General features: G+C 43.9%; 1 protein-coding gene and 1 pseudogene across 1 annotated transcript; one reads left to right on the top strand and one right to left on the bottom strand.

Annotated features, from left to right (window-relative positions):
* Window positions 1-15,339: 15,339 nt before the first annotated feature.
* On the bottom strand, window positions 15,340-66,913 carry HSPA4 (heat shock protein family A (Hsp70) member 4). The gene is made up of 19 exons (XM_075541542.1): window positions 66,557-66,913; window positions 51,971-52,028; window positions 48,434-48,574; window positions 46,447-46,569; window positions 45,422-45,521; window positions 44,686-44,819; window positions 37,474-37,718; window positions 33,067-33,143; window positions 31,164-31,315; window positions 30,536-30,642; window positions 29,825-29,958; window positions 27,552-27,733; window positions 26,487-26,576; window positions 23,593-23,745; window positions 22,244-22,369; window positions 21,817-21,924; window positions 16,735-16,854; window positions 15,781-15,942; window positions 15,340-15,581 (listed from the first exon to the last, which is right to left on the bottom strand). Exons 1-19 carry the CDS (start codon window positions 66,661-66,663, stop codon window positions 15,378-15,380), a joined length of 2,523 nt encoding a protein of 840 aa, XP_075397657.1. The 5' UTR covers window positions 66,664-66,913; the 3' UTR covers window positions 15,340-15,377.
* Window positions 38,072-41,466, top strand: LOC142438839 (large ribosomal subunit protein eL42-like; annotated as a pseudogene).
* Window positions 66,914-72,089: the final 5,176 nt, after the last annotated feature.

Raw genomic sequence — 72,089 nt, 5'->3', positions numbered from 1 at the left:
CTTGTACATATGTTGCCATCATGATTTTCTAAACATTTTCTTTCTGTTTGAGCCCTTGGTACCAGCTCATTCTTTCTTTCCTCCCACCCCACCACCTCGTGACCCCTTGATAAATTATAAATTACTATTTTCGTGTTTTACACCAAACACTGTCTCTTCCCCCTGGTTGGGGGGTGGGGTGGATAATATGTCGATCGATCATTGCAATCAGTTCCCCCTTCCTTCCATCTTCCCCCTACCCCCCTGGTATTGCTACTCCCATTCCTGTTCCTGGATTCCATGTGATCTGAGCTCTTATCTCTACTTGTCCGCATGCTCCAGTCTAGCCTGAAGTGAAAGGCAGGACTGGTGTCATGATAGTGGGGGGTCGGGGGTAGGAAGCCTCAAGGAACCAGAGGAATATTGTGTGCTTCATCGGTGCTTTACTGCACCCTGGTTGACTCATCCCTTCCCTGTGGCTCCTCATGTCCCATGGGTCTCTGCTCCGACACCCCTAGTTCTCAACAATATGTCTATTTTTTGTTTGCTTGAATAAGCATCTTTTCTCAAAGTAAATACACAATCTTCATGTGACTCAGCCCAGATGCTGAGCCCAATGGCCCTAGGCTGACCCTTCACCCTAACCCACCCCACCCCTTTCTTTCTCCCTGAAGGAGAATGTGGATGGTATCTGAGGACCTGCACCCACGCCATGGCCTGGAGGCCGCCCTGGGAGCCATTGCTGCTGCGACAGAACACTTTTACATGGGCTTCCTCAGGAATACAGGGTCCACCTAACCAGAAGCAGCTATGCAGCCTGGGCTCCTTCCTCGCCCTTGCTGGGTCCTCACCACCATTAGCCCTCATCTGGCAGGTCCCTTAACACCCTCCAGGGAAGAACCAAGCCAACAACTCACTGCCGTCGAGTCGATTCTGACTCCCAGTGACCTTATGGGACAGAGTGGAACTGCCCCGGTGGGTTTCTGAGACGGTAATTCTTTACGGGAAAAGAAAACCTCATCTTTATCCCTCAGAGCAGCTGGTGGCTTCGAACTGCTGACCTGTCAGTTAGCAGCCCAGTCGGTAAACACTATGGAACCAGGGCTCCTTTCTGAGAAGAACATGATCCCTAACAAACCGAGGAAACACCATGCGGATGGAGAGGTGGCCCAGGATTGGTCTGGCTGGGCTCAGGACTGGCAGGCTTGACAACCTATTGGACAGACCCCAAAGGTGTTTGTCTGTCCAGTTATCGAATTCCCCACGAGAGGAACTCTCCTGGGACAAAAAAGGCTGGTGTGAGAGCTTCACTCCAGACAAGCTGGTGGTTGTCCCTTTCCCTGATGATTCAATCTTATGCAAGAGAAGTAAAAAATAACAGTTCACTGCCATCGAGTTGATCCTGACTCTATCGTGACCCCATCGGATGTGGGAGAGACGCCCCTGTACGTTTCCTAGACCAAGTCTTTCTGGAAGTAGAAAGGCCCATGTTTCTCTGTCCTTGGGGTAGCAGCCCCAGCGAACCCACTACGTCCCCTGGGCTCCTTATGCAAGACAGGAGAGACTTCGAAGTGACAGCAAACAGCCACGCGGGTCTGCAGTGCAGCAGGACCCATGGCTGTGGTGGACACACACACACCCACACACACACTGGAGCCTGGTCCGCAGGAGCTCAGGGTCACCTGGGTGGCCCAGTGCCAAGCAGATGGCTCCCAGAGCATATTCAGGACAGGCTGTGGAGCCCAAAAGCATGGCGAGGAGGCCCAGGATTACAACGGAACTGGAGGCAAGGCTTGCCAGAGTGGGCAGACGGGGCCTGGGGCAAGAGAGATTGCTAACGATGCCAGGGTCCCCGCTCAGCTGCTCATGAACACACAGGGTCCATGCCAGAACCTGCCTCCTGATGGGGCCCAGAGTCAGGGGGCCACGTGTGCCTAGGTGCTGGCCAGCACAGAGGGGACATCGTCCAGTTATTTTGCAACGCCAAACTGGTCCTCAGAGACTTGGACCTTCCAAGTCTGAATCCAGGAGGACAGGTTTATGGATCATTATTGAATTGCTGGGACCAGGTATAAGCTCGGGGAGTATTAGACATAAATCAGACAAATTAGGCTGCGGCCCCCTTTGTAACAAGGCGACCTGGACAAGGGCCAGCTGCATCTTTGCAGGTATTCTCCTCGCAGGGGCGGTGGAAGGGCTAAGTTTTCCTGCCCAACCCCAGCCAGCCTCCCCTGAACCCCAAGCCTCCGGGAACGGGCCTCTGTTCGCTAGTGTCCCATGGTGGTAGAGGGGATTCCATCCTTTCCCACTACAGACTCGTGGGTTTTAAGCCCACAAGTGCCCTTTTTTCTTAAGATTGTTAAAATTCAGGTTTTACTATTTTCTATAGCATGGGCAACTGATCTTAAAATTGTCGAATAAAATATGATTTTTCATGTCTGAAAAATGTAATAATTGTATTACTTTTTTATTAAAAGATCATTTTATTGGGGGTTGTTACAGCTCTTATAACAATCCATCATCATTTGTCTCAAGCATATTTGTACTACGTTGCCATCATTATTTTCTAGACATTTACTTTCTATTGAGCCCTTGGTATCAGCTCTTTTTTTCCCACCCTCCTCTCACACCCTCGTGACCCCTTGACAAATCATAAATGATTATTATTTTTGTATCTTACACAGACCACTGTCTCCCTTCCCCCCACGGTTTCTGTTGTTTGTCCACCGGAGTGGGGGTGGGTGGTTATGTGTCTATCTGTAGACAATAGGGCAGTGGTTCTCAACCTTCCTAATGATGCTACCCTTTCATACAGTTCCTCATTTGTGGGGACCCCCCAACCATAAAATTGTCTTCGTTGCTACTTCATAACTGGAAGGAGTCATGACCTACAGGTTGGAAACCGCTGCAATAGGACATCCCCTCGCAGAAGGGTCACGAGGAAGGGATGAGTCAACCAGGGTGCAGTATAGCACCGATGAAACACACAATATTCCTCTGGTTCCATGAGGCTTCCTCCCCCCATTATCATGATCCCAGTCCTGTCTTTCACTTCAGGTAGACCAGAGTATGTACAGATAAGAGATAAGAGCTCCCGACCCACAGAATCCAGGATCAATGGATTGAGAGTAGCAATGCCAGAAGGGTCGGGGGAAGGTGGGGACAGGAGGGGAGAAGGGGGAACAGATCACAGTGATCCACACATAACGAGTGCTTTTTGCAACAGAATAATCCCAAGACCAGAAACCAAACTCACTGCCACCAAGTTGATTCTGACTCATAGCGACCCTGTAGGATAGGGTTGAACTGCCCCTGTGGGCTTCCAAGAATACAACTCTTTACGGGAGAAGAAAGCCTCATCTTTCTCCCTCAGAGCGACTGGTGGTTTCAAACTGTTGACCTTGAAGTTAGCTGCCCAACTTGTAATCATTATGCCACCAGGGCTTCTCACACACACACACACACACACACACACACACAAACAAACACACGGGTGAGTTTAAGCTCACACTGAATGCCGGTGGTGCGGTGAGCAGGACAGAATAGCTGCAAACATGCTAGGGACCAGATGCGGTGGTATGCACTGGGCCTACGTTTGCGTGTCTAATCCCCGCAGATCTGGTTTGCTCGCCGCTCTCACGAATCAGCAAACTAGGGGAGGTACAGGCGCCAGCACGGGGCAGCAGTGCCGCTGGCATTTGAGCTGCGTTACCGGTCTCTCTCTGTCTCTGTGGCGCGCTGGGCAGCTCTGGAGCAGACGAGGTCAGGCTGGCGCACCGCGGCTCAGTGAGGACAGCTGAGCCAGGAAGGGGGAGTTGTTCCACCTTCAGGTCAGCCCGGCGGGCTTGGCAGGCCAAGGGGCCCAAACCAGGCACCCTCTAGGAAACACCTCGAACCCTGGCGCTCAGGCCTGTGGACTGGTTGGCCTCCCCATCAGCCTGGGAGCTAGAAACGCCCCCCCACGTGGGTCCCCGCGGCGCTCAGTCAGAACCCCAGGTCAACAAGGACCTTCAGAGACACACCCACCACAGTGCACACTAGGCCTGCCCTCCATCAGGGTAGAGGCAGAGTGGGTGACCTGTGGGTGGACAAGGACCTGGGCAAAGTCGCCACGTGGTCACCCAAGGGCCAGAATGGAGGGCCCAGGAGCTGGGAGGGACCATACAACTGAAGGGGTGTAGTGTACAATCAGTAATGTGCCCTCTCCTGGGATGACCCACACCTGCCATCAGGAAGAAAGCCACGTGGAACCGTAGGGGAAGCAGTTCTTTCTGCCCCCTCCCCGCCCCCTGCCCTCGACGTCCTGAGCACAGCCATCTGCTTCGCACCCCCCCCCCCGCCTGTTTGGGCCGGCCCTCTCCCTCACTTTCCTGGTACGACAGCCCCGTGTGGAGGGGCTCTGGGGGCCCATAGCTCTGCTGAATCCTAACATGTCCACATGAATCCTCACAGGAGACAGGGTGACTAGACTTGACTTCATTTGACAGGTGAGGAAACTGAGACCCAGAAAAGAAAAACTCCTTTCCCAGTCACAGGGCTCATGGGGAGGTGGGGAGGGGAGCCGGGACTGAAGCCAGGCCGGCCGGATCGCAAAGCCTCCTCCCTTTGGCCACCTTGGACATCTTTGCCTTGAGATCTTCCAAGGCCCAGACCTCCGCAGTCATCATCCTCTGCTGCCTCCTCTCCGGGAGCTGCACCTACAGCTTCCCTCCTCCGACCGCTTGGCTCCAGACCTCCCAAAGGGGCAGCCTCCCCGGGGCCGTGAGCACCCCGACTGCCAGGACCACAGGCTCAGAGACCTCGTGTTCTCTCGAGACCGTGCGTGCGGCAGCACCAGGCTCCCCAAAGTTGTCGACTGACAAATCAATGAGCGTTTACAACACAGTGGATGGGGCCTGAAGGCTGAAGGCTTTTCAGGGAGAAGACCTCTAAGCATCTGGCCTCCCACCATGTGCTGGCAATCAGCCTCTAATGTTTGGCATGTCTTTGGGGGAGACAACGCTGGGGAAAAGTCAGTTTATATCCCACATGGGGGTCTCAAGGGCCCCTTTGCAGTGGGGTTCAGAACGTGCTCAGAGCCCTGCTGGGCTGGAGAGGTGTCTTCAGGACTGCTTGGTGAGCAGGTCCCACAGCTGGTGTGTGGAGAGGGGCCTCTGGCCTTGAAGGAAAGGGGCCAAGAAATACAGGTGGCTCCCTTTTGTCCTTCCATGCCCCCCCACCCTCTCCCCCCCAGCTCAATGGGCAGTGGGGTGGGGCATTGACTACTCATCTGACTACCGGGTGGCTCTGCTGTGAGTGTCCTAGGGAAATTCCAGAGGACCAGCTACAACCCTCTAAGCAAAGCACATTAGAATATTCAAGAACCCAGCTACCTTTTTGTCCTGTATTCAGGCAACCTGCGTTAGGCAGGTTTGGCTTGTGGAAGGATGGGAGCAGCCCAGCCTGCTGGTCCGGGTTCGAAGCCCCTCAAGTATGAACTCTGAGCCAGGGGCTCTTCCTTGCACACCAGGACTGGGCTCACTGGGCCCTTTGCTGGGCCCTCTGCCAGGGGACTGTGAATGTGCCCCTCTTCTGCAGGTTGGCAACGGGAATTGCTGCTGAATGACCAGGACAACGACTCAGGCCATGCGAGGTATGGGAGGCAGTCCCCCTGCACTGAGCATTTATGAGTGGCAATAAAAGGGCAGCTCCCAAGCACAACTCCTCATTTTATTCACTCAAACATCTGCTTTCAGATCATCGCAGTGAACACTGGGGAATGGGCTCCCCTTTGTCCCTCAGTCAGGCCCCATCCACCGTGTTGTAAACGCTCATTGATTTGTCAGTCGACAACTTTGGGGCTCACACCCTACTGATAAGGATAGTGATTGTTTCCATGGAGAGCTTAAAACAGGTCAAATCTGCTCAAAAATTAGGCTGCCATCCTTAATCTAGGATCCCCCATCTTGTCACATGTGTACCCCCAATACCTCCTCTTCCTATTGCGTGTTCACCCCTAGATCATCCCCCTCCCATCACTGTAGTGCCTAGAGTACAACCCCTTCCTGTGACATATGTCTTTACCTGTAATTAGGGGGCTTGCATGTCCCCCAAAGGTATACAAACCTTGGTTAGAAATAAAGAGCTCTCTCCCCCTGTCCCATCTCCCCTTGTCCTCCTTGTCCTCCCTCTCTCTCCTGCAATTCCCACCTCCCATCTCCACGTGGACCACCAAGCGGGGCTGAGGTGAGCATGCTACTATGAAATGTGTCTGACTCCGTTATTTCAATCTCTCTTATTCTTTATGACTTTACTATAATGTGTGCTTATTATTGCTGTACAATTGCGCCTACCGGGCCCGTGATCGTTTGTTAGGGGCTGGCTCCCCGATACCCCCAAGGCCTGGAAGGGTCTCGGGAAGATGGTCTACAGCTCCTTCGGTACATACATGTGGCTCCAAAGTAAAACAGGAAATGAAGAGACAACCTCCAGATATAGTACTTTACACGCTCCCTGTTTGTAAAAATATACTTATGGCTCTTGGATAATTTTTCAATTGCTGTGAGGGACAGGATTGACTCTTTCATCTCTTAAGTTGGCCGACCCAACCCCTGGTCTAGACAGTTCCTCCTGCCCGAGCAGTCTAACAGCGCAGTCTCTGCCCAGCTCCCACAGGCCAACTAGCCTGTCTCCACAGCTGCCCCGCTGGTCTTGGGGGGGGGGGGGCTGTCTCCGCACAGGAGGGGCTTCCCCTGGCTGCTGGGGGCGGTCCACTCTTGAATCAGAGCAGAGTCTCCCTGCCCTGCAGTTGCCACCTCTCCCCCACAAGACAGTAGCCCTGCAGCCCCAGCTCTGACTTGCTGGCAGGTTGTCTGAAAGGCAGCCTGAATCCTAAACACTCATTTCTCCTCCGACTCCCGCCCACTCCCAGGGTGTCCCCTAGGCCCTGACCCTCTGCCTTCTCTCTGAACCCTCCCACCCCACCCCACCCTGAAGCTGCCCCCTCTGTCAACATCTGGTCCTGTCACCCAGAGTCGACTCTGGGGTTATCTTAAAATTGTACAAGTTATGAACAGAACCATTTTAACACGCATGCGACGGACGAGTAAGGGAAGACGAGTCAAGCCCCCTCCTCACTGCCTCCCTAGAGGACAGGGTAGAGCTGTCCCTGTCCACGTCTGAGACTGTGACTTTCTAAGGACTAGAAAGCCGTACCCCTCTCCCGTGGAGCTGCTGGTGGTTTCGAACTGCTGGGTCCGCGTTGGGCTGCTAACTGGGAGCGAAGAAAAGGTCCCAGAAAGCAGCCCTGCGAGACCACCCAGGTCCCCATCACCAATGCTCCATCTGTAGCTGCCAGTACAGCAAGCGGAGGTCCACCGCTTGGAGGGGGCGGGCTGCGGGGAGACCCAAGGACTGGTCTGAAAGACGGCCTCTCCATTCTCTTCCAAGAGCATCCACCACTCCTACTCCCTTGGGCTGCTGGGTAAACTCGAACTGCCAACCCTATGGGTCCAAGGTCAGTGATCCCACCCGCAGGGCCATACTCCTACTGACTAGCTGGCTGTGTATGCAGCCTATTCAAACAAGCCACACTGGGGCCAAAGCACTGCAGATGTGCGGGCAGAGGCTTGCCTCCTCCCACCTGGGTCCCCAAGCCAGACTCCTTCCTGTTGCGTAGACCCTCTCAAGGGGTCCCGCGGCCTTCTCTCGTCTACAGTCTCACCTTACGCACCACCGTCTGCAGACGACGTGAGCACCTTGAGCTGCAAATGACTCTTCCCCCCAGACAACAGCCTCCCAAACTCTGCAGCTAAACCCCTGTCTACCTAAGAATTGCCTCGGGGAGCTTGTTAACATGCGGATTCTGATCCAGCAGATCTGGACAGAAAGGCAAACTCTCCGTAGGCGGTCCAATCGGACCGCAGGGAGCCGTGGAAGTACTGTCAGGAAAGCATTGAACTGCTAACCACCAAGTTGGCAATTCAAGCCTATCAGCCCTCTGAAGGAGAAAAACGAGGCTGTCTGCTCCTGTGAAGAGGTACAGTCTCAGAAGCCCTGAGTGATGACGAGTCAGAATGGACTCAGTGGCTATAGGTTTGGGTTTCAGGGGTAATGCACATGCCAATGCTTCACTTCAAAGGGGTCCAAGAGTGGTCCACAGCACATACCATCCCCCTCCCCACTTATTCCCCGGCCCCTCCAGCCTAGTCTCTAACACCTACTATCCTGATTTGACAGTATGGAAATCAAGTTGGCCAAGACAGAGTTTAGAGTATAGACAATGAGGACGAATAATCCTCTTTAAAGGGCCCACAAACTCAAGGAGAAAGAAAATGTTTTGGAAATGATGATAGCAACCTATGTACAAATGTGCTTGATACAATTGATGGATGGGTTGTGATAGAAGCTGTCTGAGCCCACAATAAAGTGATTTATTAAAATAAAAAATAAATACTGATTAATAAAAATAATAAAAGGTCCAAAAAATCCTCTCTTTGATGCAACTCAGAAGGGGACTCTCTAGGCAGGGGTGGTCAGGGACTCCTTCCTGCCCCTCCTGTGGCTGACAGGATGGAGTTCGAACCAAAGGAAGCAGCATGAAGGTGGGGGTATTCGCGTGCGGTGCCTCCCTCCCTGCCTTCCCGCCCAGGGCAAGCGATCATGTCATCCGGGTCCCTGCCTCTCAGCTCTTCCCCCACAGACTCCTGGCGAAGACAGGAAGTCCCCTCAGCCATCCTGAGAGCTGCCATCTCAGACCCCTTCAGCTGAGAACACTGACCCCTTGCTTGCCTGGTTGGGCATCAGAGGGCCAGTTACCTGCCTGGTGTGAACCATACCTTTACCCTCCTTGTCTACCTGGACGCCACTCCACCTCTTGTACCTGTGTTCTGGATGGGCCTGGTGTTACAGAGGAAGAAAAGGGCTCCCAGAGGTTGTCATTCTGGTCAAAACGTCGTCCATGGTCAACATCACTGGGAGTTTGTTAGAAACATAACCTCTCAAACTGCGCTCTGGCCTACTGAGTCACTCTGCATTTTAGCAAGATCCCAGGTGAGTTTGCAAAATATTAACCTGGATGAGCTATCCAAAGTCTGGCCCATATTAGAACCTAAATTCAGGGCACCCAATTTGCAGAAGACTATGCATGACAGATCCCAAAATCCATTTGCAAGCCCCATCATAGACTAAGCCTCACTTGAATTCCTTCTGACCATTAACCAAGGAGGTTCGGAACCTTGCCCTCTGGCAGAGTGCATTGGAAAATAAAGTATCCCCACCCTTCTCCAGCCAGTCCAGGGAGGGACGGTCTCTCATAGGGGCTTGCCTGGGTGTGTCCTTGAAGGAGACCACCATACTGGGGTCAATGCTGGGGGTTGCATGGTAATGAGCTGGAAGGCCTTGGACCAATCTTGTAAGCTCTTCAATTGAACATAATGGAGGTGTCCCAATCACGATCTTGTTCCCAATTCTGCAGTCTCACCTGTAACTGTGATGGACTGATCTGCCACCAACCATCAATCTGTGATGCTTCCCTTTGTTCCATGCCTTATTTAACGAGTGTCTTTTTTTTTATGACATTTGAATTATGGAGTTGGTGAAAAATATTGAAAGTATAATTGTATGCCAAAAGAACAAATAAGTCTGTCTTGGAAAAAGTACAGCCAGAATGCTCCTTCGAGAAAAGATAGAGGGACACCATCCTTGTGTCCTTTGCGCTTTGAACACGTGCTCAGGAGTGTCCTTGAATTTGCCTCCCTCGTCCAGGTCTGTCTCTTGGTTTTGTCTTTGTCCCTTTTAAGACTTAATACATGGTCTCCTTAGATTATGTTTCAAATCAGGGACTTAAAACAGGTCCAAGGTCCTTCTTTTATAAGCAGCAATGCTGCTCCTGGGTGGTACGGGAAAGGGGAAAGGCCTAAGGGGTTAATAAGTCCAAGAGTTCAGGAAAGTCGCTGAGGTAGTTGATTGTGCCAACCTGGCCGATAAACACATGTGGGATTAATGAAGGGCGGAGAGATAAGTGGCTTTGCGAGCCTCACCTGTCTTGTCTCTTTGCTCTTTGATCACTGGACCCATGTGCCTTGCCTGTTTTGTGCCTTAATTTGCAAGCTACACTACCTGTGGGGCCCCCAACCTGTGGACTGTGTCGCTGTAATTTAAGGTCCCTTCAAGACCTGCTTCGCAACACCACTGGAATTTACATCTCTTGAGCTGGGGACTGTCAGACCCTGTCATCTGGCTGACTGTTGGTGACCTGCCTTGCTGTTTGCTGCCTGTGGCCGGAGAGCCTGAATTACTCTACAGAGGACTACCCGGTGGCCCACAAGACTTGAAGAACGGCCAGTGTCTCACAACTGTCTCACAGGAGTGAGTTGCACTGAGTCATTTGTAATGCTTTATAAGTTAACTGCTTATGTTATACAGCTATGTATCTGTATAAATATACATAAAATTATTAGCATTCTGGTTTTGTTTCTCTAGAGAACCCTAACACAGCCACCCTTTTTCCTAGATCAAGCCCTCCGTCAACCCACATCTCTTTGCTTCTAGCTGCCCCGAAGGAAAAGCGGTGGTTGTCCGTATTCTTTGCTCTTGGGAATCCCTCAGGAAGGGACGTCTTTGAACTGCAAGCTGACCCTGACCGGCCCTCCAGGCAAAGGCAAGCAGAGGAAGACCAATGCCGCCCCCGCGTGGCCACACCAACATCGCTGCGCACGGGAGACAGCACTCGAAGCTGGCAGTGTTCAGGACACTTCGAGTCGCGCTACACGCAAATCTGTGGGAAGAGAAAGGGCGTCCCGGTGGCAGTGGTTTGCTCTTGGGACCGCTACTGCGAGGTAAGCAGTTCCAAACCAGCGGCTTCTTCAAGAGAGGATGAGATGTCTCTACTCCTGAGACGAGTTATTCTCAGAGCCCACAGGGGCGGTCCCCTTCCCTCCCTCCCCCCACCCCCACCCAGAGTCCTACGGGGCCTGAGTCAGGGCGACTCCATGACAGGCAGTTGGTTTCAGAGGATTTTTTTTGGAAAGAGAAAGGCCTTGTACTCAGAGTTGGGATTTCTATCTTGCACACCCATCAGATCTGCAAGTCTCACCTGCTTAAGCCCTTTCCTCACTGATTAAGAGGTGGCAGGATGACTTCAAATATAGCTCTAATGTGTTGTTTGGGTTTTTTCCTTGCAACAACCAGAAATATACTTCAGGCACTTAAGTATATTCAAATCTCCTAGGGTCCATACTTCCTGCTAGCCTCCCTTCAGGCAGCTGTGAATAGGCAGAGACCCTGTGAGGGTGCAATCAAGACAGGACCAGTCAGAGGACAAGGCTTTGTCCCCAAGCCCTTAATAGCTGTGTTCCCCATAGTGTTAGGCTGGGTTGCCTAGAGAAACAAACTGGTGACACTTATCTGTGTGTGAAAAGAACTGTACATCTTGAGTGCCCGAGCACAGGCCCACAATCCATAGGTCTGACACGGGCCCCGCCCTCTGCAGATCGTGGAATGCAGGGGATCACAGGCCAGCAGGTTCCATGTCATGTGGATCCAAGGCCAGTGGGAGTATGGCAGGGCAGTTTTCAGAGCCTGGGGGTCCCTATGGAGACAGCATGCTTGGCAGAGGGCTGGGTAAAGAGGGAGGCCTTGGACAAGATGGACGGACAGTGGCTGCAACAATGGGCTCAATATAGCAACCACTGTGAGGCAGGCACAGGACCAGGCAGTGTTTCGTTCTCTTGTCCACGGGCTCACTGACCTGGATGGCACCGAGCAACATTCCCCAGTCACCTGGTCTTCAAGGCAACCTCACAGAGGTCCCAGAAGTCTGCTGGTTGGTATTGCTAAATGTGAAGTCACTGGGTCACCCTCTCTACGTCACACCTACAGAAATGCACTGCTGAGACTTACCCCCTGGGAGCTGAGCCCTTGAGATGGCTTTCCACGGGCTGCCAGCTTTCTCTTCCTCAAACACGGGCTGGGCTGAAATCCAATGGCAGGCCAGTGTGTTCGAGCTCACAGTCCATGTAGCAAAAGCAATGTGGGGTTTCCTGTATTAGTGACTCAGGGCCTGCTAACTTGCGCTAAGGAAGGAATGCTTTCCCCCCATTGATCCAAACCTAACAGTCTACTTGCTCCTCAGTCAGATGCAACGAGGCAGAAAAGCCACACGGCTTTCTAGTTTCTTTTCTGTGTCGTGCTTAAACCTAGCAAAGCAACTGGGGAGTTAGCAATCTCCTTGTCCTGATACAAAGCAACTATCCAGTAGATTCCAATTCCTAATGACCTTACAAAAGGCTCTCTGAGCCTGAGGAGTAGCAGTCTCCTCCGTCTCCCTCGGGGGCCTGGTGGTTTTGCTCCAGGGTGACCTTGACGTTAGCTGTCCCACACTGATCCCGTCCTGAAAGCATGTGCCACTGCTGCCAACAGAACTAGCCTTGCACTTGCTCCTCGGCACACGCCAACCTGGGAAGCACGCTGGCTCTGACACTGGAGCTCCTAGTGTGTCACGGCTTGTACTCTAGGGTGGCAACCTTCAAGCCAGTCCCTTCTTTGAAATGCACTTTGGAATTTTTCTACGTTTTAAAATATGTGGATACTCAACAAAGTCGTCTTAGAAAGCAAGATACAAACTAGAAATGACCAGAGGCAGTTCTGGACCTGAGCTTGCGCCCTTGTAAATCTTCACCAACCTCCGCCTTGCTCCACCGGCAATTACCCTCTTCCCCATTCACAGGGACACTGCAAAGAGACCATGAGATGGCACGGCCCCAGCCAGCAGGTCTCAGGAGTATCCCCCACCCCACAGAAACACCCAAGGGGACAGCAAAGCTCAGCCTTCTGGAAGCTGCTCGATCAATATGCTCATTGGTGCCTTCTAGCAGCTAAACTGCTCCTGGCACGGCAAGGGTATCAGGGCTAAGTGGCAGGTGTCCAGGGAGCAAGGTCCCTGGCCCATCCCCACGTAGGCCCACACCTTGTACTGTTGTCTCATCAGCTAACTTCCCTTTTCAGTAGCTCTCACGGCATGCATGTAGGTGGCAGATGGTTAGCTAGCGCCCTTTGGGCTCTGTCCCACCGCAGGCGTCCTCAAACTAGGGTTCTCAGGCCATATGTGGCCTGACAAGGACATTTATCCGGCCCGACGGGTGTTTCCAACCCGTTTTTTTCACTTCAAAATAAGATTATATGCAGTGTGCATAGGAATTTGTTCAGTTAAAGAAAAAAAAACTAGTCCGGCCCTCCAACAGGTCTGAGGGGTCTGAGGACCCCTGTGACCTACAGGCTTCAGTCCTGGCACTTTGTGTGGCCCTAGGCGTCCTTCCGCTGTTGTCAAGCCATCGAGAGGATGGCCCAATCCCGGGAGCAAGATCAGGTTTCCCAGGATCGACGGAACTGGGCCACTGCGCAATAGGAAGCCTGGTAAGAGGGGATTTCTTCTACCCAGAGGGCAGGGCCTTGCTCGCTCTGCAGACTGGAGGTGCACAACACCTAGAATTGGTCTAAACGGGTATATAGTCCTAGTTCTCACAGAAAACACACAGCATGCACACACGCAGCCATGCACACACTCCACTGAACATGGGTGAAATCAAGGAATCCATTCCTTTGAGGGGAAGACAGGTTTCTTTTATTAGTTCCTCCTCCATTTGTTTCCACGCTTACTGTCGGAGTACACGGACGTGACCTGGAGAGCAGCCTGAGTAAGCACGCCAGGCACCATCAGCTCTGGCCCCGGGAACCCCATCGGCCTACAGCCTGTCTAGACAGAGAGCAAGCAGACCACATCGTAATATTCCTAGTCTTAACTTTCAACTCCAAGTTCACCCCAACCCACACAAACCCCTCCCGCCCTCCCACAACAGAAGTTTAAAAGAAATGGCCATTAAGAACTGAGTCCGTTGCATACGAGTTGGCTTCATCCTACAGCCAGCCCTTCCCAGTAGCTCCTGGCCCGGCCTCTGCACGCTAGACCGAGCCCCTGAGAACAGCGGGCAGAGAATGAGGACACGCCAAGGACAAGGCCCCGGCCCATGCCACAAGGCTCCAAGCGTGCTTACAGACCGCCCCAACCATACTGCCCATCGCCCCAAGGAGTTTCTCGCCAACACCTGCGAGCTTGTAACAAGTAGAGATGCACACAAAGCCAACTCTAAACAGGGAAGGCATTATCCCATCTCTAACAGAGGTCAGAACAGGAAGACCCTATCATTTACAGAACTTTACAATTGTCACAAAGATCCAAGTGTAGACCAACAAAGCTTGTAACACATTCAAAGGGAGGTGGAGCCAGCTATGGCCTCCAGTATCAGTGTTAGCAGGCTCCCCTCGGGGAGTTCATATACCCAGCATGCCTCACTCCTAGCAATACTGCCTCCCAAAAAGCAAGGAATGCTTGCGTGCACGTGTCGGCTGCATGAGGAGGAGGAGGAGGAGGAGTGGATAATGGCAGGCAACGCACTTAACACTTAATCCAGCCTCATTCAGTACACCTGTTATCTCCATGTTCCCTATCATCTGTTGGCTATCTTAACACATACAAACTGGCAGAGTTGTGACAGATATTAACGGTAAACACACAAGTGATTGTGAGTGAGCTAAAGACAAACGATTAAGTCTTGTCCCAAGAGCTGAATCTCGACTTCAAATTTACACACAACGGCTCCCACCTGAAGAGCAGGCCAGAAGGTGAAGTCGTTCTGCCACTATGACCAAGGACTGACTCCTCAGTAAGAGCCGCCTACCCAATTCTAGTCTTCTGAGGAGAAGAATACTTAGACTTGAGTGTCTGGGGCACTGTGGACATACTGTCAAGGAAGACCCTCCGGGTCTGAAAACATAATGGCGTCCAGCAGGTGAGGAAGCTCATACTCCCCAAGCAGCACAGGGCATGTGGAAAAGCGCTCTTTCCTGCGGGCGGGAAGGGCAGGAAGGGTGTTCGAGTGGGAAGCTCTGCTCCGCCGGTTCCCATGGCCCTCAGTGAGCAGGAGGCCGTGGTCACCTCCGTCCCCGTGCTGGCAGGGAGTGGGGGGTCAATCTCCACAAGGACGTTCCAAACACCATCAGATATCCGGCCACACATGCCACAATGAAGCACCTGCGTACTTTTGCTGTAGTTCAGCCTTCTAAACAAACTGATCTTTATTGAAGCATAATTAAACATAAAAGGAGTGAAGCTTAACTTCAGTAAAACTTACTGAGCTTCTAAATAGTACCATTATGAAAAAAGATACAATGCACTTAATTTCTGGGTCTAGCTATTTAGAAGTCAAAAAATGCTCCATACAGTATCTACATCCCTTCCCCTGAAGTTCCCTAAAAACTGACTAAGAAATCTTTAGTATCTGCTTGCTCTAGCTGAGATTTAGAACAAAGTTGACAACTTAAAGCTTTATAATAGTCTGTTTTAATAGAAACAAATGTTGGAATCAATCGATGTCCATTTCAGGAAGCTTCTTGTCAGAATCCGAAGGCACAGCGGTGTCTGCGCCCTGCTCCGCAGCCTGGGGCCCTGCACTGTCTCCTTGTCCATCCACTGGTCCGTTCTGCTCGGCATTCTTTTGCTCATCTTTCGGGGGTTCCACTTTGGGCTTAGGCTTGGAAATGATAGGACTACAGACACTCATCAGGTCCTGGAAGGGTGAGAGAGAAAGGTCGGCTGTGCGGGACGTGCTAACCCCAGTCCAAACTCGCTCTGTCCCCACCAACCCAGCGGCCAAAATGCAACCACAGCGCTGCCTCCCTATATAGAATTCTGAGGGCTAATAAATATCCAGGTAACAATGAAGGAATATTAAGTTATAATAAAACTGATATTGATTAATAAATTACCTTAATTTTAGCTTCGATCTCTTTTGCCTTGATAATGGGATCCAGAGTGAGACTCTGCTTGTTCTGCAGGTTCAGCTTGTTGTTCATCCACTCCATGGCCTCGTGCGTGCTTTTCTCCACTTTCGCCATCTCAGCGGCATCCAGGTGGTCGTACTGGTCCTCCTGCGAGGAGACAGTCAGAGCTTCACAGGGGGCTCATCTCCCCACCCAAAAGCCACTGGGATCTTCGGCATCTTACGAAACGGTAACAGCCTTTCACAATCAGAACTCATTTAGGCACATGATGTAAACAAATTCTTGAGTCTTTTAAAAATAAATCCAAGAAAATAATAGTAATCCCAATGAGAAAACGGATTGAAAGGCCAGGAGAAACGAAAGCATCTGTATTGTACATACTTAACAGAAATCTCAAGATAATTTTACACTGCCAAAAAAATACATTTGCTTAAACTCAAAATTTTAACAATTTTTTAAATGCAAGCTCAACTTTGCACTCTTAAAAATGTCTGCACAGGGATATTCTACTACGAACCTGGAACAGAGTGGATTGATTAGGATCACAAAGTAGAGTAAGCCCTAACCTTGAATGCCAGCGCTATCAATTGAGCAGTAACTGGTTTTGTTAAGGAAATCGAGGCTGAACAGTTATTTACGAATTCATCATGCTGTGCTAAAACAAAATATATCAAAGTTTTCTCTTTTAAGGAAGTCCAAAATCTACATTAATAAACCAAATGATATGCCAAATGCAGTCTCAAACAGACCAAGAGAAGCACATTAATTCTACAACTCATGGAAATGACTCAAAAGCCAAAAGTAAACAGCATCGAAGCTCAATTCCAGGTTCTATGTATTAAAGACATCAAGGTCATCTTGGGTTCTTACTTAGATTCTGTGAGATACATTATGGACAATGAAGTAAAAAGAGAAGAGATGGGGGACATGGGACGGTACCTTGTTTTTGAATGAGCTGATGACTTTCATATATTGTTGGATTTGTTTTCCTAGTTCTTCAAACAATTTTGGTCTTTCTTCGGATTCTTGGAACCGCATCTTAATAGGTTGACCTAGATTCTTAACAGAAGAGAATACACTAATTCCAGAGCTTAAATTAGCAATGTAGTATTGTTTCTACTATTCATAAGACTAATTATAAATTAAAAGTACATTTAATATCCATGTGTTATAAATGGGAGTCCTTTGGCAATATAAAGCTTCTTTCAGCAGGCTATTATGGTACAACTTATTATCAGTCCATGCAGAGAAACTTCAATTTGTCATCTGGGAAGAGCTCTCTCTAGTCCTTAACACACAGGCGACAACCAGCTACTAGGTGCCTCCTGACAGAGATACTTATTAAATATGACATACTTGCCCAAAAAAATCAAAATTTAAAAAATAATAATTTAACTCCAAGTCTGATGAGCCATGTAGACCTGACGTTATTTAGAGAATAATGCCAAAGACCACCATGGAAGTCAAACTCCACACTAGAGGGGGGCACCTACAAAACAAATGACCGTCTATTCAAGTGCGTACATCAAGAAAAACAATGGAAGGGAAAATGAAGATTTAAGAGACATAATGGATGGACAAAAAAAAGTAAACCTATTTGAATCATGTCTCAAAAAAGTTAGAAAGTAATAATTTATAAACAAAAGAATCTTGACAAGGGGCTAATTATTCACTGGTGATATTAAGGAAATTTTGTAGGTGTTTAACTGTAGACTTTGTTACATTTTCTTTTAAACATGTACTGAACTCTTTATCGATTACCATATATACTCGAGTATAATCTGAGTTTTTTCAGCATATTTAAAAAAATCATTTTATTGGGGTCTCGTACGACTTATCACAATCCACTTACATCCATTGTGTCGAACACATTTGAACATCTGTCGTCATTCTCAAAACATTTGCTTTCTACTTGAGCCCTTGCTATTAGCTCATGTTTCCCCACCCTTACAAACCCTAGACAGTTTATAAATTATTATATTGTCATGTCTTACACTTTCCAACGTCTCCCTTCACCCACTTTTCTGTTGTCCGTACCCCAGGGAGGGGTTATATGGAGATCCTTGTGATCGTTTCCCCCTTTCTACCCCACCTTCCCCTTCCCCTCCTGGTATCCGCTCTCGCCTCTGGTTCTGAGGGGATTCACCTGTCCTGAATTCCCTGTTCCTAGTTCTTATCTGTACCAGTGTACATCCTCTGGTCTAGCCAGATTTGTATGGTAGAATTGGGATTGTGATGGTAGGGGTGATAGGGGTGAAGGGTAACATTAAAGAACTAGAGGAGAGTTGTATGTTTCCTCGGTGCTACTCTGCACGCTGACTAGTTCGTCTCCTCCCTGTGACCCTTCTGTGAGGGGATGTCCAGTTGCCTACAGATGGGCTTTGGGTCTCCACTCCACATTCCCCCTCATTCAAAATGGTGAGATTTTGTTTTTCCTTTGATGCCTGAAACCTAATCCCATCTACAATTTGCGATCACACGGGCTGGTTTGCTTCTTCCACGGGGGCGTGTTGCGTATGAGCTAGATGGCCGCTTTTTTATCTTCAAGCCTTTAGGACCTCAGAAGTTGTGTCTTTTGATAGTTCAGCATATTTTTTTAAACATTAGGGGCTCATACAACTCTAATCACAATACATACATACATGTATTGTGTAAAGCACATCTGTACATTCTTTGCCCTCGTTTTCAAATCATTTGTTCTCCACTTAAGCCCTTTGCATCAAGTCCTCCTTTCCCCCCTCCCTCCTTGCTCCCCTCTCCCTCATGAGCCCTTGATAATTTATAAATTATAGTCTTGTAATATCTTTCCCTAACATCTCCCTTCACCCCCTCTTCTGTTGTCCGTCCCCCAAGGAGGAGGTCCCATACAGATCCTTGTAATCTGTTCCCTCTTTCCACCCACTTGTCCCTCTACCCTTCCAGTATCGCCCCTCACACCCCCGGGTCCTAAAGGTATCATCCGTCTTGGATTCCCTGTGCCTCCAGCTCCTATCTGCACCAGTGTACATCCTCTGCTCTATCCAAACTTGCAAGGTAGAATTCGGATCATGATAGGGGCAGGGGGAGAGGAGACGAAGCATTTAGGAACTGGAAGAAAGCCGTATTCTTCACCGGTGCTACATCGCACCCTGACTGACTCGTCTCCTCCCCTAGACCCCTATGTGAGGGGATCTCCAGTGGCTGACAAACGGGCTTTGGGTCTCCACTCTGCACTTCCCCCTTCATTCACTATGGTAAGATTTTTGTTGTTGCTCTGATGCCTTATACCTGCACAGGCTGGTGTGGTCCTTCCAAATGGGTTTTTGTTGCTTCTGAGCTAGATGGCCACTTGTTTACCTTAAAGCCTTTAAGACCCCAGATGCTCTCTTTTTTGAGAGCCGGGCACCATCATCTTTCTTCACCACATTTGTTTATGCACTCATTTGTCTTCAGCGATCATATCATGGAGGTGTGCACCCAATGATATGATTTTTTATTCTTTGATGCCTGGTAACTGATCCCTTCGGAACCACGTGATCACACAAGCTGGTGTGCTTCTTCCATGTGGGCTTTGTTGCTTCTGAGCTAGATGGTCGCTTGTTTACCTTCAAACCTTTAAGATCCCAGATGCTATCTATGTCTTTTGATAGCCGCGCACCATCAGCTTTCTTCGCCACATTTGCTTGTTCACCCGCTTTGTCTTCACCAGTTGTGTCAGGAGGGTGAGCACCACAGAATACCAATTTAATAGAAGAAAGTGTTCTTGCATTGAGGAAGTATTTGAGTGGAGGCCCAATGTCCTTCTGCCACCTTAATACTAAACTTATAAATATAGGCACATAGATCTATTTCCCCAACCTCATATACATATACATTTGCATATGTACATGTCTTTTGTCTAGACCTCTATAAATGCCCTTTGCCTCCCAGCTCTTTCCTCCATTTCCCTTGACTTTCCTCCTGTCCCACTATCATGCTCTGTCCCCACCTGGGTTTCAGCTATACCTCTTCCTTACCTTGTCTTTGATCATTCCCTACCAGGCCTGACACTCCCACCTTACCACCAATTTGGATCACTTGTTGTTCCCTTATCCCTGGGTTTGTTAACACAGTTCAACACATTTTATATGCAGTTTTTGTGGTAAAATTAGATGCCTCAGCTGATATTCAGGCCGGCTTATACTCGAGTATATAAGCTAAGTATACCACATGGGGCTTGCTTCAAATAACCAAGAGTGAGAGGGGAAAGAGATAAAACAGAATTGACCATAAATTGGTAACTGTTCAAACTGTCAATCTCTTTACTTGCCTGTTTGGCATTTCCTGTAATAAAAATGAAACAAACAAAAACCATGTGAAGGACCCCAAAGGAGATATATGCTAGCTTTGTCAGAGTGAGAGGAAACCACAGGGTATGGCTGAGCAATCCCGCTGACAAGATCATTCAAGATAGTCCAGTTCCAGAAGAGTGCAAGCAATAAGCACCAAGCTAGAGGTAAAATATTACTGCATGTCCGTCCTTTGCCACAAAAGTCTCAACGTCCAGGCATCAAAGAACAAAAAATCATATCATTGACTGCACACCTCCATGATAGGATCGCTGAAGACAAATGGGTGCACAAGCAAATGTGGTGAAGAAAGCTGATGGTGCCCGGCTATCAAAAGAGATAGTGTCTGGGGTCTTAAAGGCTTGAAGGTGAACAAGCGGCCATCTAGCTCAGAAGCAAATAAGCCCACATGGAAGAAGCACACCGGCCAGTGCGATCACGAGGTGCCCAAGGGACCAGGTATAAGGCATCATGCAAAAAAAAAAAAAGATATAAGTGTGTGTATGTATGTGTATATATGTGTATATGTATATATGTATGTATATATATGTATATATATCATATTAAATGAAGGGGGAAGTGCAGAGTGGAGACCCAAGGCCCAAGTGTCGACCAATGGAGATCCCCTCATAGAGGGGTTTAGGAGAGGAGATGGGTTAATTAGGGTGTGAGGTAGTATCGATGAAGAACACAGCTTTCCCCCGGATCCTGGATGCTTCCTCCCCCCAACTACCATGATCCGAATTCTACCTTGCAGGGCTGGATAGGACAGAGGCTGTACACTGGTGCATACGAGGGTTGGAGGTACAGGGAATCCAGGGTGGATGATACCTTCAGGACCAAGGGTGTGAGGGACGATGCTGGGAGAGTGGAGGGTGAGTGGGTTGGAAAGGGGGAACTGATTACAAGGATCCACATGTGACCTCTTCCCTGGGAGAGGGACAGCAGAGAAGGGGGGAAGGGAGACTCCGGATAGGGCAAGATATGACAAAACAACGATGTATAAATTACCAAGGGCATATGAGGGAGGGGGGAAGGGGGAGGGAGGAGGGGAAAAAAAAGAGGACCTGATGCAAGGGGCTTAAGTGGAGAGCAAATGCCTTGAGAATGATTGGGGCAGGGAATGTATGGATGTGCTTTATACAATTGATGTATGTATATGTATAGATTGTGGTAAGAGTTGTATGAGTCCCTAATAAAATGTAAAAGAAGAAAAGAGAAAAAAATGATTAGAGCAAAGACTGTACAGATGTGCTTTATACAATTGATGTATGTATATATATGAACTGTGAAAAGAATTGTATGAGCCCCAATAAATTGTTAAAATTAAAAAAAAAAAAAGTCTCAACGTTTGATCCTTAAATACACCACACCATACACACAGCCCTGTGCCAACTGCACCTTGCTGGTCTTCACATCTTTGACAGTAAGCATGCACTCAATCCCCGATTCGGTGGTGCATTTAAGTGTAAGCCGTTTTCAGAAAATTCTGTGTTTATGCTTACTCTGCTTTAATATGCTTTAGGCTTAACTTACTGTGCAAAAGCCATAAATAAGAGTTTTCGAAACACCATTTGGAAGGCTGCCTTCTTTCCCACCCTGGCCTGAGCTCTCCCAGTGGTGAGCTCTCCCCCTGGGGTTAGGGCGGGGATCTGCCGCGTCTGGGCGGGGCTCCTTCCCGAGGCTCTGCACTCAGAAATGAACAGCCACGTACTTTCAGCTCAACAAGCTTATCCACATAAACTTGCTTCGGCTGGTCTTCTCCGTCCTCATACAACCAGCTTTCGGTATCTTCTAGTTTCAAGGAAAAACTGCTACGATCCTGGAGATAAAAACAAATTTGCAGTGAAGTCAAGTCAATGCCCTTTAAGTTCTCAAGTGCTGCCTTGAGGGATGTCCACATGTTGGCATGCCAGTTCACAGCATGCAAGTATGAAGCGAAATGTCTAAACACCAACCAGCCTTTGAGACATGCTGCATGCATCAAAAGATGTAAGTTGTTCAAAATAAAACATACATGCCACCCCCCCCCAAAAAAAGCACATTTTATTGCGCATTCACACGCAGGCTTCCCCTCCTACCCCATTCCCAATGCTCCCCGAAAACACAGCAGCGGTGGGAACACGTTAGTGCATACTTACATCTTCACTCACAAACTTCTCATATTCTCCACTGAGCTTGTCTCTCATTTCGTACACGTACTCTTCCACTGCATTCTTAGCGTCATTCCGTTCCTTCTCAAGTTTATCCTGCATGATCATCTTACCCTGAGCACACAAGTAACTAGACATGAGTGCAAGTGAGACCGCTGCTTTGTAAACACCTGATAACATCCTTATGAAAGTAGAGAGTAGTTCCCCAAATTTTTAAGCTCTGAGTCACCCAAGAAATTAGAGTTAAAAGCTTCAGTCTTGTCCCCACCTCCAATCAGTCCTGGGGCTTTGGGGCTCGGCTCAAGGGGAGTCCCTCGGGGACAAGGGAGCACAGGGACTGGTGTTACCCTTTGTTGGGCAAGCCTACACAGTAGGGTATGCTGGGCCCCTCTAGGGTTTCCTGTATTGGCTCCAATAAATTTCTTCCCTTTTGCCTTAAAAATAAAAAGCATCAGTCTTCGGTTAATTCTGATGATCAAGAAGTGAAAGTTTTTGAGTACTTAAAAAAAGGTGGGAAGAGGGGGGCGGGGAAACTGAGCTGATACCAGGAACTCAAGCAGAAAGCAAATGTTTTGAGAATGATGATGGCAACAAATGTGCTTAACGATGGATGGATGGATGGATGGATGGATGGATGGATGGATGGATGGATGGATGGATGGATGGATGGATGGAAGAATTGTATGAGCCCCCAATAAAATGATTTTTTAAAAAAGAAAAAGGTAATAAACATATCAAAATATAAAAATTCGAACATATTCAAGAAAAATTTATGACAAAAGAACTCTAAGACTAATGGCTTGATGTCACAAGGTGGTGAATCTATTCTGCTGTATTTATTATGAAGTTCCAAGGATAATTAAAACTTTAAATCTTGAACCACAGGCAATAATTAATGCAATAAATATGTTTCAGAGTCCCAAACCCAGGATCATGGCCCATTTTGACTTACTACACTTACCCAACAAGTGGCAGAGGAGGAAGGAAAGGGGGAAGTAGAAGAAATTAGCTCTACCCTTAACATGAAATGATTTCTCCCGTTGATCAACTCCCTTATTCACTATATACCTCAGAGTCTGGTCTCTGGTGAAAAGACACATCTGTAACACTCAACCATCAAAGATACCTCCCCCCCTAAATCAAAGACCTCAGGATAGAATTTCTACCAGTACAGGCACAATACCATCACCATGGAATTCTAAAAGTACTCCTGGATTCATTAAATTTGCCCTCACAATGCCCAAAAAATTACAGTTGTTTTTAGCACATCAAGGAATGTCCAAGATACTGAACAGTATGGTCCCAACAAATTGTTCCAAGAACCTTAAAGGAATCACCTCATTTTCAATATATAAGTCGAGCATCTCTCTGTCTATCTGCCATAACAGCTGGTTCTCGATTGGTAGGTCCAGAGTACTGATCTTGACTTTTGCCTTCTTGGCTTGAGGTGGTTGGTCCATCTTTTTGTCCTTTGATCCAGTCTGAGAAGTCTAAAATAAAACAAATCACTAAGAACAACATAACATATACATACAACTTTAAACTTCCCAGGAGTTTTCTTTTCAAAAGTTTATTAATTTGCTCTGTTTTCTGCTAAGTGATAACATCATGGTGATGCTGTGGCCAAGTGCTGGACTGGCAACCTGGCAGCGCAGTCACCAGCCCACCAGATGCTCCGCAGGAGGAGGATGAAGCGGTGCGTGAGCTCCCATAAAGACTGACTGTCTTTCTTGTACCCCGACCTGGGGCTGCAACTGTGAGTCAGAATCAATGACAGCACTGGACTTCGATCAGTGTTTAGAGCAGTGGCTCTCAATCTTCCTAACTCCGTGGCCCTTTCATACACTTCCTCATGTTGTGGTGACCCCCAACCATAAAATTATTCCCGTGGCTACTCCATAACTGTCACTTTGCTACTGTTATAAATCGTCATGTAACTCTGATAAGCAGAATGTATTTTCATTGTTACAAATTGAACATACTTATATACTTGAATATATGAGCTGCGATTGTTTATTGTGCCAGCCTGGCCGATAAACACAGGTAGGATTAACTGAAGGGCAGAGGGATAAATGGCTCGGTGAGCCTCGCCTTGCTTGTTCTGTACCTCAATTTAAAGGGGTATACTACCTGTGGGATGCCTAGCCTGTGAACTGTGTCGCTGTAAGTTGAGGTCCCTTTAAGCCCACACGATTGGAATGTTCGTCTCTGGAGCTGGGAACGGACAGTTGATGACAGTTGGGGACCTGCCTTGCTGTTTGCTGCCTGGTTATATATAGCCCAGCTCTCTCAACAGAAGGGGACTGGCAACTGGCGGCTCTCAAGCCTTAAAGGACTGCTAGTGTCTCACTGCTTTATAATTTAACTGTTAATTTCTTGTATTATCTATCTGTATATAATTTAATGGTTCATTTCTTGTATTATATATCTATCTTTATAAATATATTTATATATAATTACTAGCAATCTGGTTTGTCTCTCTAGAGAGCCCTGTCTTTAGTTAACCCTGTCTAACACATGAGCCGACCCGAATACCAGCTGAGGCACCTAATTTTATCACAAAAACTGCATTAAAAATATGCTGGAAAACTCAGCTTATACACGAGTATATGTGGTACTACAAGTATAGTGATTCATCACAAAATACTAAGTAATTAAATATTGTGAAATATTTATTTCTAATGACACATCAATGAAATTTTGTCTTGAAGCATGATATAGCATGGGTAAGTCTTCACACTAGGTACTTGTATGTGGGCAGACTAGCCTGGAGACAGAGGAGCGGTGTCTCAGTTCCTAAGACTATCAGAAATGTGTTTCCCAATGATCTTAGGCAACTCATCAAAGAGTCAGGCATTTGACCCAAAAAAAGGCGGTCGTGACCCACAGGTTGAAAACCGCTGGTTTAGATCATCTACCTAGCTAAGGACTAACAGCTTTTCAAAACACACTGCCTTCGAGTCAGTGACCCACAGTGACCATTTATGACAGATTATAAAATGCCCATGAATTTCGGAGACTGTTTATAGACGCAGAAAGCGTTTGTTTTTCCCGACAGAGCAGCTGGTATTTCGAACTGCTGACCTTTCAGATCACAGTTCAATGGGTAACCACTGCCACCTATTGACAATAGCTAGAAAACACATGTTATTTTATGTGGGATCCATAATCCCACAATCCACACACAGTCCGGATGGTATTTTCTAGTTGAGCCCTTGGTTAACTTGTAACTTCTGAATGCAACCAAGGCCTGCTCTTTGAAGCAAGCCTTCGCCTCCAATCCAGTGGGCTAACATCTAGTTCTCCTAAGTGTAGGCAACTGAGTTTCACTTCCCAAAAATGACGCCTACGGCACAGCCCCTGGTAACTTTCCACAGGTTCAGTCTTCTGGGAAGGACTTCTTTCCTCCACCTCCCACAAGCACTTCTCACTCTCACTCTCACTGCTGTCTCCAACCTATGTCCAAAGCATGAAGCATTTTCTATCATGGCAATGGCCTTCATTTACCAAAACCTCTATGAGAATTATATCCTCAGCCGTCTTTTCCCCCTGGAGACGACATGCAAGCAAAATAGCAGAATAAACCAATTTACTTGCTAACTGACTGAAAACGGACAATAAACACAGGTCATCTTCTCAAGGCACTGCAAAACTTAGAAATTCCTAAAATGGTGAGATTAAACACCGTAATTTCATATATAACTTGAAATGGATAGCAGAAACTAATTTTAATATACAACCCCAATAGTTACATAACCTGTAAGACTATAATGGACCTAAACCTGTATTCATTTAAGTAAATCCTTGGGATGTATTCTTTATAAAACTCAGATACATTGTTTATCTTCTTGAAAAAAGACTTGTTTCAGAGGCGTAACAAAATTTTGGGGCTAGAAAAATAAAACAGGTCTCATTACTGTTTAGCATAAAAAATAAATTTATTCACAGAACAACAGTTAGTAAGAGCCATTCAGAGATTAACACAAGCTTATCACTGACCTAATAAAATCAGGTCAACTGAAAGTTATCTTGAACTCCTTAGGGGCACAAATTGATCTTACAAAAAACTCCCCCCGCCCCCTAAAAAAATGTTCAAAAAAAGAATTCCTACTATAACTATCTTCCAAAACAGAGCTTCGTTCAGGCAGAACCCTGTGCGTGTGTGTGTTACACACACACCCCTAAGGAACACTGCAATCCACACTATAAAATACAGCGCCCCCTTACTTACCTCCATTTCTTCAGACTCTGCCTTGTTTTCTGCTGGTGTCTGCTGCTGTTGCTCCTCCACATGTGGTTCCTCCTGGTCGACCTGCATCTTCTGTAAAACACATCAATTCTTACAACTAAGCGATGCCAGTCAAAGACTCGACAATCTCTTCGGCCATTGGCAAAGCCATGGGATATGGAATTCCTGCTCCACTTGTCAACAATCAAAAACCCTAGATTTACTTAAAACCCGAGCTGTACACCACATCTGTTACCTAGAGCAGGACATTTTCCTCTCTGAATCTCAATTCATCCAATTGCACAATGAGGCTAACATTGTCCTTCCCTTATAGAAACAAGAGCTTTCTTTGTAAACCACAATGTACTCAAGAGTACATAAAAGGTATCACACAACTACAATATATAAGAATGTATAACAACTTAATCTAATCCAGGGCATTTTAAAATCAGTATTTCTAAAAAGAAATTTTAAAAAAAGAACCTCTATTACCAGTGAATAAAATTAAGTTAAAAAAAAACACTATTTCTATTCTTAGGAAGTAACAGTCAATTGCAGGCAAGATAGGAAATGGACACCTTGAAAAACGTGAAGAACACACTGGCGGTAACAACAAGTAGAGGCAAGTTTACCAAGCTAGGATCCCAAATGCCTCCAGCCTATCAGAATGTCCTGGGAGGCTTTCGGAGCTACTGATGCCTGAGGGCCCAGACCAAACTTAGACAAAACCCCTACGGGGTTGAGGACCAAACACCCTTGCCTCTATGAAGCTTTCTGGGTGGTTCTGATGCCCAATAAGGGAAAAGACCCAGTGCAGGATTCAAACGAGCCATTCCACTTAGAAACCAATTAAGATTCAGCATTTTAAATAACCAGATAGAGATGCAAGAATGACTCAAGGTGCAAAATGTTTGATTGGAGAGTTGAGGAAGGAGCCAACTCATTCCCCATCTCTACCCAAATTCTGTGTCGAGATTTTCGGCTGGTTCAGCCAGGCTGGGGAAAAGCTTGCTAGAATTCCTGGACAAGACACCATCATAAAATGGATAGATGAAATGTCCTGATTACCTCCTCCTCCTTTGCATTCTGATCTGTTTCCATCGGCTCCTCATTTTCCTCAGACTTGTGCACTTCCACTAAGGAAGCACTGGACACACTGAAAATACCATGGACATTGACTCGAGCCTTGACTTTCACTTTTGAACTGGAGCCATCTGACTGGGCAGTGACTTTCTGAACTGAAAACTGAGCTAGGGAAAAAACAAGAAACAAAAGAGAACACAGCCTGAGAGATCAAATCCAGACAGCCACATAAGCCCACATTGCCTCAGACAGGTCAGTAACCAACATGCCACTTCTTTTGAGTCAGTCAAGTCAGAACACTTAGCAACTGGTTAAACTGTCTCGTTTCTCTTTATCTATTACATCTAGTCACTTATTTTCCTGTACAAAACCGGGGTCACATTTCCTCATCTCTTCCTTTCCCCCATGCCCTTCTTTTGAAAAAACAATCCACACAATCGCTGCGGAAGAATTAGAAAACAAACGTAAGCAGCAAAAACCACACATTTCAGAGATATTAGCATTTTCAGTACTGCTGCTCTTCACGGTTTAATCCTATGGAGTCGTTCCTGTTGTAGCTGTCAGCTGTCACCGGAGTCAATTCTGACTTATTGCTACATCGATTTTTGTAGCAAGCAACTCTATTAAGATCAACTCACATAGCTACCTATTTATGCACATTTTAAAGCATATGATTCAATAGTCTCCATAGGGCTGTGCAGCCATCAACACATACAACTCAGAACCCTGTCATTACACTGCCATAGGAAAAGCTATGGACTCTTCCCTCTTCTCCTCATAACCTCCCTGCACCCATGAACCCTGTCTTTACAGAAAGGTGGACTTCTTATAAAAATGCAATCAGACAATGTGTCTGTGTGTGTGGTGGCTTTCCCTTAGCAGAGCGTCTCCAAGAGTCAGTGCCGCTGTATCCCGCAGCAGCACCTCCCTCATCACTACTCACTACGGACCCACTATGGGTACACCACACCTACAGGCAGACATCAAAAGGGGACCGCCCACAACTGGAGCAGGCCTGATTTGTAGACTGATGTGCACATTCTAAAGTGAACTGAGCTGATGCCTGTACAGTTCTGGGGCCACGCCAAAAAACACTGAATTGTGTGCTACAAATGGTTGAACTCTAGCAAAAGAACTGCACATCAAGAAGCCATTATAAAATACTGCATGAGCACACACTTATTACTTACACCCTTTTTCACTTGTTCACTAGCATTTTACCACTGGAGGAAAAAAAAATTTTTTTTTTTTCAAAATATCACTGAATACCCATAGAAGGACTTTAATTCCCCAAGTCCTCTTTTAGAAATGTAGGTTTCAAGTGACGTTGCAATTATGAACATGCTGTCCGGAGGCCCATAGTACATCAATCTACTTTCCCACTACTGGTCTTTCACGGAAGGCGGAGGAAAGCCTTGCAACTTTCATGTCTTTGCTGCCTGAAAACAAAGGCATTTGCCTTCCTGACAACCTCCACAGTGACGGTCCCTCTAAATGCTACATTCGTAGACCGCCGCCCCCAAGAAAAGTGACTTTTCTATAGGGTTAGGCTGCACTAAAAAACATTCCAGATTAAGACCCACGATTGTCTTTAATTGTTGTAAACTGCTGGTCTCTTCTTATTCCATCGACCAAATATATCCCAATTTGTCGCATTCTCCACTATCACAAACCCTCAATGCATCCACACTACCCTTTACCAGAAATCACCATTTCTACATTCAAATAGTCAGGTTTTTACTTATGTTTTCCAACATATCGATTATTAACATTATTCCCATTTTACATTAGGAAATAAAGAGCAGATTTAGATATAAAGTTCCTGTGTTCCTCTCAGAATAGTCCTATAGCTTTGCTCCTCAACTGGCTCATTTGCATATCAGGGAGGTTACTCTAATGGCCCCAGTCAAAGGGCCTCCCAAACCTGGTGTGCGCCTACTGCATCACACTTCTCTCGTAACGCCGAGTCTGCATGCTAGGGCCAGAACGGAACGGTGTTCCAGCACGACCTAATGCATAAACAAGCCCTATAATACGCATGAACTGAAAACAGTATCTACCCAATGATAGCCTACAATATAATGCCTGCCCACCCTCCCCCAGCTGGTTTCACACCTGCTAAACAAGACTAAAAAAGTCTGTTCTTTAAAAGCACCCACATTTCAGAATATTCTGTTCGCACTTCTTGCAATCTCATGTAAGTACATGATGGCCTTATTTTGGGTTGCTATCTCAACCAGAAATACACCCTTACTTACCTATAGCAGGGTCTGGATATGGAAGATCCTGAGGCGAGCTGTAGTAAGCTTCCAGGGAGAAGGGCTCCTTTCTATAAAAGGTGAGGACTCTTGAGAAAGGGGCGGCATGATTTTTTGGAAAGACTTCACAGTCACTGAGTGCAGAAAAGATATAAACATAGAAATTGAGAACATTCCTAACACTTTACCCTTGCAGTCTAAGTTTCTAATTATTCCATAACTCTAGTTCTCCTCTTTGCAACTGACACTACTTTCAGGTTGGTAAGAGTTTCTGAAAATTTATATATGCATATAGGGTCCCTATGAGTCACAATCAACTCGATGGTAATGAAGGCTTTTTAATGCATATATATGCATCACTGACTTAAGATGCAAATTCATAATTATGTATACAAATGTGTCACTTATTTGGAATCAACTAGACAGTATTGGTTGGAGGGGTTATGTGCTCATACAGACACAGGCACATCACTTACATGGAGGGAGGGCTTTCATAAAGCTTGTGGAAATTCAGGCATATGTATGTATGTATGTATGTATACATATATACACACATACTTGAATCAGCACATAAAAGGCACCAAGGACTATGTGCTTCACGGTATACATTTGTGCAAGCTGAAAGGAAAGGCGACATGCTCCTCAGATCTCACACTGAGTTCTCACACTGAGTTCACCCTAAGTACAAAAGTGATTAACATACATACATACCTTGACCCTTCTTCAGCTGGAGAACTCCATCTCAGAGATATCGGATATGGTACCACATCAGTGATAGAAAACTCTCTGACTTTGAAAGCCGGGGATAAGATGGCACACTGGAACATTAAATTTTTAAAAGTTCAATTAATTAAATACCAACATTAAGAACGTAGTTATTAAAAAGGGAGAGCGTATAGTAATTTGAGGCCCATACATGACAATTTCAAAAGACCACCATCAATGGTCTTCCTGAAATATTTAATGTCACCGAATTAAAGTTTCACAAACATCTCCTTTGTAAATCGCCTATAGAATATAATGATTCTCAATGTTTCCAATAACCTCAACTCATATTTAACAGGTGCAATTAATTTCAGATATAGGACAACAGGTAATCTCCCAAATTCTATCACAGATTTCAGACTTGGAGTCCAATCTGTCTAGTTAAGAAACTCGTCTTCTCACATGTAACTGACCACAATTACTTGCAGTATCACTTCTGCTATCCGTTCTAAAATTAAAGTTACGAAATTTGTTACACTTTGAGTACTCTCAGACTAGTAAACTAGGCACATACGCCAGTGTCATTTTGTCCCATGACCTACACGCAGCTACCTGGGACAGAAAGACGGCTTACCTGCAAAGCACAGCCTCGAGTGACCGCTTCGTCCGCATTTAATGTTGTACTCAGCTCCTTACCGAAGAATCTGCTAATCTTCTCTTTAACTGCAGGGATTCGTGTAGCACCACCAACTATCTCAACTGCATAAATATCTTCTTTCTTTAATTCTATTTGGAAACAATTACGCACTCAGAGTAAAGATTTTAAAGCAGTACGCTGCGATCAAAGGGGGTTGCAACACCAATGGGTTCAAGCACAGAAACCATTGTCATGCTGGCACGCGACGGGGCAGTTTCCTTCTGCTGTGCAGAGGGTTGTTGTGGGTCAGAGCTGACTGACTCGATGGCACCTAACGAGATGATGAGTAATAACTCATAAATGTACAACTAAACTCCTCCTGTCCTCCCCCTACCCCCATGCCATTACACACATGCTGCATCTGAAAACATAGCTCTATGTTTTGATTCTCATGATGACAGTAACAGGGTGACAGAATAATGGGATTGAGCAGGTGTAGTACTGTGAATTATTTGATAGGGCTCCCGTCAAACAACTCTTTCCAGTTGGGTCTGGGTAAGAGGAGACGGGGATGCTAACAAGGCTTTTCCATTTCCGTGTGAGTGGTTGTTAACAGGGATGATTATTCCCTACAAGAGGGCCGGTCCTCTTTACTATCCTGCCACTGTTCAACGTGGCTGGCAAGCTGAAAGCCAGAGCAGGAAGGCTGGGAGCATCTCAGTACCATCAAGGAATAAGAGCAAGAGTGAAGCGGATCATTCGGACCATGAGATCCTGGGGCATTGAACCTTCTCAATCTAGAGGCAGCAAATGGTAAGGTCAGAGAAATGGCAGGAAAGTGGCAGCAGCAAACTCAAGGACTAGAGCACAAAGGACCACACAGAAAACTGTGGGCTTCCGGCTCAGACAGGAGGCTCACTTGTGGAATGCATGCCTCCGGGCAATTAATTGGGGAATTAGGATTACTCACTCAGAGCTAAAGATGAAAGCCTTTGCACTGAGGTGATGGGAGAGGGGAGTGAGAGAGTAAGCATTTGTTTGCAGTGCCTCAAGAGCTTTGCAGCAATGCCCAAGTGAAGCTGACGAAGGACGAAGAGGCTCTAAGACTGAGAAGCCCTGGGACCAAAAGGAGGTTGTCTTGCCTTGAACTATTATCTGGAATATATCTAACACTAAATTATAACCTAATGTGGCCCACATCATGCATATGGTCTGTGAGTTGAGTGGCCATTCCAATGACTTACTATCCCAGCTGGGAGGCAATGTATGCCCTGGAGGGACAGCTGGGGTCAGCCTGGCTTCAGCTTCATAGAAGTCAGCCTTGGGCTGAGGTGGAGTGGGATTCCCCTCCTCCTTGGGAAAATCATAGGTTGATACTCACACTTTTGATCGTCAGGACAACACACTGATCAGAGCAAAAGAAATCTGATCTTCTCTGAAACAGACCCAAAAGGAAACATGTTCCAACACCAATGTATAAAAGTAAGCCATAAGGTAAATAAGAGGACCTGAAAACACTGGGTTGCCCTGACAGAATAATAGAGAAAAGAGGCAGACACATCGCCTACAGCAGCGCTCTGTCAAACTCAAGGCAGGCCCACAGAACAGCTTCCAGGATGCGCGCCAGCATGGCATGGCAAAATACCGGCTTTACTGCCATAAAATAATTGAGATTTTCATATCTACCTTTGTGTCTAAGTCTCTTGGAAACTTTTAGATTTCCCTGTACTTACTTACTTACTTACTTTACTTACTTACTTACTTGGGGAATAAAAGGCTTACAAAGGGAAGATGAAGGATCAAAAGCTGGAATTTTATTTCAATAACTATCTTTAAGAAAAAATGCAATTAACATTTTCCAAAGTCTAATCTATTCAAATAATTCCATCAGAATACTCACTGGCTTGTTCTAAAACACTCCGAAGTGGTGGCTCCACTCTAGCTAACAGATCATCACACATCTCCAGAAACTTGCCTCTATTTAAAAAAAAAAAAAGACATTATTAAATGACACTCAACAATTTCCTGTGGAATGGATAGCTATTCTCAACAAGACAGACAATCCCAAGGCAAAGTAAGGAAAACTGGGACCCCCCAAACATTGAGGATGGAAATGGAACGTGGTGTAAAACCCACTCTGGAAAAAATGCTGGCAGTTCTTCAAGACGTTAGAAGCACTGAGTTACCGATTCTTACAGGAACGGCTCTCGTGGGCTATTCTTGGCTGTAATCTTTCTGAGACCAGCCCTGGTGGCACAATGGTAAAGCGCTTGGCTATACTGGTTTAAGGTCATGCGGAGGCTCTACAAAGGAGAAAGCCTGACAGTGTGTTCACATAGACACAGCCAGGATGAAGCCAATGGGCGATTCTGCTCTATCGCCCAGCCTGAGGGGGGGCAGCTGGAGCACACGGCCAGCTCCTTTCCAAGAGTGGACCCCGACCTTCTTCAGCAGCGGCGCTGGGTGAAACGGGCTGCTCGTCAAGTGCAGCCCATAGCACCGCCCACCAGCCAGCACTTCTACTCCTAGTTCAAACCTAAGAAATACATGCATACGTGAAACCTCCGAGAAACTCATACATGAAGCGTTCTTCATGACAGAAAAATGGGGGGAAATGTTCGCCCACTGTACTCAACAATAGAAAGTGCTAATACAAGTAAAAAAAATTTGGTGAACTGTAAAAGTGCGCTAGGCTAAAGCAGCTCGGGATCAAAGAGCACGCACTGTGCCACTGCACGTACCTGAAATGCTGAGGAAGGTAAATGCACAGACATGAAACTTTAGTGACTGTTTACGATAGGGGACTGGGAATAGTTGAGAATCAATTATATCTTAACTAAAATTAAAAAAAAGTGCAAGTATAGATAACACTGACACAAATGACAAAAAGTAAAGACAGTTGAGAATGGGGAACAACTGAAACTCTCATATACTGGTGAAAGGCTAAAATAACAGCTTCACTCTCCAAAGGCCCAATCTGGAAAGAGCTACTATTTATGAACAGAAGAAAATAATAAATCTACAAATACAGCATTCTAGTCTGTTACACAGAGAAAAGAACAAATGCAACTGGATGTACCGCACAAATATTATGCTACAAAAAACTTCCACAAAAGACTATGCATTGCATTTCATTTGCACATTCTCTAAAGCAGCAAAACCAGAACTCTTTACATTATACCTCCATTAGAAAGATTCAGGTAAAAAGTAATTCATCACCAAAAATTGAACAAAACAATAAGCAAATCCAGAGGAAGAAAATAAATGGATCCTGGCTTAGCTGCCTGGGAGAAACAGAGTCCCTAACAAACAGGTGCAGGGCTCGGTGTCATAATGCGGGCATGATGCACACGTTCTACAATTAGACAGAGGTGATGGTTACAAAGCCTTGTGAATTTGTTAAAAATCAGTTGTAAATTTTAATTTTATAGTATGTAAAACATCTTAAGTTTTTGAAAATGAAAGTGCAAACCCAAAACTCTGAAAACCAAAGAAGTAAAAGAACAAAGTCAGAAGTGAAAGCTGACCTAAGACATCCACTAGAGCTAACAATGCCAACAGACAAACAGCCTGTAAGTAAGGGCTGGAGGAGAGCGAGGGCTGATGGCAGGCAGTCCTGGCTAGCAGAGGGCTTTTGCATTAGGCGGCTCCGCCCAAGGTCAGTTCAAAAGCACCAGCAGCTCCAAGGCAGTGAGTTACATTTTCCTGGGGTACCCCCCTTGGGAGACAGACAAGGCTTTCTACTTGTGCTAAGAGTAACAGTATCAGAAAGCCACAGGAGTAGTTCTACCTTGTTGCAAAGTGTCACCATGGGTCAGAATCAAGTTGATGACAGACAGTGAGTTTGGTTTTTCATTTGAGGGAATTTCAACGTACTTATTATGCAGGCTTTCTCAAATAAAAGCAAAGCATGAGGGAAAAAACAATGTACTGTGTATACTCGAGTATTAGCTAACCCGACTATCAGCCGAGGCACCCAATTTTACCACAAAACTGTTTATCCAGTGCTCAACAGTAGCTTATACACAAGTATACATAGGTAATTCAAGAAAATGTACTTGATTTTTTTCTTGTGAATCTGTGAAATTATACATATGACACTAGCAGTTAGATGATTTAAATTGGATAGGGGTACTTTACTGGACAGCAATGTTAGAAAGCTATGTGTGTCTGGCAACAAGGACTACAAGCAAGAAGAAAATGTTCTAAACGGATTGGGGTGGTGATTGCACAACTTATGATTGAAGCACTGAACCACATGTGAATTATATACCAATAAAACTATTCTTTTAGCATGTGTGTATGTACATACACATACATATTTATATCCCTCTAGGAAGCCTAGTGGCCCGGTGTTTGAAGCAAATGGCTACATTCTGAAATAGAAGTTATTCAAACCCACCAGATGCTCTGAAACAAAATGGCGCCACCTGCCTGTCTGACGATGTGGTAGAAACACTACGGGGCAGTTCTTCTGGACAGCGCTGCCGAATCAGAACCAACCCTCTGGCACTAGGCTTAATTAAGAAGTTTGACTGTACCTCTACAAGGGGTCTTCAAAAAGCTCATAGAAAATTTAGCCCCCTTACTGGGGGACGTACAACAGAAAAGGGGGTGAAGGGAGACATTAGTCACAGTAAGACATGAAAAAATAATAATTTGTAAATTATCAAAGGTTCGTGGGTGGAGAGGAAAAAGAGGAGGAGCTGACACCAAGGGCTCCATTAGAAAAAAAATGTTTTGAGAATGATGATGGCAACAAATGTACAATGGTTCTTGACATAATGGATGGATTGTGATAAGAGTTGTATGAGCCCCAATAAAATGATTAAAAAAGGTAAAACCTCAGAAACCCAGAGACAGTTCCACTCTGAATTATAGGGTCACTGTCAGTCGGAACAGACTGCAAAGACAGTAAGTTTGCTGTGGTGGTTTTACAGGGGATGATAACAAAGTGTGGCTGAAAACACCCAAACGCACTGGCATGGAGTCAATGCACACAAACAAAAAAGGAACGAAAAAAAAGTTGTTCTGAGCCCCCAATAAAATGCTTTTTTTTAAAAGAAAATAGAATTTAGGGATACGGCAGACAGTTTAAGATATTAAAATAATAATATATAATTTATTAAGGGTCAACGAGGGTAGGGCAGTGGGGGAGGGAAGGGGTGGAGAAAGCTGATAAGGGCTCAAGGAGAAAGATGTTTAGAAAATGATGATGGCAACATATGTACGTGTTTGCTTGATATGAGTGATTTATGGATTGCTGTAATATCTGTAAGAGCCCCCAATAAAATGGCATTTTTTTAAAAATAGAAATTAAAGACAATGGCATTTTCTCACAAACATTTTGAAGGCCCCCTCATACATCCAGCAGGATGGGCTCTGTGCACACACCCATTAGATATATGTGCAAACATAACAGGAATACACGTACAGGAAAATCCACATTTTCCTCCAATCTTTAAAGCTATTTGTCAATCTGACCGTGTAGATATAGTGCAATTGGCCCCCCCAAAAAGCAAAAAAGCAAATAAAAAATTCTGTTTTCAGTTTTTGAAACACGTGGTAATTCCAAGACTCTTATCTAGTTCTCATACTCAAATAGTATGATGTACTAGCCCTACAACACACAAAATCAGGGCACTTTAATGAAAATTAAATTGAGAACATTCATTAATAGGGGAGAAAATAACTGCATTTTTAGCTCCTGGGCAACAATGACTGACATTTCACTTCTTCAATGAGCTTAGGTCAGTCACACTTCCCCATATAAACTATCAGTTCTGATTCAATTCTACCGGCCTGGTTTACAACCAAAGCATGCCTTACACATCTACTACTAACCAACTTAACTCGGCAACAATGACAATCTTAGTATTTCCAAAAGAGCTGTTGCCCATAATTTCAAATCAAAGCGTTTTGCCCAAAGTTTTATGAAAACTGGTAACACGAATATATGCATATGTTAAAAACTGCAACTTCTTGGAATACTCAGCTTAGTACAATAAAACATTACAATTCAATTCATCATAAGAAAACATTCATCTACATTATTAATATAACCCCAACCATCAGCCACTAAAATGGATGTAAAGTCATGGTCCTGAATTTTTTTCCTATAGATCTAAAATTATCATTAGCTAATTAGGCTGGGACAAGTGAAGACAAAACACAAATTCTGTCAGGTTTTTAAAAAAATCACATTATGACATGTGCTTGACACAGTGGATGGATGTATGGCTTGTTATAAAGAGTTGTACGAGCCCCAATAAATCTATTTTTTTAAAGTCACATTATGAATACTTACCTATTCATTGTTCCCGATACATCAACATCATTCATGAAACATTCGATGTTCATAGGCAGGTCAGATGCATTTGCACTCATCAATTTCTTGAGTTTCTCACACTCCTGAGACAGTCGTAACAACGCACGGATTTTGGACTTTATGTCTAGCTTGTATTTCTTCCCAAATTCTTCACAGAAGTGATTTACTAACACCTCATCGAATTTCCTGCCTCCCAATGTTGTGTCAAATGCACTGGCGAGAACCTTAGGACAAAGTATGACAATTAACCCAGTAACTAACCCAGCAAACATTTTACTATCATATAAATTTTAACTGAGAAATTGTTCATTTTTTAAGAAGAGGACAAAGTGGTTTGTTTCTTTTATCAAAGGCCATGTACTCATGTCATGTAATCTTTTCTTTAAGCACACTGAAAATCGTCATAGTAATTTCCAACTTAAAGATACTGCTGCAAGTCTAGCAGAATATAAAAAGCTAATGAGCTGTCAGACGAGAATTCAAAACCAGATCTCCTTAATCCAAAAATGTTTTACCTGCCTACTATCCCAAATAACAAATACATCTGAAAAATCAAGCATAGAAGTTAATCTCAATCATGTACGTTACTGGTAAATGCTGAACCAACCTGCCTACATTCCACAATCACGCCAGAGCACACTGTTACAACTAATCTCATCAAGAGTCTTTTCGCTGGCACTGAACTCAACCAAGCACGGTGTTCTTCATGGGCTGGTCTCTCCTGACAGCACATCCAAAGCCACCAAAACAAGTGCAGCCACATTCTTTCTTAGGAAGAAGCACTCAGCTACTATTCTCCAATTATATAGGCGAGATTTTCTGGCGATCCAGTTTATGCAATAATCTTTGAAAATACGAATCAAAGACATCAATTCATTGTCGAGCTTCACGTGTATGAGAAGAAACCAAAAATACCACAGCTTGGGTCAAGAGAGGCTAAGGCCTTATAGTGACAGCTGTACTTTTTGCTTTTAAACACTTAAAGAGGCAGGCCTTTTACAAATTTGCCCAGTGCAATACATCGCCATGATTTCTTGACTGCTACTTCTGTAGTGGTAACTGTACATACTAGAACAATGAAATCCTTGACATCAGTATGTCATCACGTTGCACTACATGATGGTACATTTGTAAGGATGTGGGCTTTACATTAATGAAGTTATATGAATCCACACTGAAAGCTGTAGTCTTGGTTCTTCCCCAGTAAGTGCTTTAAGTATTCTTCACTTATATTAAGCAAGGTTGTGTCATCTGCGAAACACAGGTTTTCTCCCATCCTAACAGCATGTTCTTTTTCAGTCATCTTCTCCAACTTCTTGCTCAGGACATCAACCGAATATGTCTTGTAAAAGAATATAACCCTGATGCACGTCTTTCCTGGATTTTAAACTCGAGGACCCCTGCTAACCAGCCGTGGTGGTGGTGTGGCTACGAGGGGACGCGAGCTGCAGGATCAGCAATAGGACAGGCACCAGCCACTCGAGAGCGATGACTGAGGCAACTCCCATGAAGTCAACTGCCCTGGAAACCACAAGGGAAGTCCTCTCTGTCCTATTGGGTCAGAATTGACTTGACATTGGGGAATTGCTTTTGGGGGGTTATTTTTGGAGTACCCCTTGAGAGACAGATGGGGCTTTCTATTCCCAAGAGTTACCATTTCGGGGCATTTCTATCCTGTCATCCAGGTTCACTATGAGTTGGCATCGACTTAATGAAAGTCAGCCTGGTTTTTGTTAAGTATCCCCTGGTTCTGTTCAAATTACTTTCTTGCAAGGTTCTGCATGAGCTCAATTGTTTTGGAATTCAATATTAACTACAATTTGTTAAAATCTACAGTACAATACTTTGCATAGCCAGTAAGACACAGGTAAGCATCCAAAACAATCATAGCAATGAGAATGAGGGTCAGATGGAGGCCCAACGCCCATCTGTAGACAAGTGGCATCCCCTCACAGAAGGTTCACAAGGGACGACCAAACCAGGGTGAAGTATATAGCACCAACGAAACACATAACATTCCTCTAATTCTTACATGCTTTCTCCCCCTCCAACCACCCATCCTCCACCCCCCAAAAATGACCCAGTTGTACGTTACAAATCCTCCTAAGACGGAGCGTGTACATTGGTACAGGTAAGAGCTCTCAACACACAGAATCCAGGACAGCTAAACCCTCCAGAACAGTAATATGAGTAGCAATATGAGGGGAAGGGAAAGGAGAAGGTGGGGGAAAGGGGGAACTGATCACCCTGAGGGCTATAAAAAACAAACTGGGTGAAGGGTTACAGCAACCAGTGTAAGATATGAAAATCATAAATTATAATTACCAAGAGTTCACAATGGGGGGGGGGGGAGGGAGGGGAAAATGATCTGATATCAAGGGCTCAAATAGGGAGAAAATGCTTTGAAAATGATGGCAACAAATGCACAAATGTGATTGATACAATTGATATATGGATTGTTAAAAGACTCGATAAAATGATTTTTTTTTAAGGACTCATATAAAGTATCTTTCTGGCATGCTCTGCTGTTGGCCAAGATTCACCTGCTATAAGGGATGACAGTTTTTGATCTATGACATCTTTTGAATCCAACTTTAATTTCTGGCGGTTTCTGTTGATGTACTATTTCAACTACTTTTTAATTATCTTCAGCAAAATATTGTTTGTATGTGGTACCAGTAATACTGTGTGATAATTTTCATTCTGTTGGATCACCTTTTTCTAGAATGGGCACAAACACGGGTCTCTTCTAAAAGACTGGCAAGGTAGTAGCTGCCCCATTCCATTGCATATGACAAGTGACAGAAAAATTAGGGGTCCCAGAATTGCACAGGGTTCTTGAAGCATCTCAATTGGTATTACAGCAATTCCTGGTGTTTTTTCTCATTTTATTTTGCTTAAGTACACCTTTAATTTCTTCCCTCAATACATCAGTTCTTGAGCACATACTACTTCTAGAAACAGCTGACCACCAACTAATTCTTTGTGATACATCAATTCTCTACAACCCTTCCACCTTCCTTTAGTGTTTCCTGTGTAGCCCATAGAATCCTTTATTATTGCAACAGGAGGCTTAAATTGTTTTCTTCAGCTCTTTCCATTTGAGAAACCTACAGCATGGTCTTGCCCTGTGATTTCCAGGTCTTGCACATGTCATGACAACAATAATAATACTTTATCTTCTCAGGTCACCCTCTGAAGTCTTTGTTCAGTTCTTTTACTTCTTTTTGTCCATTCACTTTAGCTATTCTAGTCAAAAGCCGGATTCAGAATCGCTTCACAAGGATCACAGTTAACTGTAAAACATGTATACTTTTGTCATGTACATGGTCCTGGGGTTGCTGCTATCACCAAACTGTGAGTATTGTCAGTGTCTTTGGTCTTTGACGTTTCTCACTAGGAAAAATGCTAAGGCATCAATTCACCATCTGTTTCCATTATTAGCAAAGGTGTTCACTAGCTTGAGGTATCTATTTTCCAAATCTATAGCAAACCAGATGTCATCAGATTCCATTTTAAGAAGGAAAAAGAAGTATGTCTGTTAGACTGTTCCTATGAGGAAATAACCCAGCATGGCAAGCTCCTTGAAGAAGGCTAGGGCTGCTTGCTTCGTGCTGGTGGCGCTCCCGCAACCAAGGTGCACGCCCTCAAACCCGCAGGACTCTCTGTAAGAAGTGTGGCACGCACCAACCCCACAGTGACCCCGTACAAGAAGGGCAAAGACTCTCTGTGTGCCCAGGGAAAGCGACGATATGACAGGAAGCAGAGTGGCTATGGTGAGCAGACGAGGCCAATTTTCCGGAAGAAGGCTAAAACAGCAAAGAAGATTGTGTTGAGACTTGAATGTGTTGAGCCCAACTGCAGATCTAAGAGAATGTTGGCTATTAAGCGATGCAAGCATTTTGAACTGGGAGGAGATAAGAAGAGAAAGGGCCAGGTGATCCAGTTCTAAGCTTCATCATGGTTTACTGACAAAAGTTTTAATGTTAAAAAAAAAAAAAAAGAATGCTAAGGGTTGGGAGAGTCTTATGAATATGTTAACCAGAAAAAGTAGGGCCCAGAACAATAGCGATACCAATTTAACTTTCTAGAATGAAATACACCAAAATATTTAGTACTAAGATTGGTATTTAAGCATCATACAACATGAGAGAAGGGGAGGTCAGTGGAAAGGAAGCGGTGTTAACAAACCCAGGGACAAGAGAACAAGTGATCCAAAATCAGTGAGGAGGGTGTGGGAGGCCTGGTAAGGCATGACCAAGGGTAATGTAACCAAGAGGAATCACTGAAACCCCAATGAAGGCTGGGCATGATAGTGGACAAGAGGGAAGTCAAGGGAAATAGAGGAAAGAGCTAGGAGGCAAAGAGCATTTACAGAGCTCTAAATAAATGCATGTACATCTGTAAATATATTTATATATTTATATATGAGGATGGGGAAATAGATCTATGTGCATATATTTATAGGTTTATTACTAAGGTAGCAGATGGACATTGGGGCCTCGACTCAAGTACTCCCTCAATGCAAGAACACTTTGTTCTATTAAACTGGCATTCCCTGACAATCGTTGAAGACAAAGTGGGTGTATAAGCAAATGTGGTGAAGAAAGCTGATGGTGCCTGGCTATCAAAAGATATAGTGTCTGGGGTCTTAAAGGCTTGAAGATAAACAAGCGACCATCTAGCTCAGAAGCAACGAAGTCCACATGGAAGAAGCACAACAACCTGCATGATCATAAGATGTCAAAGGGATCAGGTATCAGTCATCAAAAAACAAAAAAAATCCTTTAATTGTGAATGAAGGGGAGTACGGAGTAGAGACCCAAAGCCCATCTGTAGGCAACTGGACATCCCCTTATGGAAGAGTCTCAGGGAGGAGACAAGTCAGTCAGGGTTCAGTATAGCAACAATAAAACATACAACTTTCCTCTAGTTCCCAAATGCTTCCTCCCCCATCCCTTCTTAACAATCATGATCCCAATTCTACCTTACAAATCTGACTAGACCAGAGAATGTACAGTGGTACATATAGGAACTGGAAACACAGGGAATCCAGGACAGATGATCCCTTCAGGACCAGTGGTGAGAGTGGTAATACCAGGAGGGTAGAGAGAGGGTGGGGTGGAAAGGGGGAACTGATTGGAGGGATCTGCATATAACCTCCTCCCTGGGGGATGGACAACAGAAAGGTGGGTGAAGGGAGAAGTCCAACAGTGTAAGATATGACAAAATAATTTATAAATTATCAAGGGTTCATGAGAAAGGGAGGGACAGGGAGGGAGGGGGAAAATGACGAGCTGATGCCAGGGACTTAAGTGGAGAGCAAATGTTTTGAGAATGATGAGGGCACTGAATGTACAGATGTGCTTTACATAATTGATGTATGTATGGATTGTAATAAGAGTTGTACGAGCCCCAATAAAATTTTTTAAATGATGGCAACATATGTACAATATGCTTGATACAACTGATGTAAGGATTGTTACAAGCACTATAAAAGCCCCCAATAAAATACTTTTCAAAAGAATTTATATGAAAAGCAATCCCCAGTAAAATTATCTTTTTTTTTAAAAAAAAAAAAGCTTCATACATAAATGCTTCCCAAACTGAGGGAATAAATATCTTTTTAAAATTCAATTTACAAGTATTCAAGATGATTATAAAACAGAGGACAATTCAGAAAAAAGTAGATGGTCATTAATATACACCACTCTGACCAAATGCTAAGGATAAGTCATGGCCAGTATCTTCTATTTTTAAAAGTCAAAGCATAAAATGGAATTATAATTAATTCTATTAATGACTAAATTAAAGTTTAAATATTAAGAATTGCACTCGATCCATCACTTACATGAGTAAAATCCACAAACTTGTCATTTTCTAGACATTCTAACAATCAGCTTTCTTTTTGTACAAGTGACTCGACCCTTCTACCATTGAATCAATTCTGCTTCATATTGAGTAGAACTGCCCCTGTGGGTTCCTGGGACTGTTTAACTGTTTATGGGAGTATGTGTTAGGCCAGGTTGACTAGAAAAATCCAATGACACACATGTGTTGAGACAGCTCTAGATCAGTAATTAACTATATGTGAAGCAAACACCACACTCCAGGCCAGATCAAGTCCTAAAGTCCAATATTAGTCCATAAACCCCTCTTCAGACTCATGCAGCACATGCGATGATGCAGAATGCAGGAAGATCGCTGGCCGGTGGATGCAGAGTTGTATGTAAGGGCTAATGCTGGTCTCGGTGTAGCTCGTTTAAAGGAGGGTGAAGGCTGAGGGGCCAGCCTCCAGCTAAAAGGGTTATTGACAGGCTAAACTCCATCCATATCTTCTTACAGGTGCATGTTAACACCAAAAAAATCTAACAAGAGCGGAAAGCTTCATTTTTTTCTTCCTAATGCTGACCTTGCAACTAGTAGCCCAACATACACCCACTACATGGCCAACATTGTAACCAACAGTGTAACATGGAACCAAATGTAGTTTACAAAATAATGTCTAAGATGCACTAGTCCCTCCTTACCAATGCCCAAGAGAGGAAAGTAGCCAGTTTCAGCCTTGGCACTAAGAACCTGATACACAACTCAAATAACTAGAGCAAACACTTGAAAAATCCTTAGTCCACAAGTAACTTCTAAGTAACATAGCTAGACACAGAATGGACCTTATAACCCAACTAGTTTACCAACTAGTGTAAACGGAAAGATTTAACCTTAACTGTGGTCTCTCTCTGGCCTTTGCCCTGCCATTAATATTCAAATCTAGACTTCACTTTGTACCAAACCAACTCCTCCACAGCTTTATGCTTTCCAGGAAGCTAAGCTATCATCACTCCTTGCCTGCTCTCTCTTGGTGATCCAACTTCTATTACTTCCCACTTTTCACCACAACACATTTCAAAATCAAGAGATAAGCTCCTTTCTCATTGCCAAGGGCCCTCGTAGGTGCACATTAAAACCTCCCAAACAAACAAAAAAAAAAATCAGACAATACATGCTATTTATCCATATTACAAATGAGCAAATGAAACTCGAGAGCATAAGAATTTTTTCCTCAGGGTCTATACTCTGCTTCATATCATGCCCGTTCTAACCCTATTTTTATCTAATATCTAACTTAGATGGCCCACAGCAAATTTATACCTGTGAAAAAATTACTAATTTTGAAGATGTATGTATACTTACTTTCAGTTTTCCTCTATTAAATGCACACACAGAAACTTGGTAAGCAGAATGTCCCATGTCTACAAAAACTACATTTCTTGGTTTTTCTTCTAAGGCAGGAAGATCTTGTTTATAAATTCCATACGCAAGAGCGACTATAAAAAAAGAGGGGGAAGGATTCAAAATGATGCTATCATTAAAGTAATATATTTAAAATTCATTTCAGTGGGGGGAAAATATTTTGTGTAGTAAATGAAACTGCATGACTGTTTTTGGTAGAATCTTTTACCATCTCAGCATAATCCCACCACAAAGACGATGCAACTTCAAGGAGTTAAATCATAGAATTTACTTAGCTTCTTCAGTTTCCAATGACTCTTGAAAAAAACTAATTCCACATTGTCCAAATTATTTTCCCTCATTTCTTTTAATCCTGTGCTGTGCAGAAATTCCTACATCTGAATCGAGTGCCATTATGTACTCCGTACCTCTAAATCTCCCACCTTAAAACAAAAGCACTGCCACACACAATTAAATTCCGACGTCAGTGCTTAGAGGGGCACGGAAAGGTCTGATCAGATTCATGCTTCACAGTGCCCTGGTCCAAAGACACTGTGATACATAGGTGGCAAGAAAGGATGGCAGTTCTTCAAACAAAGGCTAAAAAAAGCTTGTGTTTGAAGTTCTGTGTGTGTGTATGTGTGTTTGAAGTTCTTACACCTGTAAACAATTTTAGAACATCGATAGTCCCCCCTACCTGCAGTAGTTTCATTCATTAATCGCAGACAATTAAGGCCGGCGATCTGCGTTGCATCCATCACTGACCGTCTCTCTGCGTCGGTGTAGAAACAAGGAACCTGAAAGATGTCAAGAGTCATCATTCTTCTCTAGAACAGAAACAGGAACTTAACTCTGATAATTATCAATATTCCTCACGTGGTAGTTACATAATTTCATGTCAACTTGATCAACAGAATGTAGGGGTGGAATCTAGCCTGTCAATCAGGTCACGAGGTCACACTGCCCAGGATTCTGGGGATTTCCTCTCTTTCTCCTGAGGCAGGATACACGCTCTCTCTGCTTTACATAGTGCCACATTCACCCCCTTCCCCAGCCTGAGCTCTTCCTGCATTTGGCCACATTGCATGTGCTGATTGAGTCTAAAGAGAAATTCAATGGGCTGATATCAGACATATAAGCTAATATCAAACTTACTTGATCAAGACTGGTTAGAGATGTTTTCTTAATATACATTTATTCTTTGATATATAGCACTTCCCTATGCATTAAAAAATTGTTTAATGTGCAAGAGAATGTCAAGAAGTAATTATACATGTGGAGACCTAAGCCAGCGCTGAGATGCTTCTACCGCCACTGGATCCACAAGACTTTCCACCCACTGGCCTGTGATCTTCCTGCATTCAGTGTCACTGCATGTATTTCATGAGTCTGAAGAGGACTTTATAGATTGGTATCGGACATACGGGCTAATATCGAACTTATGGACTTGATCTGAACTGGGCTGGGCTGTTTTCTAATATACAATTGCTCTTATATTAAACATGAGTCTCCCCAGATTTGTTTCTCTAGTCTAGCCAGACTGACACAGCGTTCATGTTGAGAAATAAGTTTTTAGCGTTCAATTCCATTTTCCACAACTTTTTGAATACCCCACCACCAAATTATAAAAATTAGGTTTACTCTTAACAATGATATATGTATTATTAATCAATGCATTTGCTTTTTCATGCAAATCCTAAATAAAGTAGAACTCAAACTCACTGAAATAACACAATCAACAACAGGCTTCTTAAGAACACTTTCTGCTGTCTCCTTCAGTTTGGACAAGAGCATGGCAGTCACTTGTTCAGTGGTAAAATTCCGTTCTTCTTCCATGTATTTCACCTGTAAGAAAACAGCAAGAGCATCTAGCTTCTATTTCTCCATATTGAAAAGGCCTCAAAAGAACAATACCTCACAACTTCCATGGACAATTACCTCAAGAGAACCCTAAAAGAAGCTAGCTTCAGCTTTCTAATACCCTGGAGCAAGCACAGGGCTTGGCCAGCTGTTGTGATCAACAACAAGACTTGAGACAGTTTCCTGTACAGAGCAAACCGTCTCCATAACAAAGGAGACTGGAAGTCATTTCATGCATTTTCTTGTGCTTACTGTATTTCCTTTGGTTGGCATCCATCTCCCCAGCTAGAATCCAATCCAATCTGAAGGCACGAGCTTTTGTCTGCTTTGGTCACTGCCACTCCCCCAAGCCACTGCCATCAAGTCAATATTGACAATAGGACAAGGTGGAGCTGCCCCTTGGAGTTTCCGAGGGAGGACAAAGCCCTGTACCTTTCTCCCACCACTGCTCCCCAGCACCTAAAAATCGGACCTGGTACAACTAATATTTGAATTAAATGATAAAACTTTGAAATAAAGTGCCTCCTAGATTAAATTGTGCAATTTTGCTAGAAAATTAAACTTTCCACACTGAAAGACTACTTAAAAGAAACCCCATCTCACCTGCTCACGTACTCCAATTGTAATCCAGACCAGAAAGCATTACTCTCCAGCTCAGCTTGAATGCCACCTTCTCCTAACTCCCCACCCCCTGCCATCTCATAGGAACACTGAAGAGCACAGAACCACCCCCACAGGTTTCTGTTACGGTAAATCTGTATGCAAACACACTGTCTCATCTTTCGTCTATGAGTGGCTGGTGGGCTAGAACCAGCAGTTCTTAGGGTTTATAGCCTGGTTTTAATCCCCTGTGCTAGTGAGGTTCTTCCTAGTTTCAAACCATAATTTATCCTGGTTTAGAATGAAACAACTTCTCATCTTACTGCCTGATACTAAAAATGGAAAAAGTCCCTCTCAGTAACCCTCTTTCTAAAATCTATCTCCTCCTTTCCTGCTATTTCATTCTTAATCAACTGCGCCCACCTTTGCATGCAGACTAAATTTTCCCAAATAATGTCTCTACATTCTTTCACCTTTAGCTCCTCTGATGCTTATGGCTAAGTCTGCCAACAGTCGGTTCACCCATTTCCTGACCTCCCTTTTTTACTGCCCTGCCCCGGGGGGCCCAGCCAGCCCTTCCTATGCCATTAGAGCTGCTCAGAGATGACTGCTGGAGACGCCCCAGTGACGATCCTAGCCCTCCTCCTGGATCCAGGGACCAGAATGGCTCACTTCTCAATTCAAATGAACTCTCAACCCCACTGGCACAATCTCTCCGCACCCCTGCCTGTTGATCCTAGTCCCATTATTTGTCGTCTTCTGGCTACACAGTTCATCTAGCCTTCTTGTCTTCTTCCCACTTCTACACCCAAGAACAACAGCTGTGCCCATCCTCCTCATCCCCCAGCCTCAGCTCTTTGGTGTGATAGGCTCACTGCATACTTCACACACACTCCTTTGGAGGTCTCAGAAATCTCCAGGTCTGATACCACAAAGCTCACTCGGTTTCCCACAAAAGAACATCTCTTACAACCTGGGAGCTACTAATATGCATTTGAGTGGAGATCTGAAAGACCGCATTAGTAAATAAAACATAAAGCAACAGTATCATTATCTTACCATTGTCCAACCTGCTAACCTCTAGTAACACTGCCGCCCTGTGGCTCCCACCAAAAGCCAGATCACTTTTACTAACAACTTTTCCTCCACCACTGTAAGCATTTTCACTACAAGCTGAAATCAGGTACTGATATATTGACCTGTTAAAATACTGCATTGCAATCGTAGGACATCCTCTTAGGGACCTTACCTTTATACCTGTTAACCCAGTGGGCAACTGAACGATATCATATGCAAGGTTAGATTTTTCTGCTTCCACAAATGGATCCGAGAATGCTCTGCCATGGAATCGTTTAAACCCTTGGACTGTGTTCTTTGCATTGGATATGACCTAAGAGAAAGAACATTAGTCAGTGCGGAAAATATTCAATAGCCTCAAATTAAATTAGCATTACTTTAAAGTCATCAAAGTTTGTTTTCTTTGGACACTCATGCTTTCTGGTGATCCAACAGGCCCAAGTATTGAGCCGTGACAGACAAACTTTATATGGTCACATGGTGCAAACCCAGGACCAGAGTCTAGCTCTTTCTACTTCTCCATGAAGTCAAGTGAAACACCTAAGTGTTTTCATCTCTTAAAGTTCTACTATAAACATTACATAAAGGGCCATTTAGCTTTTAAAAGTTAGCCATACTGGTTCAACCAATCCAGAAGCTAATCTGGCAACATGTATTCATTCAGAAATACAGCATAAAGGGAAGGGGGAGGAGATCATACGAAGTACACTAAGATAAATGCAAAAGGATATTGGAAAAATATTGAATTGGAAGGTCAGTAACAAAAGAATAAATACACTATGGTATATTCATACAAGCAATACTGTGCATGGATATGATTAGAAGACAAGACAAATCTGTGTATAATATGATCTTAATTTTTTACAGGAAGGGAAACTCACACAAGCATGCACTTAGAATATAAAAGGCTATACATTAAGTTATTAACAAAAATGTCTTAAGGGTGGCTTTCAAATTCCTTACACTGTTGTAAGATTATTTTCCAAACTCTCTAGAATAAAAAATGGGGGAAATGTAAGCAAAAAAAATCTTAATTTTTTTTTCAAGACTAAAACTTGTTCTTTGATGGATAGGTTCCTTCTCTTAATCCCAGAGTCCGGGGACCTAGCACCTGTAGAAGCCTTGAAGGAGCTTATCTGTATTTGCAAAAGGCACACACCGAAGTCCTCTTATAAAATCATCAGGAGCCTCTAAAATCAGGTCCTACCTTCAGCAAGCTGCCAAGCAGAACTCGGCTTAACTCTGTCAACCTACAACTGGACAGCCAGTATAGAATATAGCTGTTGTCAATAATAAAGCAAGTTTAAAAACAGGAGGAATTCACTGGAATTTTAAAAGCAAAGACTTATTAGAATAGACCTGTACTTGCTATCTACTGGCTTCCTGAAGTATCTTGAACTGTTTGGATATTGAAATGGTTTGACTACATAGAAAAATCAGGCAAACACTCAAACTCATATATTTTACCCAAACAAGTGATTTAAACTCTCCCTGGTACAGAAGAGGCAGACATTCACTCTACACAGTACTCCAGACCAGTGGTCTCAGGCATTCAAACCAACAGTTTTTTGTTTGTTTTTTTAAAACGAAAAGATTAGGGGAACAGGGGGAAAATAAATAAATGGATGGACGGACAAATGAATGAATTAATTAATGAATAACCAAAAGACTTCCTAAGCGTTCAGCTGCTCTGGGTTCTCTCAGGTTACTGGTTTATGGTGTAAATTAATGGTTAAGTTCTTTAATGAGCTTCTAGAAGTGTGCTTTCTTTCCTTAAGAAACTTGATCAACAAGATCAAATTTATAAACACTGACTAAATACTAGAAAGGCCCACTAAGGCAGACATTTTTATTAATAAATCATTTTACTGGGGCTCTTGACAGATCTTACAACAATCCATATGTATCAAGCTCATTTGTACATTTGATGCCATCATCATTCTCAAAACATTTTCTTTCTACTTGAACCCTTGGTATCACCTCTCTTTTCCTTCCCACCCTACCTTTGTGGACCCGAAAATAATTATAAATTATTATTTTCATATCTTACTTACTGTCCACTGTCTCCCAGGAGTTAAGTATCTATCGTTGTAGTCAGTTCCCGGTTTCTCTCCCTTCTTCCCCACACTCCCCGCCCCCTCTCTCCTCACAGTATCACTACTCCCCATTACTGTTCCTCAGAGGTTTACCTGTCCTGGATTCCAAGTGTTGAGCACTATCTGTACTAGTGTATACGCTCCAGTCTAGCTGGATTTGTGATCGTGGGAGGATGAAAGCATTAAAACTGGAGGAATGTGTGTGTTCCGTCAGTGCTATACTGCACCCTGGCTGACTCATTTCTTCTTTGTGACCCTTCTGTGAAGGAATGTCCAATTGTCTACAGATGGGCTTTCGGTCTCCATTGACCTCCATCATTTGCATCAGTACATTGGTTTTTATTTGGGGATTAAGACAGATATAAATGTAGCATTATGTATCAAGTAACAAGCCAGTCTTCTCAAACAAGCATGGGACCAATTCATTTCAGCTAGCTACATGGAACAAATAATATAGCTCTTGCTATTTTAAAGAATAATAATTGTAATACCGAGGGATCATCTATCTGTCCCATCAGTTACATAAAGTGGTAGAGGGAATTACTCAGCATGTGTCTTCTAGCCATAGTCTCAATGAAGTTCACCAAATGATTGGAAGGGAATTGGATAACTTGCTAATGTAAACAATGAAAGTGTAAATAAGGTACACAGCACTACTGTGGAAGTGTAATTCAAGCATAAGGAACCGACAGGGCAATTGGCCAGTTTTGACATTCTGCTAGGCTTAAAATGAGCCATCCCAGAGGCAGAAAAGGGCTATATCAGGACCATGAAAAAATGAGAGGCAGGAATGAACAATGTCCTTTGGAACCAAGATTCCTGCAAGGGGAACATCCTTGGACCAAGAGACAGAACTGTCACACAGACACCGAAAGAAGCATCCGCAAAGCAGAAGTGGCAACAGAACTAGAAAGAACAGGAAGCTTCCCAGACTAGACAGAGAAAGAGAGCACGCTCAGGTTTGCAGGCAGAATAAGGTACTTCCAGGTAGTTAGTGTAGTTCAGTTTGAGACCAGGAAATGCCTTCAGGTCAAGACTTGCTGGCAACTTGACCAAGAGAGACAGAGGCCAAGGGTCCATGGGTCTGATAGGCTAAGGACTAAAAGGGTGTGCTTGGTCAGCACCCTGAGAAGGTGTCCTAAGTGAGTAACTGTATAGTGAGTTATTTCTGATCCTGAATTACTTCTTTAACAAACCCTGTAATGATGAGCATTGTCCCTAGGTTCTGTTTAGCACTGGAATGAATTATCAAGCCCAAGGGGATGAAGTGTGTCAGAATTGTTTTTTTAAAAAAGGTTGGAAGCTGGAGGCATCTCCGACCCATGCCTCATCATCAGCCTTGGGTTGTGACTCTTGATCCTTTCTGACCTGGTACAGTTAGAGGAGGTCTGCCCCTGGTATAGTTAGTCCCACACCATTTTCACACAGACCCAGGATATAATCCTGCCAGGTATTTAAGTTAGCACAATAGTCATTGATTGTTTAGATGGACAAACCAAAGAAAACCATTTTTTAAACAAAACAGACAGTGGCGATGGTTACACAGCATGTTAACATAATTACTGTCACTAAAGAGTATATAATTAAAATATAATACATTAAAAACCATCTACCTGGCTTTTAGCTGCAGCTCCAATGGAACGATTCTTAGGACCGAAAGAAATGCATGCCCTAGAAAATACAATAATTAAGTATGAAACCTCACTGCAACAACAGGCAAGATTTGAGTCTCAACTAAAGAGTCATAAACAGTAACAGCATACAGTAAGTTTATGGTTTTGATATTTTTGAGTAATGAAATAAGCGAAGTGACCTCTCAGGACGAGAGTCCAATGGAAGTCTAAGTGTAATAAGGTGCCCACCTGCCCAGAACAGACCACGATAGGGGGCTGACTCGTCAATTACCACCATCTTTTAATTCTTCGTGTCTCATGTTGAAAATTCCAACTAAAAAATAATCTATTCTTCTATCAATACATCAATTAAACTTAATTCTTTGTTATTTTGTAGTTTATAACTTTATCAAGAATGTAACTATAAATATACTCCACAAATTCTACAGACATTCACTAAAAATGACTATGATACAGCTAACCCATCTTGGAAACCAACCTTTATCACATATAGTTTCTAAAACTAGCTTCCAAGGACTTAATTTCTGGCAATGAATTTCCTTCCCAGGAATTCCTAGACTCATACTTCAAAATCAACAATTCATAAACTATCTATTGGTGAAATAAATCTATTTGCTGCTTCTTTTAGGAGGCAAAAACGAGACCTACTTAACACTAGATATATGGTACGTGTAATTTTCATGCATTTTGATTTCTTCACTGAAAATGACAGTTTACTACCATTTATGCTGACTTTTATCCATTTAATGAACAAATAGATAACCAAATTCATTTTCTTCTACGCCTTCTAATCTCAAAATTCTGTGTGGTGTATCTACCTCTACAAATACATGTCAATTTGACAACATAAAGAATATTGATCCCATTAAACCCCGTTTCATTCATGAAAGCATTACTTCAGAAATATAAACATAGTCAAAATGTTCTTAGAAAGCATCAAATGAAAGACAAACAATGCAGTAGATTGTCATACTGACCAGCCCAAGAAACCCTTTCAATTCAGCAAACCCAGTTATTGCCAATGTGTGTTAATGATTATAAATTTTATATGCAGTTATCTCATAATTTCATGGGTAAGTTAGTACCGTATGTTGTGTGGGGGGTTAAATCACTTTATTAGCTGCTCTGAGGGAGAAAAATGGGGCTTTCTACCACTGTAAAGAGTTAGCCTGTGCTACAGAATTCATTCCATATTTTACCTTGACAATTGAAGCAATCAATTTCTTAAAGTGGTCCTTCTAGTAAAGTGGTTCCCGACCCCTTCGAAGCCGAAGGACCCTTTCACAGGGGTCGCCCAATTCATTACAGTAGCAAAATTAGTTATGAAGTAGCAACAAAAATAATTATATGGTTGGGGGGAGGTCAGCACCACATGAGGAACTGTATATAAGGGTCACAGCACTAGGAAGGTTGAGAACCTCTGTTCTAGTAGGTCCTTCATTTGGTATTTGGTGTAAATCCTAGTTTCTTTTCCCATTTTGAGTGAGTGTCTGTCATGCTAACGAGAAAGGATTAGGGTGACTTCAACTGTACACACCCTTTATCTATCACCCTGTTAAAGTGAGTTGCCCCCTTGGAGGAAGGTTATGTCTCACTGTGAGTGCTCTGGAAAAGCTCCATCTTACTCTGGATCTTGTATCTGGTTCACAGGACTTCTGTTGCCTGACCTGACTTGAGTTCTGCTTTGTCAGGCCCTGCAACCACGTGTCAGGAGGGTCCTCCAGTAGACTGATGCCTGACCCACCAGCTTCCACCACCTGACGAGTCTTTTCCTTGTCAATTCATGAATTCTTTGAGACAGTGAATTGCAGAACTCAAAGGCAAGGACAGTACAAAGGGGAGAGCGAAAAATTGATATTAGAAATGGGTACCGCTGTTTGGAAAAGTTTGGCATAGGAAGCAGCTTTGTGTTGATTCTTGGGAAAAGATTATTCACACATGAGTAGAGCTATGTATCAGCAATATGGAGTTCCGGTACTTAGTGAGTGACACAGCAGCCTACGAACTGCATGGTCTCTCATTGGAACCTACCAGGGGCTGTGAAGGATAAAGATGAGCTTTCTGCTCTGTGAAGATTTCCAGGCTTAAAAACATTAGGCAGCAGTTCGTCTGAGTCATAAGTGGCTCAAGGCAGTTGGTTTGGCTTTTTTTTTTAATTAATTAACAATAAAGCCCAGATTCCTAAATATGGAAGCTAAGACCCACTGGAACTGTCACCAACTGAATAAAATCTACTTCTTTGTGATTCTGCCTCTACCACTTTCACCACCTAGAATGCCCTGGTCCTTCCAAACCTTGTTTTCTAAAAATATCGCCTACTTAGTGAAACTTTCCAGGCCATCCCCATCCCCAAATCCCACCACCAAATAAAAATTAACAATTTTGACTGCTAAAAAAAAATCACTAGACTTGGCTTGGTTTCTACTTATTACTTATCATAAAAACTTAACTTGAATTGTGATCACTACGTTCCTTTTTTCCCTCTCTAAAACAGTGTCTTAAACAACATGTTGATGTTGTTGTTAGTTGTTTAAAATCATTTGGAAGAATACAGGAACAGGGGTCATGAACAACAACTTCAATGCAAAAAATATCACCATGTGTTATACATGCTAACTTGTAAAGTTGTGTTGTTAAATGACATTTAAAATGTTGCATATTAATAGGGGCATAGGGAAAAGGCTACCTCTGGGGGGAGGTCAGATGCTCACAGGCATCCTCCCTGAGGGTGATCAGTTGCCAAACTGCAGTGGCCCCACTTCCTGCTGCTAGAGACAATGGATTAATGGTCTCTATCAGTTGAGCCAGGAACAGGCTAAACCGATCTGTGGCATCCAAGGTTAGGCTGTCATCCTGTACCTAGGATCTGCCCATCTTGTCACATGTATACCCCAATCCCTCCTCTTCCTATTGTGTGTACGTCCCTAGACCACCCCCTCTCATTACTGTATTACCTATAGCACAGCCCCTTCCTGTGACGTATGTCCTCACCTGTAATTAGGAAGCTTGCATATCCCCAGTGAATATTAAAAGCCTGGGCTAGCATTAAAATCTCTCTCTCTCTCCATGTGGGCCATCATGCAGGGTTGAGGTGAGCATGCTACCATGAGTCGCGTATGACTCCGTTTATTTCACTACTTCTCTTCTATCTCTCATGCTCTCTATAACTTTATTATGATCTTTACTTATTATTGCTGTACAATTGTGCCTACGGGACCCATAATGGTGTGTTAGGGACTGGCTTCCCCTGACAGCTACCGTATACAAACATTCCTGGGGTGATGACCAGGGACCAGACCAAATACAGGGATGCATATGGTAGACAATTAAAAATGAGGTCGGAAAAGGAAAAAATAATAAAGAAATGGGTAGCGGGGGCACAGGGAACTAACAAACCCAAGAGTAGGGTATTGTTTGTATCTCCACAGGAAAAGAGGGACCAGACTTCAACCCAGTGCTCCAAGATGTGAATGCAACTTGCCTTCATGGAGTAGGGAACCACTGGAGAGGTCTGAGGGGCCAGCCCCAATCCCAAATACTACATGGACACCTACCCCTCCCCCCAGAGAAATTTATTTCAAAGGACAGCATTGAATCTGCAGCTCCGTGAAAGAGACATATCTGATCAGACCACACGGGAGCATATAAAGGAGGATGAGAGTGGAGCACATACTGGCCCGCCAGGCCTTGAGGACTATGTTCCCAATTAGAGCAGCCAGTCCAGAGAGGACCACACGGCCAGCCCCACCATGAGACATGATGCCCCTCACTGACCCATAACCCTACAGGGGAAAAAACCAGAGACAGTGTGGAAATTGCTCCCAATCTGATCCCGCCACACCGAAGCAAAACATTAAGGGGTGCAACAGAACAGCAAGGGAATGGAGTGGAGAGGTCCCAGGGAATGCAGAAGGTGGACTTTGGGGCCAGGGCTTAATGCCCCAACAGACTGGACTGGAAAACACTATAAAGGCCAACAAACAGTGCTTGAAATAACTAAAAGCTTTTCTCTCTTGTTGTGTTTTGTCATTGGTTTGTTGTTGCTGTTTTGTTGTATATTGTTGCCTGATTTTGCTCCATCTCTCCATGGGTCTGTCTAAATAAGACAGGCTGGATAAACAATCTGGAGGAGAAAACAACGGGACCGACAATTCCGGGGGGGACATGGGAGAGGGGGGTGGGGGAAAAGGTAGTGGTGGTAACAAACCCAGGGACAAGGGAACAACAAGTGATCCAGATCGGTGGTGAGGAGGGTGTAGGAAGCCTGGTGGGGCGTGAATAAGGGTAATGTAACCAAGAAGAATTACAGAAACCCAAATGAAGACTGAGCATGATAGTGGGACAAAAGGAAAGCCAAAGGAAATAAGAGGAAAGAGCTAGGAGGCAAAGGGCATTTATAGAGGTCTAAATAAAGGCATGTACATATGAAAATATATTTATATATGAGGATGGGGAAATAGACCTATGCGATCACAAGGTGCCGAAGGGATCAGTTATCAGGCATCAAAGAACAAAAAATCATTATCATTGTGTGCTCACCTCCCTGATACGATTGCTCAAGACAAATGGGTGCAAAAGCAAATGTGGCAACGAAAGCTGATGCTGCCTGGCTATCAAAAGATATAGCATCTGGGGTCTTAAAGGCTTGAAGGTAAAAAAAAGCGGCCATCTAGCCCAGAAGCAACAAAGCCCACATGGAAGAAGCACACCAGCTTGTGCAATCACGAGGTGTCAAAGGGATCAGGTATAAAGCATCATCAGAACAAAAAATGCTATCATAATGAATGGCGGGGTGGGTGCGGAATGGAGACTCAAAGCCCATTTGTAAGGCACTGGACATCACCTTACAGAAGGGTCTCAGGGAGGAGACGAGCCAGTAAGAATGCAATGGAGCAATGATGAAACAAACAACTTTCCTCTAGTTCCTAAATGCTCCCTTTCCCCCACTATCATGATTCCAATTCTACCTTACAAATCTGGTTAGACCAGAGGATGTACACTGGTACAGATAGGAACTGGAAACAGGGAATCCAGGGCAGATGATCCCTTCAGAACCAGTGGTGGGAGTGGGTTGGAAAAGGGGAACCGATTATAAGGATCTACATGTGACCTCCCCCCTGGGGGAGGGATAACAGTAGAGTAGGTAAGGGGAAACGTCGGACAGGGCAAAATATGACAAAATAATTTATAAATTATCAAGGGTTCATGAGGGAGGGGGGAGCGGGGAGGGAGGGGGAAAATGAGGAGCTGATGCCAGGGGCTTAGGTGGAGAGCAAATGTTTTGGGAATGATGATGGCAATGAATGTACACATGTGCTTTACACAATTGATGTATGTATGGATTGTGATAAGTTATCTGAGCCCCTAATAAAATGATTTTTAATGTTGCATATTATTTAATGACGTGTGTTAAAGTAATGTGGATCGTTAACTTATATCTGAGTTTATCAGACTTGCTCCACAGAAGCCTTTATCCAAAGCAGTGGCCACTAATCACATAAGGCTATTTAATTTAAATGGAATAAAATAGGTACACCCACAAACACAAAGCTTTAACATACAACATTCCTATATACTTTCAATACTTCTGTGTATGCTAGAAATATATTCATGTAGATAGCAGAGCAATGGGCAGATATACAAGCTTCTGACCCTAAATCTTAGGGGATTAAGTTGCTGGGCTCTGGGGTGTAGGATATAGTCTTGGGGGACATTAAGGTCAACTGGCACAACACAGTTCACAAAGACAACGCTCTACGTCCTACGCTGGTGCAGATACTAAGGTCTTAAAAAGCTTGTTGAATGGCTATGGAAGGAACAATTATTGGTCTCTCCTTGTCCAGAGGCAAACACAAGCTAAGAAAATAAAAACCCTGGCAACTCAAATAAACCCAGTAGCCCTTTAAAAAAAAAGCCAACAGCAGTAAATACTCCATCCTGTTTCCATTTCAATATATGCTCACTGAGAAAAATATTCCAGTGACCGAATTATTTTAACCAGGAACACTTGCCTGACAAGAATAAAGGAAACATTGCTACCTTTCACTCACCAGGAAAACCAGGAACCTGAAAATCTGCAAACAGCCCACATCCAATCTCTTTCTGCAACAGGCAGACTCCCATGCAAGCAAGTGCCCCTATCCTGTATCTCTCCGTATCAAGCGTTTCCATAAGCTTGTCATGCTCCACTTGATCCTCCCAAATACTTTCAACCATTAATGACCCAGTTTTAACAGATGAACAGTGGGTTGAAGTTAATGTGCCCAGAAATATCAACAGTCAGCATTAGAGATCAAACTTCTAAATCAAGAATGATCAGAGTTCAAAATCCCATCCATACCTTTAAAATGCCTACCAAACCCTTTTTATTTCCTTTCAACTTCTTTCACTCAGACTGTCCTCATTGACTGACATCTTCTCAAGTCCTACTCTTGCTACTCAGCACCCCCAGTGATACACAAACCATCACTCAGTATTTTAAATCTAACTAATGACCTTGTCCAAAATTGTCCTGTCTTTACTGTTGCTTTATGCTATTCATTTCCAACCAGTGGTTTCAAAGTAGACAACAAGAATCATCATCTTACAGTTCCTCTGTAATCCACAGTACACCAAGTCAATGCTGTGAAAAACAGAATAAGATTTACTCTTTACAGATGTTTGCTACAATCCAAATTTACACTGATATTCTCTCCCAAAAAAAAAAAAAAACACTGTCGTGAAGTCAAAATTGACTCATAGAGGTCCTAAGATGATATACTAGAATTGTTCCTGCGGTTGCTGATCTTTACAGGACCGGAAAGCATTTTCTTTCTCCAGCAGAGCCTGGTGGTTCCAAACTGTGAGCCTTAACCTTCTGTTAAATCCCAACAAAATTTAATTCAAATCAAATTCAAGGATCCTCTGTTCTAATCTTAAAGTCTTAGGAATATTAGCCTGCTTCAACAAGGAAAAAAGACTGCTTTCCCTGTCCTGGGAATGAGCTACTGCTGGTCAAATATTAATAAGCAGTGGAATAGGACATTATGAACCCCTGCCACTACCACAGCATAGGACACTTTCACAATTACATGTAACTAGTCCAACAGGATGCCAAGTGTTGAGGCAACTGCTGCGCTGCAAAATTAAATTTAGCATAAAAAAACATTTTTTCAGAAAACCAACTATAGAATTTAGGCTACTCAATAAGAGTTGCAGGTAAAACTAACATGAAAAGAGGTACATTAATCAGTGTTCTTTGATTACTGCCTTAGCACTGACCTTCCGACACCAAAAGCAACCAAAACCCAAACATATATTGGTACCAAACAGGCTGAGCAATTCACTTTCTTTGAGCCTGGCCATTTCTAACACTAAACCCGTCCCACTGAGTAAGCACCACAGGAAGGCTATCTATATACTACTGCGGAACCTTGAGGCAAACTTCTAGGGTTCCTTTTACTGTCCGAGTATTTCATTACACGTTAATAAAAAATATTTAAAAGGGAGTCATTAACTGTATTAGCAAACACTTAGGTAGTATTTACTAAAAGTCATGCATTATATCTAAGCACCTTGCATTTATATATGTGTAGGTTTGGAGGCTTTTTAAACTCATGATAGCCTCATAAGTAACAATGAGAATCAAGAAACCACTTATCGGTATGTTCCTAGTAAAAGTAATCTCTAAGTATTCTGGGAACAAGTACTGACCTTTTAATCATTTTATTGCACTCATACAACTCTTATCACAATCCATACATAAATTCATTGTGTGTCAAGCACATTTGTTGCCATCATCATTCTCAAAACATTTGCTTTCTACTTGAGCCCTTGGTATCAGTTCATGTTTCCCTCCCTGCTTCCCAGTCCTCATGAACCCTTGATAAGTTATAAATTATTTTGTCATATCTTACGGGGTCTGATGCCTTCCTTCATCCACTTTTCTGTTGTATGTCCCCCAGGGAGGAGGTAGGTTATATGTAATCCTTGCAATCAAGTTCCCCCTTTCTACACCACCTTCCCTCCATCCTCCAGGTAACACCACTCTCGCCACTAGTTCTGAGGGCTTCATCTGTCCTGGATTCCCTGTGTTTCCAGTTCCTTTATCGGTACCAGTGTACATACTCTGGTCTAGCCAGATTTGAAGGTAGAATTGGGATCATGTTAGTGGGGGGTGGGGGGAGAGCATTTAAGAACTAGAGAAAAGTTGTATGTTTCATCGTTGCTATGCTGCACCTTGACTCACTCATCTCCTCCCCCCACCCTTCTGTAAGTACTTAACTTTTATTATTTTTTTAATCGTTTTATTATGGGCTCATGCAACTCTTATCACACACAGTCCATACAGACATCAATTGTGTAAAGCACATTTGTAGCTCTGAACTTTTAAATGTGTGCTTTAAAAAATTCCACTTCTGAAAATCTACTCAACAAAAATAAAGGTAGTAACATCTAAGCATTCTTAAGGCAGTGTGTCCATCCCGTCCCTCACACCACCCCCCCGCCCACGCAAAAACAACATCAAAAACAGAAAAAGCTCCACCAGGCAGAGAGCTTTTGTAATACACCTTTTTCCCACTAGAGCTCTGAGTTAGTGGGAAGGTTCTCTCTGGTCACAGTGAATTTTTTCATAAAAGCAGTTTCTCACAAACCTGGCTTCTTAGGATGGCCAATTTAAGAGAACTTAGCAGCTGTGAAATTATGTTTCCTGCTTGGGAAAAATGCTGCAGAAACTTTTGTGATGTTGAACACAGCTTACAAGGACAGCGCTACAGTAAAACTCAGGTATGTGAATGGTTTTCTCGTTTCAAAAAAGGTGAAACATCGACTTCGTCCATGTCCATCAACTTCCCTAACAGACTTAGCAAATTTGGAGTTCGTTCTACCAAGTCAGACTGCTAATCAAGCTTTCTATTTACAGCAGGGGTGCTAAATTCATCATCGCAAATGTAGTGTGGGTAGATTGCATGGCATTAAGAAAATAGATGTAAGCCTATCATCAATCCCGTCACTTAATATATATACAGCACAGCCAGCCAGATGTAATCTCAGGTGTCAAACATATGCGCAAACAACTCCGCTAAGTGTAGTATGGAGAAATCAGTAATCAAACCAACTAGTGGCTTAATACTGAATTGCTTCAAAATGCAACCTAAAATTGATGACAAGTCAAAGTACGAAGTACCCATTAAAATATGGCATCAAGAAATATAGTACATCTTAAAGTTTGTTTTTAAGAACCATGAACAGTTTCTTTTTAAAAAAAAACATTTTATTAGGGCTCATACAACTCTTATCACAATCCATACATATACATACATTAATTGTATAAAGCACATCTGTACATTCTTTGCCCTAATCATTTTCAAAGCATTTGCTCTCCATTTAAGCCCTTTGCAACAAGTCCTCTTTTTTCCCCTCCCTCCCCGCTCCCCCCTCCATGAGACCTTGATAATTTATAAATTATTTTGTCATATCTTGCCCTACCCGGCGTCTCCCTTCACCCCTTTTCTGTTGTCCGTCCCCCAGGGAGGAGGTCACATGTAGATCCTTGTAATCGGTTCCCCCTTTCCAACCCACTCACCCTCTACTCTCCCAGTATCGCCCCTCATACCCCTGGTCCTGAAGGTATCATCCACCTTGGATTCCCTGTGCTTCCAGCTCCTATATGCACCAGTGTACAACCTCTGCTCTATCTAGTCTTGCAAGGTAGAATTCGGATCATGGTAGTTGGGGGAAGCATCCAGGATCTAGGGGAAAGCTGTATTCTTCATCGGTGCTACATCGCACCCTGACTGACTCATCCCCTCCCCTAGACCCCTTTGTGAGGGGATCTCCAGTGGCCAACAAATGGGCTTTGGGGCTCCACTATGCACTTCCCCCTTCATTCACTATGGTAAGATTTTTTTTTTTATGATGATGCCTTATACCTGATCCCTTTGACACCTTGTGATCACACAGGCTGGTGTACTTCTTCCATGTGGGCTTTGTTGCTTCTGAGCTAGATGGCTGCTTGTTCACCTTCAAGCCTGTAAGACCCCAGACACTATCTCTTTTAATAGCCGGGCACCATCAGCTTTCTTCGCCACATTTGCTTATGCACCCGTTTGTCCTCAGCGATCGTATCATGGAGGTGTGCAGTCAATATTATTTTTTATTCTTTGATGCCTGATAACTGATCCCTTTGGGACCACGTGATCACACAGGCTGGTGTGTTCTTCCATGTGGGCTTTGTTGCTTCTGAGCTAGATGGCCGCTTGTTTATTATCTTCAAGCCTTTAAGACCCCAGACACTATCTCTTTTGACAGCCAGGCACCATCAGCTTTCTTTGCCACATTTACTTGTTCACCCGCTTTGGCTTCAGCAGTTTTGTCAGGAGGGTGAGCATCGTAGAGTGCCAATTTAATAGAAGATACTTGCGTGCATTGAGGGAGTGCTTAAGTAGAGGCCCAAGGTCCTTCCGTCACCTTAATACTAAACCTATTAATATAGACACATAGATCTATTTCCCCATCCTCATATATATATTTGCATGTATAAGTCTTTGTCTAGACCTCTATAAATGCCCTTTGCCTCCTAGCTCTTTCCTCTATTTCCCTTGACTTTCCTCCTGCCCCACTACCATGCTCCATCCCCCACCTGGGTTACAGCTATACCTCTTCTTTATGTTACCTTACCCTTGATCATTCCCTATCAGGCCTGCCACTCCCCCCTCACCACCAATTTGGATCCCATGCTGTCCCCTTGTCCCTGGGTTAGTTAATACCACTTCCTTACCCCCCCCCCACCTCCCCATTTCCCAATGAAAAGTTTCTTAAAGCTCAGTGGGTTCAAGGTGGTTGGGGAACAAGTTTAAATAATTCCTAAGTAGCCTAGAAAATGTAGACATGGGAATCCAAGCTGCCAATTAAGTGACCATCAATCATTTTAGTTTTCCCTACAGGGAAATCCCTTAACCCTGTGTTATTATATGAGAGATGATGATACCTGTGTATATTATATATGAGGACAAGCTCATCCCTTTAGGAGGGGTCCTCCTGGTTCTGAAAATTTTTCTTCTCCCAGCCCAATAAAAACCATTATCTCTAGTTGTTTAACTTAGGAAATTTTTTAATGTCAGAAGGAAATTGCAGCAATCTTGGACAGATTAGATTACGGAAAGGGTTTGGAAAGCAAAAGGCCAAGTTTACCTAGATGGTTTATGGAAATGAATATAAAAACACGCCCCCAGTGGCCAGCACATTCCTCTCACTCCAAACTCCCTCCTCCCCAACTTTGTGCAAACAAATAGGTGAACAGGAAAGCATCAGACTGCTGCCATCTTTCCAATGCCACCAACCTTCCCCCAGCTTGGAATTAATCTGATGTGACTAACACTTGCCTTTTCGTGAATACAAAGGATTAAACTAAATGTTGGCAACTGATTCTGCTGCTGACTGCTAAGGGACTGCTTGGAAGTCTCATTATTTCCTGTTTGATACAGTCTTTCTCTCTGGCTTCTTGTTTCCTTCTCCAAGGCAGTCTTCCCAAGGAGTTAGGCAAATCTAACTGCTTGGTCTTACTAGAACTGAAGACATTTCGGCTTTAGGGCTACAAACAGGAAAAGGATCCTAAAGATTGGAAAGATCTTGTATTTTCTTTTACATTCTTGTGCGCCAACTTTCCCCTGACAGCAATTAACAATTAGCATGAATGACATTATTTGAGATTGTATACTGGTACAAGAAAATAATTTCACCTACCCAGATTGCAATTATATTACAAAGCCAAAATAAATTTGGAAACCATTCTACATTTATAGACCTGCATCACTTAGCTGTTATTTTGAAAAATTCTACTGAAAATAATCAAGAACAGCTAAAAAGCATTCTTCCAGAGTCCAGATGAATTCCAGACTAATTCTAGCAGTAATCCAAGAATCTTTCTTCTTGAACTAGTAAAAAAAAAAAAAATCCCAAAGTACACTATAATTAGAAGCTAATCTGGTGTTAAACTTATCCAAATTAAGTACAATTTGTTTTCAGGAACTCCAGAACTAGTGATTTTTTAGATTATAAAGTTTAAGAGACCAAGCATGTACCTGAAAATTAACTACTTTCAAGGAAAACTAATCTTCCCCAACCCACTTCCCTCCTCTCAACTAACATATCAGCATCTCTTCAAAGCTCCGACTCAGTTAAGAACATTTCTTTGACTCCTTGCTTTTCTAGGTTAAGTGTTGAAACAAGTCTCTTGCATGTAGAAACACACTTGCAGAGAAATACAGACTATAACTTAGTACTCATTGTTTAAAGATGCCAAACAAAGGAAAGGAATGAGGGGTAGCTGCTGATGAGTACCAGCTCTCCTCTCCAGGTGATGGAGCGTTCCCAGTGTAGCAATGGCTACACAATTTTGTGAATACACTAAAAAAACATGAATTACACACTTCAAATTAGTTGTATGGTATGTAAATTATATCTCAGTAACGCTATTATAAATCAAGGAAATCTGTAAAAAATAATTTCAAACCAGCACTTAGTGCTGGGGCGAATTTTAGCAAAGCGCTTGTGTTATGCCCAGAAGGGGTAGAAATTTGACGAAGGGGATTTTGTTAAGCCTGAGTAAAGATCAGGCTAGTATATACAGCAGGCAATCTACTCAAGAGTGCCGAAGTTCAGGGTGAAAACTAGGGGCCTTATAATGCAAGACTCAATTCCAAAGTACTGCTATAAAATCAGAAACATTAAACAAAAATCAAGGTACCCTCCACCCAAGTCTATGCGTTTCTGGAGGTGGTATTCCCATCTGTAACCTTTCCCTGAAGAATTCAGCTTTCAATTTACACCGTACCAGAACCTAAGTTTTGGTATATTTTGAAGGAATCAAATTGGGTTCCTTTTAAATCAGTGATTCTCAACCTTCCTTCCTAATGCTAAGACCTTTACTACAGTTCCCCGTGTTGTGGTGACCCTAACCGAAAAACCATTTTCGTTGCGACTTCATAACTGTAATTTTGCTGTTATGAATCATAATGTAAATATCTGATATGCAGGATGTATTTTCATTGTTACAAATTGAACATTAATTGAGCATAATTAAAGCATAGTGATTAACCACAAAATATGTAATTATATATTGTGAAATGTTTTCCGATAGTCTTAGGTGACCCCTGTGAAAGGGTGGTTTGACACGACACCCCCCCAGGGGGTCGTGACCCACAGGTTGAGAACCTGTTAATTTAAATGCTCTTTTAAGTTTGAAAACTGAAAGATTAGGAGTGCTAAGTAAATGGTGGAGAATGTTCCCCTGTGAAATTTTCAAGTCAGTCCCTGACACCCTGGAAAAGGGTAGGCAGGTACAACATTGGCATGATGGGAAAAAATTCCTGTATTTTTCTTTCTACTGCAATTTTCCATTTTCTTCAGTCTTTCATAATAATCCTCTGTGATAATCGGTGTCCTTCCAGAAATATTTATCAAAAGTATTCCTTTGAATTAAAAAAAAAAGCCTTAACTTGCTCTACCAAAACTTGCATTTCGTTGATTTAACTGGTCTAGCAGATGATTTCTCTGTAAGCCATCGTTTTGACTGGACCTGTTTTATCTGCCTGCATCATAAGCACTCAAAGTGTATTACTGAATTCGTCTGATGCCACCCACTGACCACAAAGAAAGGGTTAACCACACTCTACTTGGAATTTGCCTGTCCATATATGAACTGGAACCTCAAGGACATTTTTTTTAACTCACCAACGTTAAAAGACTGTGGAAAAACACAGAGCACCTGTCAATAGGAAGCTTCTGGAAATATTTTGACTTGCAAGGTATTTAAAAGGCACTCTTTATTCTACCGAAGATAAAACCCAATGGGTCCCATTGTTTTTTAAGAGCTCAATCTATACTGGTCGTAAAGGTTATAAAAATCAAAGCCACTCATTACCAATTGAGGGCAACTCCCTGGTTGGAATGTATTACCATCAAGTGGGATGCTACCGATGGATTCGCAGTTAACTATACTCAACAATGTAGAAACAAAAATACAAAGTGAGCAAGCAAGCATTGATTTAAAAAAATCTCTTTGCCGCATCTATCCGTAATCCCTGGTCCGTCCATCCGGAGCTCGTGCCTCCGCGCTCCCGCTCGTCCTCTTCCGGGCGCCACCCCGCCCCCACTCACGTGGGACTCAAGCCGCTCGTGGGTCTCGGGACCGGTAGTCACTAGAGCCGGTCCAACTCAACTCACTTTAATGAAGCGCCAGTTGTGTACTGGACTCTCAACTCCGTGAAGCTTAAGAAACGCCAATCCGCTCTGGCCCTAGCTGAGGCCTTCCAGGAAAAGGGTCTTGGTCCATCCTTACATCCCAGCCCCCCTTTGGCTCAGCCCACAGGAGCCACCGCTGAAAAGCCTCGCCACTGGCGCAGACCCGCATCCGCAGTACAGCGTGGCCACTCGTGACTGGGCACAGTGCAGGGCCCTAGGCACGGGGACCGCGAACCGGAGGTGACCCTCCCTGGCGCACGTTCCCCAGGCCGCGCGGGTCTCAGCCCGCAGCCAACTCCACCCCTCCCGCCCGTGCACGCGGTCAGCCCGGCCCACACTCACGGCGTGCAGCGGTCGCTGTATTCATTAGCGATCGTCTCGATGCCGCCCGCGCGGGCCACCGCGATGTAACAGCTCTGGAAGCCCAGGTCTATGCCCACCACCGACATGGCGCCGCCTTCTGCTCAGGCTCGGGCCCGGGTCCGTCCAGCGAGACAGGACACGGACCCCGGTGGGGCTGGAGCGCGGAGGGCGGGTCGCGTGGACCGGCGAACTGGAGCTACGTGAAGGGCGTGCGGGCGTGGCCGCGAGCACCTAAGTTTTTGAAAGAGTGGTCGCGGCCAAAAGCGCTGCTCACGCCGGCTCCGGCTCAGCGGCCGCAACTGGGGTGCCGGTAGCGGGGGCGGAGAAGATCTCGAAGGATCTCGTTGCGACGGGAGCAAAGCCGCAGCGCGAGAACTGCGAAGGAAATAAGTCTCGCGAGACTCCGGCTCACGCGTTCGTGCTCCTTTAAGCACCGCCCCACATACGTCAGGGCTGGGCAGTGGCACCTGGGAAGGGATCCGGCCGCTAGGAGGAGGTTGCAAGACGGAACTGGCCCATTGAGCCTGCGCGCTGACCTCGCCGCAGCAGCTCCCCGTCCCCAGAGCGCTCTGGAGCGCCTCCCCTTTCAAAAGGAAGTCCTGGAGCCGACTCGGAGCGCAGCACTGCGGAAACGCCGTTGGCCTACTTCCGCCGTTTTTCTTTATTTCAAAAGAAACTTCCGGTGGGGTGATTACCTATTTTCCCCTTTTCTCGCCTTCTCCGTGGCACGCGGCCGGGGATGCGGAAGCCTTGTCGCATGTTGCCCAGGCATCCTTTGCAGTGAAAGAGAAGCATCCATTCTGTACCACCGCCTTGCCAACGCCATTCCCCAAACCACTCGCGTCCTTAGATGAGACTGAGGGCCACTTGATTCCCCAACACTTTCCCAGCACCTACCTAGAGTACTGGGCTCTGGGCCGCAGGGAAGGGCCAAAGAGTTTAAAGACAAGCAACGCATCCCTTGCAGTCCGCTCAGACCAGACTGTAGCTAGTGAAGATAGCGAGTCCTCCTCTTCAGAGCCCCCACACTTACACGGACCCCTGAAGGTGCAGGTGAAGGGGGCTGGGAGTTAGAAGTGTTTAAGTGAGAGAAACGTGTTTACGCAGCTTGCAATGAACAACCAGTGCCGTATAGGCTTCCTGACAAAGTGCCTAACGAAATCCCTGGGGAAAGATAAAAGCTTTTTGGGGATTTCTCGTTCTAAATATTTTATTTTCTGATCCTCCTTTTTGTTGTTTTCTTAACGTGTACTGCGTAACCTACAGCTCCACTCCAGAGAAGAGGAGCTAAACAAGTAAACAGGACCATAATTAAGCGTGCACAGAAGGGGAAGGAAAGGGAAAAGGACAGTTGGAAATAGAGCAGTTGAGAGAGTGTGCGCATTGAATGGAATTGACTCGTGGCAATATTTGGTAATCTTGTTTTTATTCCCTTGGGGGGCAGTCCTAGTGGCACAGGAGTTAAGTTTTCTGCTACTAGGGGAAAGATCTGTGTTGAAACCCACACTCCGCAGGAGAAAAGGTGGCAGTCTGCTTCCACAAAGATGTACACCTTTGGAAATCCTATGGGATTGTTCTCATCCTGTAGGGTTTCTGTGGGTCAGAATTTCCCCAACTAGGTAAAATTGGCTGGTGTGTTGTTGAATGCTAGCAGAAGTTCTGTTTTGCTAAGGTTGGGATTGTGAGTTGAATATCTGAGGGCTGGAGTATTGACCTTGAACCATTTAGTGAAACAAGGAGCAATGAAGAATGTATATTTACCCCTCTTTAAAGGATGCATATCTCTGCATTTCCTTCCTTAGAGGACACCTCAGGCTCTAGGGGCAATGCCAAAGCCCTGGTTATTATCTGCCTTTGAACGTATCACTCAGTTCTCCCCTTTTGAGTCATCCAAGCATGTTTTTAGTCTTGAAACAAAGACTAGGTCTATCTGAGGAGTGGACTATGAAATGGGAGAGGAGGCAATAAGGACAGGCCTTTTAAAAGTTAGGTTGACTTTGACGTTCATACCTCTGTCACCTAATTTTCTCCTATTTAGGTAGATATTGACAACACCTAGGACAGCATTGACCTTAATTATGACAATACTATGTCATCTGTCCTGGGTTATAAAGTACTAGACAAACGGAGCTCAGGCCAACCTAAGCCAATCTGTCAAGAAGAATTTGAAAAATCACTTTGTTGTTGGAGTTACTCTGTCTCGGCCTTCTTCATAGGAAACTTATCCCAGACTTCAGCTAAACTGCCCAAAAAACACATTCAAAGATTTCTGTGTTCCAACGTCATGCCTTACCTGCCTTGTTGGCCTTACAACCTAAAATACCACAAGCCCTGTCAATCTTTTTTTTCTAATTGTCCTCACATCATAGCATTTGTCACAGACAGTATTCATCCTGCTATAAATAACTTCCTGCATCATCCAACTGATAGCTCAAGAAGCTATTCTGGGATATTAAAATAAATGAAGTCAGAAAAAGTTATTTCAGAATTGGGCTCTAAAATGACAAGTTTCCAGGAATCACAACTGTGAAGGAATACAGTTGCCAGAATAGTCAATTGTGGAAAAAACATTCTGGTCGGGGCACAAGTGCTTTTCATTCAGCAAAGTATGGTGAGTATTGGTGGGGGTTGGCGGGGGAGAGGAGAGGAACTGATGCCAAGGGCTCAGATAGAAAGAAAATGTTTTGGAAATGAAGATGGTAACATTTACAAATGTACTAGATACAATTGGCATATGAATTGTTACAAAAGCTGTAAGAACCCCCAATAAAATGATTTATTGATTTTTTAAGTATAATGAATATTTTAGAAGCTGGAAGTTCTTAAATGCTTTTCTTTGATAAAATGATTAAACTTAGTCCTAAAAATCAAGTTATAAACTTAGTCCTAAAAATCAAGGATTTTTTCTTTTTTTTAAATACCTTTATTGGGGAGTCTTACATCTCTTATCACAATCCATTCATTCCTCCAATGTGTCAAGCACATTTGCACATATGCCATCATCATTCTCAAAGCATTCTTTTCCCACTTGAACCCGATATCAGCTCCCGATTTCTTCCACCTCCCACCCCAACCCTCCCTCCCTCAAGAACCCTTGATAAGTTATAGATTATTTTCTCCATAAACAATCAGATATTTTTGTTTTTAACTTTTTGTTTCTTAAATATAGGATGTTTATAGGCTGCCCCTCAAGAGGAAAAATGTTCTCAGTTGGGAACTCATAATCTTCCCTGCAAAGTGGCCCCTGGAATCCTATCCCACACAGTTCCGTGGCCTCTGTGATTCTTGGATTCACAAGGAAACGAAAGGCTCAGTTTCTTTTAAATGCCCTTTTTAATCATCTAAAACAGCAGTGACTTAGGAATACTAGTAGTTATACACCTCCGATTCCTCCATGTGTCAGACATTGTGCTTAGACCTTTAGATCTAATTCATTAAATCTTGCTCACTAACCTTCTGTTGTTCCCTGCCAGATAGATGGTCCCACCCATAGCAACCCTGTGTACAATGTAACAACGCCATCCTCACAATTGTGCCTCTTTGAGCCCATTGTTGCAGCCATATGTTACTAACCCTCTACTTTACCCAGCATGCTGTCTGTTTCCTCCTGATAACATATCCAAAGTAAGGGAAAGAAAGTCTTCCCCTTCTGGATTCTAAGGCTCATTCTGGCTGTGCTGCCTCCGAGACATATCTGTTCACTCTTCTGGAAGTTCATGATGTTTTCAGTATTCTTCACCCACTTTTTAGCCAAACCATCAATAATTCTTCAGTCTTCCTTCCTTATTTCTAGCTTTCATATTCATACGGGGCAACTGAAAATTCCATGTCTTGAGTGGGCCTCACTTTAGTCCTCAAGGTGGCGTCTCTGCCTGATGCAATCAAACAAATCCTTTGATTTCATGGCATTTTGATAACAGGCGACCCAAGGAAAAGGAAACATTATGCAAAATCCATCTTTTCATTTATCAAGATGTTGTTTAATGGACTAGCTATGAGGATTTTTGTTTTCATTATGTTGAATATAATCCATACTGGAGACTGTAGTCTTTGATCTTCACCAGTAAATGCTTCAATTCCTCTTCACTTCAGAAAGCAAGATTATATCATTTGTATATGAAGAGTTATTAATGAGTTTTTGTCTAATCCCAATGCATCCTTCTTTCTATAGCCCTGTTTCTGGAATTACTTGTGTAGTATACAGATTGAATAAGCATGTTGTGGCAGTTGCATAACTTCCTGTCATCTTAAGAAAGGGGTGGAGTAGCCTTTCAATCAGGTCGCAGGCAGATTGATTGCTCCTTGTGGGTGTGGCTTTCTTAGTATTCTGGGAACTTTTTCTTCCTCCTTGGAGGCAGAAAACTCTCTGCTTTGTCTTCCTGTCCACACGCCACGTGGAGCCACCTTCACAGCAGCCATAGCCCTGAAAACGCTTCCACCACTGCCACTGGCTCCTCCAGACTTTCCACCCACAGGCCTGTGATCATTGCATGGGTTGTGTGAGTCAGAAGAGGAATTTATAGACTTGTGTTGGACACAAGGACTAATATCAGATTTCTGGGCTTAATCTGGACTGGGTTCCTTATCTACAATTACTCTTTGGTATAAAGCAATTTCCTCTACATACATGAGTGTCCCTGAATTTGTCTCTTTAGTTAACCTGGTCTAACACATATGGTGAGAAAATACAACTCTTACACATACCTTTTCTGATGTTAAACTATGCAGTCTACCCTTGTTCTGCTCAAATGACTTACCATATATACTCGAATTTAAGCCAACACGAGTATAAGCCAAGGTATATAATTATTACCTGGGAAACCAGAAAAACTGATTGACTCAAGTATAAGCCTAGAGTGGGAAATGCAGACGCTATTGGTGAGTTTCAATCATCAAAACAAATGAAAATAAAATTACTAAAAATTGAGACATCAGTGGGGTAATGTATTTAAATATTTATTTTAAATAAAAAACATAAATAAAATGACAAGTCATTTAACATTAGTAAACCAGCACACAGTAAGTGGAAAATAGGTTCAACAAAAACAATAAGGTATCAACGATGATACCTTAAGAGTACTATTCCCTGAGCTCAATCAGCAACCAAATTAAAATGTAAAGAGTTAAAATCCTTCAAAACTGGATTCCTCATCATCATCTGTATCCCAATGCAGAGCTTCAGCTGATGTGAGGTCATCACTGGGGTACCACTGTCCTCACTGTCCTCACTGGGGTACCACTGACCCGTGTATAAGCCGAACCCTGGTTTTTCAGCACATTTTTTCTGCTGAAAAATTTGGCTTAGGCTGGTCCGAAGGTAGTGAGACCTCACAACCATTGCTTACAGTCAATTATTGGTCGACCTATTTGTCTACCCCCCTCACTACTGCACTTGACTAGTCTTATAAAAAAAAAAAAACACCCAAAAAAAACCCCAAAAACACTTGGCTTATGCACGAGTATATACAGTACTTCTTAGTTCATGCAGGAGCACAATTAAATGTTATGGAAT

The sequence above is a fragment of the Tenrec ecaudatus genome, chromosome 2 (assembly GCF_050624435.1).
Source record: "Tenrec ecaudatus isolate mTenEca1 chromosome 2, mTenEca1.hap1, whole genome shotgun sequence".
Classification (NCBI taxonomy): domain Eukaryota; kingdom Metazoa; phylum Chordata; class Mammalia; order Afrosoricida; family Tenrecidae; genus Tenrec; species Tenrec ecaudatus.
Note: the sequence above shows the minus strand (reverse complement) of the source record. Positions and strands in the feature narration are given on the sequence as shown.

Coding starts and splice junctions, on each gene's coding strand:
- HSPA4 (XM_075541542.1), bottom strand. CDS start 66,663: ATGTCGGTGGTGGGCATAGACCTGGGCTTCCAGAGCTGTTACATCGCG. Junction 37,719..44,685: donor TTAATAGAGGAAAACTGAAA/GTAAGTATACAT, acceptor CTTTGTCCTAAG/GTTCTCGCCAGTGCATTTGA. Junction 27,734..29,824: donor ATATCCAGACCCTGCTATAG/GTAAGTAAGGGT, acceptor TTTTTTCCCTAG/CTCAGTTTTCAGTTCAGAAA.